This window comes from Watersipora subatra, chromosome 2 (genome assembly GCF_963576615.1).
Source record: "Watersipora subatra chromosome 2, tzWatSuba1.1, whole genome shotgun sequence".
In the NCBI taxonomy this organism is placed as follows: domain Eukaryota; kingdom Metazoa; phylum Bryozoa; class Gymnolaemata; order Cheilostomatida; family Watersiporidae; genus Watersipora; species Watersipora subatra.
The window spans coordinates 10,023,144-10,095,232 of NC_088709.1; the positions used below are offsets into that span (position 1 = coordinate 10,023,144).

A 72,089-nucleotide genomic window follows, 5' to 3' on the forward strand; every position below is an offset into this window, starting at 1 on the left:
TCTATTGGGATCTTAGGGAAGTCTCTTGGAAGAGCTGGATATTTGAGGAGAGGGAACCTCACCAGTTACCAATACGCTACAGCTAAAAAGCGGCGAAAATCAACACTGGCTGACCATCCTCCCATCTATAGCAGACATTCTGATAGAAAGCTAAAGATGGCTCAGAAATGTCCACAAAATGGGTCATCAGCCAAAACAACTATTATATTCACAAAAATAAGAAAGAAAGAGGAACTAGGGCAGACCCAGATTGAGATACAAAGATGTATCAAAGCGTAGCTGAAGTTGTGGAAACTAGACACAAACAGATGACAAAAGAAAGCGGAAAACGAAGCTGCATGGAAGTCAGTAATAAAGCTTAAACCATAGGAGAATCAATGTCGAAACTGTAAGAGAATTTCAATCAAAAATTCTTATTTATGGTCACGACATCACAAACTGAGGAGGTCAAGGACAAAGGATGGCTATTTTTCCAGTTTGATGAGGATTGCTTGAGAAAAGCTAGAGCGAACGCTATGATTAGACCTAGGACACACTAAGTCAACTCTTGCCGAAAACGAGTGACTTGCAGACTGATAATCAAGCAAGACCATATAGCCTGATATGGTGTCAGAAGTGGGATGTCTGTGAGAGAGTTGATTAATTTGTATTGAAAATATTAACAATATGCAGTGAAAGTAAAGTCTGTAGTGAAATAGACAGCACTCAAAGTGCTTGTTTTTGAAAGCAAGAGTGTAGTGCAAGTCGTTTTTTGAAGAGATATAATTTTTCTGTAGACCAGAACCGAATAGTAAGAGGACCGACATAGATGAGACAAGACTGATGAAGTTTGCTCTCTACTACCTGCATGTGAGCTACCTTAAGTGTTGCCTTTGTGAGGGAGTTGTCTCTCAACTCTCTGTGGCAGGTTGGTACATCTTAGTCTCACAGTTAACACTTCTTGTCGAAAAAACGAGGATTTTAACCAGAAATACAGTCATATCTTTTCTTTAATAATGGGCTTGTTTATAGATTTGTTTGGTATGTTAAAATAATTGTATGTCAAAGCATAGAAATACACTTTACATGGTTTAGTTATTTCTTCTGCTTGAAACTTAGCAATAACCACTTCAGGTAACTACACAGCATTAAAACAAATGCATTATCTAAAACTATGTAAAAAGGGATGGTGAAAACTAAATTATGTGTAAAAAAGTCAAATCAGTTGTCTAACAATAATCTCTAAACAAGTTTTTTTCTTACTTTATTTTAGAGACGCAAAAATAAAACTTTTTCTGTTCGTTTTACTATGTGATATAACCCATTAAGGCTTTGTTCTTAATGTGCTGCCAAAATTTGCTGGCATCTTCATATTTGCATAGCGGGCTGTGATGATGTTTACAGCACCTCCTCTACACTTTTCAGCATTTCTCTCCGTGTCATACACAGAAGTTTCTCATCAGTACTCTCCTGATCTGTTCCTTCATCTTGGCTGCTCCTCTGTTGTTGTTACTACTATTGTTGTTATCGTTATTAAATATTTTAGCATTTTATTATACTGCATCTATAAATCTTAATGTTTGTTTGTTTTTTGTTTGTCTGTCAATGTCTCCAATAATAGCAATAAATTTTTAGGAGCGAAAATCCATTTTGCAGAGGTTTTGATCTCGTAGCCTCCACTTCTGGAGGCGGTGAGCTTAACCATTAGACTACACTTCTGATTGAGCATAGTGATTAATAATAGTGAAGATATTCATTACATTAGTTCAAATACGAATGATGGCACATAACGATTACTAGCTAGCCTTTTGGCATTGTTTGTCCAGTGTTGCAATAAAAACGGCTTATACACAATTGCAGGTAATGTAGTGTAAAGGTAATGTAGTAGATGAGATAATGTAGGTTATGTTTGTAAGCTGTTTTTACTAACCGTGCAATGCAGGGCATTCATCTAGTTTACCATTAAAGTAAAACAAAAGGGTGACTGCTAAACTCGTTAAAACACTTAACTGTTAACTCCTGTTAAACTGCATATTGTACTCTACATATATAAACATTTACCTACCTTGAGGAATGTATCAACCTTTCAGATTGTAATGGTATATCACTCCTATAATGTAGTTTACCTAAAAACAGTTAAAATATAATAATATAATATGGTATCGAACCAATTCTGGCAAAAATTTGTTTATAATAATCTACAGGCACTTTCATCTGTAGCATTGTAGTCAGTAACTTTTGACAATTTAATTCTTTGGTTTGGTTTGGTGTATCTAGAGGTATCAGGTAAAAACACTGTATGCTCAACCTACTGGTATATTCCCATATTAGCATAGCCACCATTGTACTTCCACACACCAATGTCAATATTTGTTATTAAATATTCAACGTTATAAATTCCAGTGTCTGAAATCAGAGCTTCGGAGTTGTCACTGCCTGATTTTGATCAGCTTCAATTTTATTCCATCCCATTGCTCCACCAAGCTGCCCTCAAACAGGACAGGTGTGTAGCACACTCCCATGCGTATTCTATATTAAATCTGCATGTACTACTAAGGCTATGTCACAATAATTTGCTATACGTTCTTAAATCTATTTTACTTGATACCACTGTGCTAGCTTTTACTCTTAACTGTTAATATATTTGGGTAAATTCTACTTTTCTGAAAGCATCTAAGCAATTTTAGGCGTGGTTACAGCTATTTAGCATGCGATAATATAACTTTTCTTGTGCCTATTGGTTCAGTTTAAAATATTGTAATAAAAAATAGTAATAAATATAGTGATAAATAAATAATTATAGTAATAAAAATACATTTCTATTATTTAGATACCTCATAGTTGTTATTGAAAAATTTACTTTATGTGAGTATTTAGTAGTTTAATAATTATTATGGGAGAAGAAAATATTTTCATTTGAATATTTAGTAGCTACAATCATAAAGAAGTATTTTATTTCACAAACTACAAATTTTAGCCATGTTTTCAATCCTTTACATAAAAAGGACAACCTACGATTAGCTGCAGATATTCAGGTTTTATTACAATGCATGTTTTTACATTCCTTAATTTTTTGTTTGCAAGTTGTTCATTTAATTTTAATAGCTGTTTATATTATAAACTGTTATATTGTTGTTACTAATGTATGCTTGTCTTTTTAACTCTTTATTGTTCATTTACCAACATGAGTTAATATTCATCACTTATGTTTTAGAAACATAAGTCATGTCTTTTTTGCATTTACGTGTAACGTGTATTTTTTATTTTTTCTGCTTTGTAGAAGCAAGCGATTAGTTCTCAATGATATGCATAATTTACCATTGTAAGACACTAGTATCAAAGTGACAATCATTTTCAACTTGGTGTCAGCCACCGCGAGCACAAATGTACCTTATTCGAAGTCATTAGTTATTCGCTAGCATGTCACAGCATCAAGATTTGGTTGGTATTCACATGTCACAGCATCAAGATTTGGTTGGTATTCACATGTCACAACATCAAGATTTGGTTGGTATTCACATGTCACAACATCAAGATTTGGTTGGTATTCACATGTCACAACATCAAGATTTGGTTGGTATTCACATGTCACAACATCAAGATTTGGTATTCACAAGTCACAAGAGTAATCCAAGTTTGAAAATTTCAAAAATCCATAAGATTTCAATTTAATACACTCTACCTATGTTTGCTAAGGACGATGGTGACCATCTTGGATTGAAATACCTAAGCTTTTACCATAAAAATTCATCGAAAAGTTAATATTTTTGTTTAATTTCAATGTCTAGATGGCTGGTGTTTACCCTACTGATAGCTGCTAATTTCCGATCTTTGACCTTTCTGGCCTTAATTACACCTGTAATTTCTATGTCAGTTTCTCAATAATAAGTCAATAGCATTGACTTGGAAAATAATATAAACTAGCTATGAATGAGTTCATCTGACATATTTTTGCGTTAATTTTTGGTATTTTTTAATTGTTAAGGTATTTAACATCTAAAGTGCAACCCTCTGTTCAATTTTATTAAGCTTCAGCCTAATAAAATTGAACAAACGACCTAGTTATGATTTAAATAGTTCAACTATCATTGTATGTTACAAACTACGCCCAAAATTGTTGTAACTGTTTGTGAGGCCATTTTCTCAAAATCGATTATTACTGCAGTGGCAAGCAGCATCATAATAAAATTGGAATAACTTTTGATTTAATATTAAAAAACTACAAGTAAACTAAAAACATTTTTGAATATTTAAAATAACTAGGGTATATACAGGTATCAAGATAGTGAAACTCTAAAATGAATCTATCTCAAGTCAAATTAGTAGTTGGTTTTTATTACAGTAGTTGTTCACACTCGTTATTGCAAAGATGTAAATAAAGCAGTGAGTTGTCATCTCTCATTCATGTAGAAAAGAAGATGAGAGGGCGACTCTTATAACAGATTTGAAGCTGCTCGATGATGCTGCCTACTTCTCTTGTCTTTGGGAAGAGTTTTTCACTGCTGGTAGTTATCATTGCTGTGAATTTTAGCCATAGACATATATATCCTATAGAATGCTTAAATGGGAGCAAGCCTTTAGACCTGAGATTTGTTCTGCAATAACTGCGAAGATGTCTTGAAGAAATATTTTTTTCCAAAGTTATAATGTAAATGTTTCAAATCACTTCCTGCCGCTCTAGAAATACCCAAAAGTATAGCTAATTTGCAAATTGTTGCAGTTATAATAAAAGACAATTTAGTGATTTCATGACCCTAATTGCTTCAAACAAATTTTGTTTAATGGCTATTTGACACGGAGGTAGTAACCACCTCCTTCTCACACGCCGCAGTTTAACTACTATGAAGCTGGTGGGAATATCACTAAAATTCCTTCTATCATGTAACTGTGACAATCGTTTGTTCTTTGTCAATCTTACCATAAATAGCTCATCTGTCATACATGTGTACAGATACAACAACGACACTATATATCAATATACATAGAAGCTATTTTACCGGTATAGGTACATCCACACATTTAATTGTCTATCGTCAATGATGTCAAGGACTATCTTGTGTGCATGTGAGCCAATAAGAAGATCTTCAATCTACTTCCTTAGCACTAAGTGAACGGGTTGTGTTCTCAAATTTGATATCAGCTCAATGAAAGGATCTTGAACATCATCATTCATTACTATTTAATTTTTAACAACCTCGTATTTTTAAATTTTACTGAAGTCTAATGTACTTTCATGAAAGTCAAATAGTACACCAACAGTAAGGTTGCAAAATGTACTTCATCATTGTGAAAACTTTATAGAAGTTACTCTCATATTAAGGTCTTTAATAAAAATTATCTTTAATAAATACCTTAAGACACGTTTAAAATTTCTTCTAAATCATTCAAAAACAGTTTGCATTGCTATTGGAAGCCTTATGACTGTGTTTGAGTTTTAAATGCTTTTTCTAGTTTTAGTATAAGTTAGTTTTAAGGAGTACTTACTTGTTTTCATGTTTCTTCAAAAAATGACTGATCAAAATCAGCCCTGTTGTCAACTTATACTGAAAAAGAGTAGACAACCCTGTGTATTACTCAGTTTTATTTTGTGATTTATTGAATTTAGCGAATCTTTGTCTATTGCCTAAAATCATATGACTCGAATTTTTCAAAAAGACTGTTAGCGATCCTCTCTAATACACATGTCTATAAAAATTACCATGCCATTTCATTCAAAATACAATACTGCATTACACTCTAATCACACAGGTTTCCAGACTAACGGAGTGGTGACTGAGTCAGTAAAGAACGAACTCGTTTCCTATACACAGGAAGTTCTTGACTACAGAGTTGATAATTTACCTGATCAAGAGAGCAATGATATTGATGTCTATGAGAGTAATGTACTCGCAACCTTTGTGCTATAGTATGTATTCTAATGGTAGCCTTGCTTTAACTTCTGAGATGCTATAATAACTTCTGAGAAGCTAACTTCACTTCTGAGGTGCTATAATAACTTCTGAGATGCTATAATAACTTCTGAAATGCTATAATAACTTCTGAGATGCTATAATAACTTCTGAGATGCTATAATAACTTCTGAGATGCTATAATAACTTCTGAGATGCTATAATAACTTCTGAGATGCTCTAATAACTTCTGAGATGCTAACTTAACTTCTGAGATGCTATAATAACTTCTGAGATGCTATAATAACTTCTGAGATGCTATAATAATTTCTGAGATGCTATAATAACTCCTGAGATGCTATAATAACTTTTGAGATGCTGTAATAACTCCTGAGATGCTATAATAACTTCTGAGATGCTATAATAACTTCTGAGATGCTATAATAACTTCTGAGATGCTATAATGCTTGAGCAATCAAACTATCTACTTTAGTTGATAGTTAATAGGATGCTATTCATGTTAATAGGAGAAATATTTTTTACTAAAATCAGCTGTTGTTAAAAAAACCTTTGACTAGCCTAATTTTAAATCGGATTGTAGGATACAGTAGAAACAATTTAATATTGTTACATAGTTTTTATTGTTTATTTTTATTGGCCATATACCCTTCTTTATAGCGTTTTAAATTTTTAATAATAATGTCAGTCTCTCAGTAGAACAGATTTGGTGCCAAATAATACATCTAATCACTTATATCACTTGAATAGCTGCTACCTGTTTGTCGAGGTTAGTCAAGAATATCGCTGGAATTTTATACATTTCCTTCAGATTAAGCCTTTTTTTATTGGAAAAGGCACATGATTTTGCCAACACTGGCATTCCATTAGCTTGAACTTCTATGCAACTTAGTTAAACAGCTATGAATAGCTTGCTTTCCGGCTAGGAAAAAATCATATATCCCTCCCAAAGCAATTGGCGCCCGATTGCACAAACATGAACAGACAGCTCTTACGATTTATTGATGATGGTAACTTGTTACCTTTTAGCCTGATAGCCAGTAATATGTTTGCATCACCTATGGAGATGCAGAATTCTGTAAGGCTGCTTGAGTCAATTCAGCCAAAAGAGCTGAAGACTTATTGGAGGGTCTATGTGTATAGTAAAGCAACTTCCGCCTGTCTCCTCTGCCTTGAACACATGAAACAGAGTCAAACTCTCCCTGATCTCGCTACTGAGGTATTTGCCTACTTCATTCTTCTGCAGTCATCCCCAAGGTATACTGTATAATCAATGAGTAAAATGGACCTCTGTGATGGCTACACCCAATGACCCATTTTATTGTCAAATGGATTGGCCAATAAGCATTTGCCGGATAAAGTCCTTGACAATGAAGCTGGATTTGGTAAAGTTTATGTATTACAAAACATCATTAAGTCAACCATATATGTACTTGTCTATTATGAAACAGCTAGTGACACGACAAGAAAAGGCCAATTAAAGATTTTAAATCTGTCATTGCGCACATGAGATTCTCCGACAAAACTTGTTGAGCTCTAAACAAATAATATGGACTCTGAATTGTATTCAATAGAAGTTCACTTCTTTGTTTAATCACATATGCATAAACTAATACAATTTGGGTAAAAATCATAATATTATCGCATGTGTTATAGTTGACGGGTAGTAACTGTTTTTTTTTGCCCATCGGCTCATCATGAGCTACATCAATGATGCCTTCCATTGGTGCATGTAATTATTGCCTTTTTCTATTCATACATGAATACCATCATAAGTTCTGTAATAACCGATAGTGCAGGCTAATGTATTTTTAAACCTTAACAAGTTATTTAAATTTAATATTTTAAATAAGTCATTCAAATTTGAGTCTCAGACTTATTCAGGCTTTCATTAGTTTTAGAAAAAAAAGTTTCTCATTTGCAAGCATTTATAGCTGTATTCTGAATAAACATTTTTGTAGATGCTAGATGTCCTGCGGGCGTCTAGTAAAGTTGTCCCAACCTTTCTGCCGATGCACAAAAAGCTATCACAGTGCCTTTCCATTTGGATGAAGGAAGGAAAGCTACCTAATGATTTTCCAGGCATAAGAAGTATCAAGTCAAACAGCTAAAAATCATAAACAGAGAATATTTTTGTATCAGATTCAATAAATGTTCACACTCTCTCTCTTAACAGACCCCTATTATTATTTTATGGTAATATTGTGAATATAATCGGCATTCATAATTCTATAAAAAAATATTCCTAGGTTGGTTTTCCTAGTTCAAGCTAGGTGTATCTTTAAAGCAGTTTCATTTCCAATTAGTTAACGACAGTGTATTTTACGATATTTTACTTTGAAACTGCTTGAACATAATTTTTTTCTGCTGGTTAATAAGGACATTACTGTTTTTCATGTTTGATTAGCTTTCAAACGGAAACTAAAAAACTCTCAAAAATGAGAAAATGCATTGTTATTAAATTTGTATATATGCAAGTGGGAAGCCATTTATCACTTCTCTAAAACCTTAATGTTTTAGAGAGGTGACATGTTGCGCATATAATAATTGCTTTTTACAGCAACAGCTGTAAAAACAATATGCAAAGTGCAGTTATGTTTAATCTTTATCTTATGCATATACTAGCGGAATTCCCGGTGTTGCACCAGTATTAAAAATCAGCTTATAAACATTGACAGGCAATGTAGTTGCCTACCACTTGCCATTAGCCTAGTACATTACCAATGGCTAATTTGAGTAAGCTAGTAATTTGAGTAACTTACTAATAAGAGCCGTGAGAACAAGCATAAACTGACTTTGCGCTATAACGCAGCACGGTATGAAAATTTTCACCCACATAGCGACATATATTGCCCAATGAATCAATCCATCTCGCGTAGCTCAATGGTTTAGCATATCACCTGAGGAACGGGAGGTTATGAAATCAAATCTTCTGCAATACCGATTCTTCATTCCCAGATTTTAATAGCTATAGCTGGACAAACTGAATCCCATGCACCGCACACACAAACTTTGAGATTTATATATATATAGATAAAGGCCTGCTTTGCTCCTTTCAAATAGTCACTGGTGCTAAATATCTGTTAGCACGCATTGTCGGGTTTATAAAATAAACATAACCTACCCTCTCCATACCAGCCTTCTAGTAATATCACATTTATCACATACCCCATTATTGATCTCTGATAGTCTGCCATATAGTTTCTCGCTGATCCAGTATTCCGAACCCATGGATGAGTTTTAAAGGGAAGTAAATTTAAAACAATATAAAAAATGTGTATATGACTGCAGATAATATTTTATTAGTTAAGACATAGCAAAAATGTTTAATAGGTACTAAGCTTGCAATTAAAAGACTAGGCCAAACAATGAAAAATAAAATGTGAATCTAAGTTTGCATTAGAGCAACTCCCTAGGCTCAATCTAGGGAAACCTCTAACATCGAGCTGCCTAGCAGCCATATTAACACAAAACTATAATAGTAACCACTTTCACCACACTTAATAAGTGACAACGCAAGAAAACACCATAGCACTGCCACCGTAATGCTACTCTTCTACCAATACAGTGTGACAATAGAAGCCTATAAATAACAATCCCCTACCCAAACAACGCTACAAAACACAATAGCGTTATTAATTAATATTACCATTCCTCAATGATATAGTAGAACAACACAATATAATAACACCTCTCCATTGTTATAGTACACCATATGACAACTTTTGTTACCCCTTGGGGTTAAATTTTGTTTCAATAAGATGCCATTTGGAATTTCCTCAGCACCTGAGTATTTTCAAAAGACTGGAAAAAATACTACAGTGATTAAAAGGGGTGGTATATATAATGGATGATGTACTAGTAAATAATAAAAAAGAGTTATTGAACATTGGTAACGTTTAAAGAAAGCCTTACAGAAAATAAAAAAAGCTGGTATGACTTTGAAAAAGAAGAAATTTATCTACTAGGTTTATGCTCACCTATTTCCTCAGCTTTTCCTTTACTAGATCTATAAAACCTATTGCCTCCTTTAGGACACTCTAAGTAATGGTGACCAAAGTCTCACACCATCTACATTTTATCTCCTGGTCACAATTTCTAGCCCAATGACCCCTTGTTTGCACTTATTACAAAAGTTTCCAGGGCACTCTACAGCTATGTTGTCTCTTTTGGCATTACATACCATAGGCATACCACGCACCATTTATCGCCTTCATTGCCCCAAATCGATTTTTTATCTTTTTCAACATCCTTGCTGATTTCTTTACCGCCGGCCTCCTCTCACATCTTGCTCGTTTCTTTTTTCTCACCATATAAAGCAGTCATACCTCAGCCCTGTATATAAGGTAGGCCTACATAACAAAAACATTAGAATGCAAGATTTATTTGTACGGTTTTATAGAACATTCATAACTTAAAGAGCAAAGCACAATGTTGGCCAATGTTGATAAGTTGTTTTATACTGTTGATAAGTTGTTTTAACTGGCTTAACTGTATTGCAACAATATAGTTGCTCTATTGTTGTTTTGTTTAATCGGCAATCTGCGGAGTTGCCTTCTACTTAAAGTGTCGTCGAGTTATGGAAATTATATTTCTATGGTTACTCTACAAAAGCGAAACGTTCAGAGAACGAGTTGGCCGCGAGTAACTTTGTAGCGCTTAATAACAAACAGCACGCATTGATTTTATGCGTTAATCAACTGATCATCTATTCAACCTTTTTACCTATGTCGATATGTCTTATAGCAGCAAATAGTATGACATATTCAACTCGCTAAACTTAGACTAAGCGCTGCAGTTTATCAGTTATCGTTAGTTTATGCCAGAGCCCTCGAGTGTAACACTATCGAGTGTTACACTCGATGGCTCTTGTTCATGCTCTTGGGCTTTGTTGCGGAGATTTGGATCGTCCAGAACGCGTGCCGTTCTTTATGTTATTCCCATTAATAATTGTATTTAATTAAATAATAAAATAAAACGATGAAAAAACATCTTAAGATGGCTAACTTATCATACAGTGTTAAATTAGGAAGCGATTGCTTGAATAAGCTCCGTCAAATACTTGATTCACCAACATTTACTACTACTAATATTGACGGTCAGTTTCGTTCTGCTCTTGAGTATCTCACCTAAACTATATATTCCGTTGTGCAATAGCCGTAAAACAAGTGTTCGTTTATTTAACTATAGTTAATAGGTCTATGGAAGCAAGTGACTTTGTGGAAGAGTTTTAACAAGTGAATAAAGTAAAATGCACATTGAATCATTTTATATAATTGATATTGTTTTGTGCCAGCAATCTAGTATCTTCAGTAAATAAGATGAGTGGTAAATAGTGTTTATTATACAAGGCATTGCCACACGCGCTTGGCCACATGCCTTTTCAGGGCCCTTTTGTAGTATGATTTAAGAAATCATTAGAATATAACAAATAATTATAAATGGGAATCCTGTCTTAGCCGTTCATGTAAGGTGATTGAACTTAATATGTAATCATAAGCTAACGCTGTCACATTTGACAGCATTCTTTCCTCCTTGAAAAGTTTTATCTTTTCTCTACACATCACTACATTAAATCAATATTGTTACTTTTTATTGAATAATATTAAACATGCTCAATGTTTAGTTCATTGTATTATTGTATTTTATCATTGAAATAAATAGTGATTCTCATCATTTAAACATTCAGCAAACATTTTGTTCTACCAACTTACTCCAAATCGAGATTTGCAACTAGCCTACAAAGTTATTTTAAATAATTGGCACAATTATTGCTCTCATCTAAAAATTGATGAAACAGTCAGCTTCTTAAACAGTTTCATCACTGTGGCAACAAACAAACATTTTTTACATATTAAAATAGCCTTTTTAAATCTGATACTCTTAAAAATGTTTGCATTTTTCCCTCAAGTGTAAATAAGCCATAGATATATATATATACCGTTTATATATTTATGAAATAAGCACATTGTTTCAAAAGATTCACGTGATGACAACTGTCAAAGTTACAGGAGTAATCAATCATTTTTATCAGCCTCATAAGAATGATATTAGGTGTGGTATGAGCAGAGAATATTAACCTTGTGGAAACCTTTTTAGTTCTGTTGCTCTTCAGCATTGCGTCTGATGCTGAGTTTTCTGTTTTTGCTGTAATATTATTGAAATTTGCTCAACTCTTGTAGGAAAACATGTTTGTCAAATTGGTCAATCATTCCTTCAGTCTTCTTCGCTTCCAGACCAGATATCTCATCTCAAACAGGTGTGTGTGTGCGCGCGCGCATCAAGCTGCTTCCTTTAGTCCAGACATTGTTGTCTACCTTTTATTGCTTTTTTATTCTAGCTCATACTTTAAAGGTTGACTTGCAACAAAATTCACATTACAGTTATTTGGTATCATAAGATTCACCATGTCTTACTCTGTTGTATTGTAGGTGCAAAATATATGAGAATGTGATTACAAGCTCTTAAAAGCAAAAAACGAACATTTAATCGCAGCCACACGAGACCGCCGTAGTTTGGATTCGCTTTCCAAAACGGCTCAAATGGGACGTAGTTGTTACAGGATGGTTTCTGTTTACACTTTCATGCAACCTCATTCGTCGAAATATTTTCACAAATATACTTCACGCATTCAATAAAACTATGTCTATTGTTTTTGCGTCTGTTTTATCGTCATTGTAATGCTGTCACTTTTAGCACTGATATCTTATAACTTACCGTAAAAAAATTGTTAAACTTTTTAACCTTAGCTCGAAGGAGTACATATCATTGTCTGATAATCATGATGAGCCTGTTGGTCACCTGTGATAATCGAAAAGTGCTGCAAAAGTTATTTGCGAAGTATTGGGTCACATGATCAGATTACGATTTGACGATTGAATAATGCCGAAACAAAACTGTAAAGTAGCGAGCATCTATATTTGATACGGGGTCTTCGGTAAAACCCGAAGTGTTTGTCATAAACTAGTGCTACGATAAGTTTATATTGAGCTTTTTATTGGCCTTTCAATTCACGTGAGAACATCACGTGACAAGACAATAACTAAACTGTAATGAATACGTCAGAAAAATAAAGAGATTCCAATCTACGGCGGTTTTTCGTTTTTGAGCTTTTAAGAGCTTGTAATCACCTTTCCACATATTTGGCACCTACAACACAACAGAGTAAGACATGGTGAATCTTTTGATACCAAGTAACTGTAATGTGAATTTTGTTGCAAGTCAACCTTTAAGCTCATCATGTTAAATGTCTGCAGATTGTGATTTGATAATATTAGTTTATTCAAACAAAAGTTTTCAACAGCGAAAGTGAAACACAGCAGTGAAACAGCGCAGTGAAATGTTAACAATTGATCATTGCACATGAAACTTTTGCCATATGTGAATTAGAACTGCACAACACCTAATGTAAACAAGGTTACGTTTTGACAGTTTTCTATAGGAGTCTAGTTGGCCTTTTCGATATTTAAAATTTGTTTCTATGATTCAAAGCGAATTAACTATCTCTAGTAATGTCAACTTTAATTCTACATCTATATATATATATATATATATAATCGCAGTGTTTTCTGTGAATAAGTGTGTCCAGCTATAGCTATTGAAATCTTGGAATGAAAAATTTGCATCATGCTGGATTTGAACTCACGAAAAGATTGTAACCACACACTTGTAAACCAATCATCCGACCACAAGTCTATGAGGGCCCTTACGATTCTATCGCTTTTACTATATACTGTATACCCTTTTCCCAATTTCACACGCTAAACGACGCATTAATTGATACATTGTGGCTACGGGTTATGACTCCCCTGTTATAAAATATTTTTTGCTCAACTTTATACATGTAAAACACGATGCTTTTTTGTCCTCACCATACTAAGGTGAATTTGTTTTCTGCCATACGATATCAACAAAAATTTCTCTCAAAATAATAATTTGGCGATTGTTGTACTGACTATATATATATGTGTTATTAAGAGATATACATTGCTCGCCATCTCAGTTCAGCGGTATCCCTTATGGTGAAAATGGATTCGCAAACAGATAAGTAATAAAATTTTAGTTAAAAGTCTGAAGCTTACTAAAATACATACTAAAACTTCCTTTCAGTATGTGTTTAGTCAGCTCGTACGTCTGTCTCCAAGGTAAAACCTTTTCACGGTACGCTCTGCACGTAGTACATTGTAATGTTACATTTTCTCGCAGATCATAACCACAAAATGCACTAAAGTTATTGTTGGTAACTATAGTTATTAAGGTTAGCATATTGTTTTGCTACAATTTCTTAATGATGATGATTTTGATAATTTTTACCTGGTGTTTGCATAAGATAATCACTATGGGTTTCTATACCACTCTACAATATTTTCGCCTTATGATGCCAACACTGAAACAAACTAAAATCATATAATTGCATATCAAATAATTTTTCATTGTAACTCTAACAAAACAGACTATATTTAGCCATTACTTGCTAATGATTTCACATTTATACACCTTTACAATTTTATTTTTTCCTAATTCATTTCCCCAAAACACTTATTTCATTATATGAAATTGAAAAGTTACAGTTTTATTTTTTCTCTTTTCATTTGAGCTGCACAAAAAACACTTTTCTCATGATATGAAGTTTAAAAGTTAAAATGCTATTTTGTATTTTTTAAATAAAAATAAGTTTTCTGTTCCAAGACTTTTTATTACCCGGGCAACGCCAGGCATTGAACTAGTTATATTTATGATTGGAGTTGTGCTCTACTATTTGGTACATGAGGTTAGGGATGTTGGGATCTGATGTTGTTTACTGTTGCGTCATGGATGGTCCAGCGGTGCCTCAGATTGGACTACTCTACACAGCCACCCATTTGAAAAGAGAATATATTTTGAACGCTACGAGCAAGATAACATTAAAGATTTTCTTTCATTGATTACCCTAGCAACACATGTACCTAATATTCACTCAGCCTCCTCACGGGTTGTTTACAATCTTAATCAATTTGAGAGTGTTTGATGGCGCACGGTGTGTCATATAACATTGAAAATAGCATTGCTACCTGACCTTTATTTGTGTACAGAAATTAGTCTAAGGTCTAAAAAGTACCAAATTACAACATTTTACATTTATGATGCAAATACAGTCATACCTTGACATACGAGCTTGATGCGTTCCGGAATTGAGCTCGTATTTCAATTTACTCGAATATAAAATTAATTTTTCCTATATAAAATAACTAAATGCAAATCAATTCATTCCTACCCTCTGAAAAAAACACCTAGAAACAATATTACACCACATTTATTCACCACCTCTGCTCACTAAGGAACAAATACCTATCTAGTGGTTATAATCGGCAATAAAATGTAACATTATCATGCACAGTACTACATGGAGCTCTTACATTTGAGACAGACGTTAGTGGCTAACGATGTGTGAGAGAAACTTCACAGCAACACGTTCAGTACGCTTTTGTGATGTTGATTTCGTAAGCAGCCTCTCACATACTTGGCCACCTAGCGGCCGCATTGAGGGCCGTCTCGTATGCTTGTATATCAAATTTGTTTCATATCTCAAGGCAAAAATATGCTTGGAATTTTCCTTGTATCTCAAGTTTCTCATGTTTGGGCACTCGTACATCGAGGTATGACTGTAGTGTTATTACTAATCATATGTACACCTCCCGTCATTTATGTAAGATTTGAAAAATTTTGTGGATAGCTGGAGATCTTTTGTTTGAGGCGCTTGAGCAGTTTTTGTAACAACAGTAACTATTAGTAGAATGACTTGTCTGTTGTCTTTACGTAGCTTGTGACCCTGGCAGTACACAGAAACACATCTCAGGCTACTGTAGAGCTAGTTCTGCAGTTTCTCCTCTCTATGTACTTCGATGCTGAAATACAGAAATCATCGCTATACAAGCCCATTGCCAAGTAAGCTTTTGTGAGGCACTGATTGCCATATGGCTTAGTTTGTTCGTGGCCCAAGTTCTTTAACCTGAAGGGATTAGTTGAGGCTTTAGATCCTGAGTTCTGCTAATTGAAGTGTTTCCTTTACTATGCCAGGTTAGTAAGTTGCATGTACCTCTATCCAACATATCATTTTTATTAAAGTATCAGAGATATTAAGCATATGATACATTGTTACCTGGTATACACACGTATACATACGCGCCTGCATATTATACATGTATATATATATATAATTATATATGTATGCTAGCTGTAATAATCATCACAATATAGTAATTCCCATAAAATTACATAATAGTGTACAAATATAAATGTACAGTGCACCCTCAGGATACGATTACCCTGTTATACGATTTTTTCACCTTACGAAGAGGCGCATGACGATTTGTTCCGCCTTGCTAAACGAATCTTATTTCACTATACGAATTCAACAATATTTTTGTCGAATTAGATTGAAAAAGGTTTTAATGTGGTTTGCTAGAAGTTATAGTAAAAATGAAGCCGGAAACTGTTGGATGATGAAATTGTGATAAAAAGTTGAAATTCATTAAAATATTTAAAAATGCAGACTAAAACTTAGCTTTAAGTGTGCGTTTATTAAGCTAAACTTATTTAAAGTGAATTCAAAGTTAATGTTATACGTACGTCTGTCTTGAAGGTAGGAACTCTCTACGGTATGTACTGTGCATAGCACATTGTAACTTACATTTTAATGCAGATTATAACCAATAAATACACTTAATGTACTAAAGTTACTGTCAGTAACTATAGTTACTAAGGTTAACGTACTATTTTGTTACTAATTTTTAATATGTACATTACTTACATAAAATTTTGATGATTTTTACCAAGGGATGTTTTTATTATATATAATTACAAGGGTTTCTATACCACTCCATACGATTTTTTCACCACACGATGCCAACTCTAAAACGGGTTAAAATCGTATCCTGAGGGTACACTGTACATACATGCATACATAGGTACATACATACGCACACACATAGGCACATGTATACATGCACATGTATACACATGCCACATGCATATGTGTGTACATATACCTGTGTACATATACCTGTGTACATATACATCTATACACGTACATGTGTACACACATGTACATACATACGTACAAGCATATATGCTTTAATAGCATACATGGAGTTTACAAACAAGTTATGCAGCATGTTTATAGAGAGAATTATTTGGAGTTAGTTCGTTGGCAAGCTAATTATTTGTGTAAGAGATCCAAGTGGACTGTATCATCCCAGTCCTATTTGAACATGGAAAAGCGACTTTTAATGCTCAGAATTCTACGGATAATACGATTGAAAACTTTAGTGAGTTGGGGAGTAGCGTTTCATTCACTAGAAATGTCTATTATTGTCGCTCACCTCATATATTGGTACTCGTACCTCGGCTGCTTCACACCATATCGCAGCTCATATATTGGTACTCGTGAGGCTGCTTCACACCATATCGCAGCTTGTCATAACATTGTTATCGCTATCACAAACCCATCCGCATTTACTTCAACGAATAGACTGCGACATAGTGTTCTCATTATACTGTCGCTGAAACACCCAAATGCTAGTCTCGCAGCGACTATCATGAATAGAAATATATATTAAACAATCCCCGACAGCCAGTCATTATTACTGCAGAGTTACATATTGCACAGAATGCGGTGTATGCTCAGCGAAATATTGACAGTTTGACAGCTGCAACGTTGCCCGACAAATCTGCATTGCCTCAGCGATTTCATCGGTTTATTGTGCACATAGTCGATGAATAATCGCACAGAGAGGACAACCCTGACAATGCATTGGAAACCAGCTTTTACAAAGCTGTTAATGTACCTACAGTAGTAAGTAGGAGTTGTCTTACCCTTGTAATTATTTTACAAAAGGACATAACTTCTTTTTCAAATTCTTCTTTGGTAAAGGTTTGCCTTCAGTTGTTGTAATAGTAGTATAACCCTTTATCTAGATGTCTGGACTCGATCGACGAAGCAATTACTCAACGGATGTACGTCGGCAAGGTGGACATTAAACGACTGATACTGGACCAGGCCAAAAAAGCAACTACCGGAAAGGTATGTACATGTATGTACACATGAGTCAACAACTGTATCAGAAATGCTTTTCATATAGATATTGGTATTCCAAAACTACTCTGTATTAAAATACCTTTCTGAGGTGTTAGTAAAGTGATAGTAATATTTACTTTGTATGTTGTTATCTTCTGTTGGATATATTAGCAGGCTGGTAGGTTGCTAGTTGTGGAGTTCTCTTTAGTACTTTAATAATACGGACTGGCATAAGTTGCTAATAGCTCCACCTTGACTACCATCAATGAGTTTCCTACAATCACCTGTAAGATGCAGAGCATTTGAATCAGCGTCATACTTTAATATCGCTTTGATCCTCCTACTGATCTTCTGTTATACATTAGCACGCGATTTCATTGTGATTTTGCATTGACATTTTAAATAACTCTAAAAGCATTAATTCATGAATGTTTACAAAGAGTTATATTGTGCCAGTTACTCAACTACAGGTCTGGTCATACCTGTAGTTGGTATGGACCAACTACAGGTTAAAAAATGAACCACGTTACCAAGTTGAAACTGTTAGACTAGGCGTTGCGATGAGCAAACAACTCCATGCTCAGCGCGTTGTGTGGGTTGATAAGTAATTTGAAAGAAGCGCTGATTTTTATATCTTTCTCCATCAGAAACTGCTAGCTGTAATAATCACAACAAGATAGTAATTTCATATACATGTTTTAAATCAAATTGTAATACAGTATATAGTAATATATGTATAATAGTCTTTACTATAATAAGAGTCGGGTTCATGGGTCCAAAGGTGGAGGTTGGGAAAAAGATTGCTTCATACTGGATTCGAACTCATGATATTTGGCTTGCGAGGCCGACGCTCTATCACCTGCACCAATCGACCACTTTATGGTATTTCGAATAATTGTACATATAGTTATTACACCTGACAGTTTACTGCAGCACACTAAACTGCCGTCAATAACCACTTCGAGTAGAGTATGTCATCAAAATAAAGGGATTCCAACCTACGGCAGTTTTTTAACTGTTCGTTTTTGAGCTTTTAAGAGTTTGTAAACACATTTCTTCATATTTTGAACGTACGACACAGCAGAGTAAGACATGACGAACCTTTTGATACCAAATAATCGTAATGTAAATTTTGTTGCAAGCCAACCTTTAAGGTTCAATTTTATTCTCTAGATTTTAATTGAAAGTGAAACTATTTGATTTAATGCTAGTTTGGTCGTTCATTTGGCAAATAAATATAGTTTTTTGTGCTGCAGTATTAATTGATCAATAATAAATATATAGTTAGCCATTTATATCATAAACTGTGCTCATCTCTCTGCTGACAAGAATTTACCTTTTTGACCTTTTTTATCTTTTCTACTGCTATGACTACAGCCTGGCGAATGCCATAGTAGTTTTAAAGATGAACATGCACTAAGTTTTAGTGGATTTTATCTGAAAGAATAAAACTCGATCACGATTAAAACGGTCAGAAGAAAAATACGAGTGAAATGATGTCACTAGTGGCTATCATCGCTATAATTGATATCGGCCATTGCGTTTAAATTGCTGAACTACATGTCTTTGTTCTGTCAGTCTCTTTGCAACTGTAGACGTCATAATCGCGCTTTCACCTGATCCGAGCATTTTAACCGTGATCAGGTTTTGTTGATTTTAATCTTGGAACATCCTGGCTATCAGATCACCTCAAACATCAAAAACAATCGCAAACGATAAAGCAACACCGACAATTATCGATGAAATCTTCTAAAATTTTGTTCAAGTTCAACTTTAAGGACATTTTAAATGAATTAAACTCAATCCTTGTTCAACCATTGAGTTTCAAACAGACTCTTGGTGGAAAATATTTTGGACAACTTCTGTTGCCTCTCCTGAGTTGCGTCACAACTAAGGAAATTCTGATAATGTATTCGCTTATTTGTGCCATAGATACTAGATGTTTTAGAGAGAAGAAACTAGCTTCAGACCATACAGTCAAACTAAACATAACGTATTACTGTACTATAGTATTATTGTGGCCATTTTATCTGAGACTCAAAAGTAGAGTCAAGGAGAGACAATTCTCACAAATAATCCGTGACCGGCGAAATATTTGTAGGCTGACAAAAGCGCCTGTACACTAGTTTTTTACTGTGTACAGAAAAAGTTTATTTTGTCCAAGAATCCTTTCTTCATTTATCTGCCACCGAGTGTAGATTATTTGTTACTTTCTTTGTCCTCAAGTTGTTCACCTTATAATTTCATAGAACACCTGCATATGCACTATATGGGAAACTCATTGGGGAGACCCGTATTAGATAGCGGCACTGATATCACAACCGTAGATTGTTTCATGTTAAGTGCTTGCAATCACGTGTATATTAGTCATTGAATGTTAAACCGGAAAAATGGTATCAGGTATGTGCTGAGTTGGAAAGGTTGGTATGAATTATTGGGCAAGAGGTTTTTCTCGATGGGAATCCTGTTAGGATTAGATGATTGAGTCAACAATACTTCAGCTATGATTAATGCCGTATAATCTCAAGAATTCCCCGTTTTGCTGGAATACCATTGTGGCGGGGACGCGCCACCTCGTAATACACTTTTGTTAAAATCCAGTCATCTATTCAAAGTTACTCAATAACGATTTTTGTATTGCCAATATTTGCGCCGTTGATTGAGGAAACATCGCTTGACAAACTTTTTAAGCCAGTCCTTTTCTGGTATTTAATTTGCAACCTAACTTAGATTAGGTAAACCGTTGCTGTAACTACTATCCGTGCATAAAGCCTGGTTTCCATATGACAGCGCAAGGCGCGCAACAAGGCGCACGACGTCGTGCGTAGGCCAGCTGTGATATGGAAATGTCAACGCACGACGATCGCGCGACGTGCGTACGCTGATCGCAAGGATCCAACAGAATGGATCTTTGCGATGGGTGCGCACGATGATGTACCCCACAATGCATCGCTAGGCCTTTTCAACCTATTCCACAATTTAAACGAAGGGCTGTGTTCTGAAGAAATTGGTCTCCCGTACGAAAGAGTAAGCCTGGTTTTCATATGACAGCGCAATTTCGTGACGGAGGGCTGTTTTTACGAAGAAATATGTCTCTCCTACGAAAAAGTAAGGAAATTGTCCACCCTGTCCAATGCAAGCATGGCGCCTACGCGCGATATGGAAACGCTGCATCGCGGCCCAAGAAATGCATTGCGCACGTTCACTGGGCCGCGCACGATCATTGCGCTGTCATATGGAAACCAGGCTTAAGTTTCCTACTTTGAAACCTTTGCATAAATATCTTTGATTTGGAGTTTTACAAAAACCATCTTTATTAACTAGTAGGATTGGATTCCCAGCAGTTTATGATGTCAGCTCGGACACCTTCCTGAATCTATCTGGTTCTGTTAACACCAAATGACAATAGCATTATTACTAGGAAGGCTGTGACATAAAGCTATTCTTACTGTGAAGGTTTAGTGTTGCTTGTTGACATATTCGTGTTTTTGTTGCAACGAGGTCGCATCGTCATTTTTTTCAACTTTATTTGGTAGCTGAAAAACTGGATTGACAATATTGATCACCATGGTCTACTTGCGGTACTCTTATTCTGTGGCAAGCCAAATGACCGACGACTGCCACACACATTTTGACAAATTCTTAGCTCCTTGGTGGGTATGCCTCTCAGCACTTGTAAACAGAGGCACAACTAATATCAAACCGTGAACTCTTTGGCCTGCAAAAACAAGTTCACAGTCTCTTTAGTTGGCAATGTCTTCCTGTTTCTTACAGCTGCTAAGTCTTCATACAGTGATAGTGTATCGACGCCCGGGTGCACCTGTGCCGAAGCGCTACACTGGGCCGACAAGCAGATCATGTTTCCACAGGTGGTTATGGTACAACGATGGTTGTGCGGCTCCTTATGTCGAAGCATGTGTCTGCATATGAAGCAAGAGAAAAGCAAGACATACGCCCGCACAAATGCGGCGCCATAGGTTGATAAAGACGTTTCCTTGGCACAAAAATGGCGCATCACATGGGTGTTTGGCTTCCAAACAGTGACATACACTATGTTTCCATGACGCGCAGGATGCACAAGGTTGAGCTAACCCGCAAGTTATCCGCATCATGGAAATGGCGGAAATCCGCTAGCTAAACGAGTTTTGCTGCTTACAAACCTTTTTCGAATCCATCATGCTTGCGAATAATGGAAACGGCACTTATGAATGATGCGCATTAAAATATTGCACAGGCTATTCCATTCTAAACATTTTCATGCTTCATCCGTTTTCATTTCGATTGGAGCAGTTCCAATACGGGAATGTTCTGAAGGACTGCTGCTAAGTGTGACAAGACTGTGTAGCTATTTATTGGGTCATTAATTAGCTTAATAATTGACCTATGGGGTCAAGCGCTGGCTTTAAATTTGAACATGCTGCGAAATGCATCCGCAGGATGTTCATTGAAATACTTAATTGCACAGTAGTTCAACTTGTGGACAACTCCGGCAAACATAATGGTTGAGCCACGACAGAATGAGAGCGACACGGCTGTTTTCATGATGGTATTGCATCACCATATGGGGATGTTTCGCTGTTTGCTGTCATCATATGGAAGCTTAGTGATTGTCAAACACAGATATGAAACAAAGAAAAAGCTTGGCTCTATTTTACGGACAACTTTACAGTAGTGATCTTTATTCAGGATTTGTGGTATCAATGTCTCTAACATCCTGGTGTTTCTAATCTCGTCTCGCCTAAAGCTTGTTTTCTAAACCCTCGTGTAGCTCTTTGCTTCATTGAAGTATGTGTATCATGCAATTTTAATGATCAACTCACACAAAATTATAGTGGATTTTATCAAAATGTATCAGCATTCTTCTATCATTTGCGATTGTTTTTTATGTTTGAGATTATCTGATTATCAGGATGTTTCAAAATTAAAATCGACAAAATTGACAAAACTTAATCATGCTTAAACTTTCAGAAGAAAAATATATGACATCACTAGCTGCTATAGTTGATATCGGCTGCTATAGTTGATATCGGCTGCTATAGTTGATATCGGCTGCTATAGTTGATATCACTGCTATGGTTGATATCGGCTGCTATAGTTGCTATCGGCTGTTATAGTTGATATCGGCTGCTATTGTTGATATCGGCTGCTATAGTTGATATCGGCTGCTATAGTTGCTATCGGCTGCTATAGTTGATATCGGCTGCTATAGTTGATATCGGCTGCTATAGTTGATATTGGCTGCTATAGTTGATATCGGCTGCTATAGTTGATATCGACTGCTATAGTTGATATCGGCTGCTATAGTTGATATCGGCTGCTATAGTTGATATCGGCTGCTATAGTTGATATCGGCTGCTATAGTTGATATCGGCTGCTATAGTTGATATCGACTGCTATAGTTGTTATCGGCTGCTATATTTGATTGCGGCTGAAATCAAGTTGCAGCATTGTGCGTCTCTATTCTGTCAGTCTTTGAACTATAGATAGACATAATCACACAAGTCACCTGAATGTTTGAACATTTTAACCACGATCAAGTTTCGTAGATTTTAATCTTATTGAAACATCCTGGCAATCAGATCACCTCAAATATAAAAAATAATCACAAATGATAGAAGAATACCGAAACTTTTTGATAAAATCTTCTAAAATTTTGTGCAAGCTCATCTTTGAAGAAGGCTCGATAAGTGAACTGAACTAACATTATCTATCATCATATAGATGAGTTCTTTTCCAAAGAGACAACAAGTATAACAGTTTTATTTACTCTACTTGTTACTTGCTTCAGTTATTGTTACATAAGCTATGATAATTATTGGCATTGCCAAGGAAAGGTCAAGTCGGATGGGTGACCTCAGAACCGTATAGCTTCACAGAGCCCCGCAACCAAAACCGGAAACATAAACGCTTGTTTCCAAACAAACCTGATCGACATACTGATATCTAATGGAATATTCATACCTTGCTCTCAATACCTCACTTTTTTGCATTTTGTTTTTTTACAAAAAGTTATTGGTAGCTTCTTGTAGGGAATTTTGTTTTTCAAATGGTGTATAATACAACAATCAATTTCAGAGCAACTGCCAATGGGAGTAATTTTTGTTGGTTAATGTCGCGGCCTCTCCGTTATAACTTATATAAAAATAGTGGATGTGGTCTGTTTGTTTGGAAACGAGGGAGCTCCCATATACACTTCCGTTGGTCGCAGAACTCTGAAGCTATTCGGCTCTGGGTGACTTTAGCCAACATCTGATTTGACAACATTACGACAACATTAACCTATCATCAGACAGATGCTGTCATAATGACAACATTAACCTATCATCAGACAGATGCTGTCATTATGACAACATTAACCTATCATCAGACAGATGCTGTCATTATGACAACATCGGACTTCAGACAACAGTATGGCTGAAGATAGAAAGATTATCATTGGAGCGATTGGCATCCTGAGTCAGCCATCACCTAAATGTAGACCTCACTGAATTATTCATGTCAAATTACACATAGAAAGTGCTCACTTTCCTACGTCCTGGTTTCCTCATATAATATCGCATGTGGTATCTAATATATTATATGCGAAAATTATTTATGAAGCATTCTAGACGACACACCCTTTGGAACTCTGTATTAAGTTCCCCCTTTCTCCCAACTTGAATTGTAATCAGCTTCGATTACAGTGTAAACTTGGCAAAGAGGCAGCACTCATCTCTCTCAGTAGCCATAAATAGTCTGAGTCATAAACTAACTCCAAGATATATCGCTTGATCATCAAAGCTGTCCATACAACGGAAGCTATTCAAAAAGTCGTGCTAAAGCTACATCTGCACTAGGGTGCAAGTTGTGTTCTGTTTTTGTGGTTAGATGCTGAACACATGCCTAGCGTAGATGCGTTTAGCCTCAGCTCTTACACATGCCTAGCGCAGATGTGTTTAGCTTTAGCTCATTTGCTTGCTGGCCAATTAGCTAACAACCGAAGAGTTGATACTTGATAGTCAGTCTGGTTCTGCTTCCGTTGAATTTATAACAAGAGTGAAGGTCGTCAATAATCAGTGTGCGCAACATTCACAGTTTAGTTCTTCGATGGCTCATGCTTGGAGTCGTCAGGAGATGAAGAAAGATGCTCTACTGCGCATTGATAGTCACTTGGCAAGCTTCTTCAATTGTTCCTTCTTTTTTCGCAAGATGTTGTTTAAGTCAATGATTTCTAAAATACTCTTTTTTAAACAACTTGGTAAAAATTTTATCATCCGTTCCGTCATTCATGTTGTATCTAATGAATACTGGAACTAAAATATATATAAGTGAGCTAGCCCAATTGAGATGTTTGCACAAATATTTTGAACTGAATATAGTGGACCCGTTATCAATACTTTGGCAATGCTAGATCTGATTGGCCGCCAAGATGCGTTTAAACATTCAATGAATGAATGATACACGGTTTCATTTCTCTGGTCAGACTTCGTGACTTATTACGTGACTCTTTATTACTCTGGTCAGTCACTCTTGCAGTTACCACAATTAGCTTTGCTGCTTACACTGATGTTTTACTACGCTGCATTCCTATTAGCCGTGGCATCCCGAATATTTGGCGCTTTTCGTGCTAATGTGAACACAGTTCAATTCAACTAATGTCCTTTGATGTCCATACAATCATCTCTCTTGTTATTGCTGTTTCTAAATGGCATAAATAAAGCTACTACAAAACACATTTTCATTATTTTGTTGTTGGAGATAACGATATTTTATTCCTTGCGCATCTTTTCAGGGCCTCCGAATAAAGCCAAGGCCTATTGCGGGCAGCTTTTAGTGTTTTTATGCAATGGCCTTCTTCGGCAAAAGTTCTACTACACTTTAGGTTCTCTGAGTCACTATTGTCTATCTACCAGCGTGTTTACACATCTATCTTACATTACATTGGCTCAAAAGGAAACCAACCGTTAAAAGTCTTTCCCTTCTCAAATATTCCAACGCGTTGTTCCATAATATGTATAAATACATTCATGAACTATTCGTTAGTCATGTACAAAGGATTTAATCGCTATTGTATGACTCCCACCGTTTGCTCAGCACTCTCATTACTAAAGAGTCTAAGCCAATAGAATAAAATGAAAGCTGACCTAATCTGATTGGTTGATACAACCAATAGAAACACAGTTTTGTCGATGGCCATTGGCTCCTTAGTGAGTCTGTCCATGGATGGGATGAGACTGCTACAGTTAGGCATTCATGAGTTCAAGTAGCCGCAGGCTATCCTTTTGCTATTGCTTGGCTCTTGTTATTGGCTCAGGATCAATTGCTTGAGGAAGAAACTATAACTCTACAATAAACAATAAATGAGTGCCAATTGAGGGATCAGTCTGTAATTAGTTAAGGACTTCAATTTCTCAACTGCTTTGCGATTGGTTCATTTGTGTCCAAACTCAGTTGTGATTGGTGTCCTGTATTGACCATGATAGAAATTATCCTTTCCTATCTGGCATCTTTCTCAACTTTGGGTCACAAAACATTTGAACATTTGGCTTGGGGAAAAGTTGCCATGCTATATGTACCTATATAAGTGCTATATGTAATTGGCTTGAAATACCCTAAGCTTTGCTCACCACCACATTTATTTCACTGTATCATGGATTGAATGGTAGGATTAGTTTTGTGAAACCGGAGCAGTTGAAAAAGGCTGCTAACTCTTTCGCTACCTAATTAATTTCTTTACCGAGACATAATTACACATTTGGTAAAACCTAATATTTGACAAGGGCACGTATAAATTGTCATAACTTTTGAACCACCCGGTGTATAAAAAATTTTTCATACCAAATTATTCAGCCTAAAGTTCTTTGACCATTTTTACCACGACCGTAAGCGTGCTGAGTTAGATGATTTAGTAATATTATTAAAGCTTACGGCATTATTATTACTGCTAGAAATGAAAACAATCACTCTCAGTAGTACTGTTGTTTAATAAAAATCACCCAAGTTCATTAATCTACAATTAGTGCAACCTTCGTAGCTGTAATGCATCTTATCCGCTGGTCATTGCTAAGAAGAAATTACAATGAGAAATCGAGTTTTTGCAAATCGAAACTACACTCCAGATTGGTTGTAAACATATTTTATATTGGCTTAATGCACGCAGATGATTGTTTCCTTTCATTCAAGTACAAATACTACAGGCTAATTAATTGACTACTCACTTATCAGAAATGATTTGTACTAAAACTCCCTCATGCGGCTTTTGGCCATGCGCAAAAGTAAAATAATAATAATCACAAGTAAATTAGTAATAATAAATAAAAATAATAATAGATATTTGTTGTAGTAATAAGTACGCCAGTGTTCAGTCCAAAGTATCATGCGGGTGTTATTCTACAGCCACAACGAATAAATAAACACTGGAGATTCTGAGTTTCTTTAAAATAATATCATATAAAAGCTGCTGAATTTGTTGTTTATTGGTCATATTTATGAGGCTATGACAGCAATTATGATTGACTAGCTGTAAGACCAACAGTGCCCGGATATCTTTCATTTTCAGTCAGATAGCCTGTCAAATCGCTACACCGCTTTAGCGACATCAATCTGTGAATGTGTTCTTTGAGTTTCTAATCAGGCGGGTGTTTAAGAGGTGGGTTCTAAGGAACCAGACTGAGCTTTGTAACTGAATACTGTTGAGGACCTGGCAGATGGCATGAAGTCTACGCGTGGGAAGTTTGAACCAAATCGGTCGAGAAATTTAGAAACGTATAGCTTTTATGCAGATTAATACACACACAATGATAAAGTGGGATTTATGTATGTATCTATTTATCCGTACTCTGCGTTCTTTACATATAGTAGCATTTGGGAATGTATAAGAAAGAAGCGTGTTCTGTTGTGAAGTTCATAAAAGTCAATAGTAAGCTAATATGCATGTTTATTCTATTTCCTTGTAAGTTGACAATAGATATACTAAAAACATAGGAGCAACTGGTGTCAGTGTACAGTTCTCATTGGCTTCCACTTTTTAACTTTGTTCCAAAAACCTTGAAGCAGTTTTACCGATTTTCGGTATTTTTGTATCCAGGTTAACAATATATATATATAATTATTTGTTGCTGTCTGTCCTTCTGTTTGCTTTTTCAATCACAAAGCAATCTTTATTCACTGATTGAAACGATCATTCCAAGGCTTCAAAAGGTATAGAGTGGATGATTACCTCACTTTGTATGGGTGTCAGTCTAGTAAGCTGAATGTCATGGGATTAAGGCCCATAGTAGCCAAAATTTTAGCCATCCCATTTATTGCATGTGCAGAATTTTACGACTGTGTGTAAGTTCGTGCATTTAAAACAACGACCGTTGTAACAGAAAGAGAAAAGGCTTCGACATTCATACATCATTTAATCGTCTCTGACAGCCTAACATTGATTCAAAAGTCACCTTTTACTAGTGAGGAATCTGTGAGTCTTCTCTGAACGAATCTCAAATGAAGCTGACTTTAGATAGGAATTGAATAAAAACTGTAATTTGTCCAATTAGAACCACTCATTTCAACAGATCAAATATACATTGATTATTTTTCATTCGTCAATTATGAAGACTTACAGACTTATGGATGGAGAGAGTCGTAGATATCATTCAGTTTGTTCGCATGTTAACAAGCAATAAATGTACAATGTTAAATACCATAAAACTTGTATTTGAATCCCATATTTTTTTAACGTCGCCTCCATTTGATCGCCACTATAGAAGAAGGGTTGAAAAATATAGTGCTACCCTTTAATTGAACGTCACCATTATTCGACTGCCACTTTGACATTCTTTAATCTGTAGGAACCCATAATAGCAAGGGATCAGTAGAAAAGTGTCCACAAAAACATACTAATAATAACTCGGTTTTGTCAATAATAATTAATTTTTTTGGTTTTTTTGTTCATATCAAAGCTCCTTTTTAACTCCAAGACTTTACAGTTTTTTTTGTTGAAACTTTGAATGCAACACCATAGAAATAATTAATAATTGTATCAGGCTAATAGTAGTTCCTTGTTTAACGTGGTCTTGATACTTTAATATATGTGAAAAATGGTTTAGCAATTCGATGGAGTCTACTAAACTATTTTGAGGCTATAAACCCGTGCTTGGGGTGCATGCGGTCTAAAGGTTTTTCATTATTTGTGCCGAAAAGTTTTCTAAATAGCAACACGTAAAAGTTTTGCTTTGCTAAAAAATTGTTTGAACGCTGATATCGACTAGTTCAGCAGTGCAGAAGAGTTGAGATCAGCAAACACCGTGTTGAACAGTCAAAAGAAGATGAAATTGTTCCAAACGAAAGCAACAATCAAAATACAGCTGGCCAAGCAAATAATGCAAATACTTTGGTTTCCAAAATGTTGATTTTTGTTTCTGTGTGTATTATGATTATGGTTTATCATTGCGGCTATCTAAACTTGACATACAGTGTATCGGCCCTCATAATTCCTCTTCTATTGTACATAAAAAGCCAGTTTTTGCTGCAAAACGTAGCAAACATTGATGAGTGCGATGAGAAAAATATGCTTTCAAATTTAGGAAGAAATCAAAAATTTAAGCTCCAACAACTTGCAACGCAGACTATAATATCATCGTAGGTAATTGCAAGCAATAGTCATCAACTGGTGAGTTAGTTCTCATCCTTCCAATGCATATTTCTTTAAAGATCTTTGACAATTTGGAGGTATAGTTACAGCAGAATTGCATCCAAAAGGGTTGGTATCGCGAAGGAGAGTGCAAAACATAGGCAATGTTCGCTTCGCCTGTGAAAGAGTTAAATTTATCTTCCCGAAATTCTGACGAACTATTTGAAAAATACGACGCCACATTTTATTTGAACGTCACCTCTAATAAAAAGAGGAAAGAGAAGAGAAGGGTTGAAAGAGAAGGGTTGAAAAATAGGGCGTAATGGCGTTCGAATAAAGATTTTACAGTAAGTTCATGGGCAGAGGATGATTATTTCTTGTTTTTGTTATCTGTCTCAAAGGCAATGAACTTTTCTTGTGTTTTAAGAATTTTTTTTCAGCTAGACATGGTAGCAGTATGTAAAGTTGTTTGTGATTGAGTGAGATATAACTCATACCTTCACCTTGTAAATTTTGTTATCAAAGTTCTAACCTCTTTGTCTGATAAATTCTACTTGCCTTAGAATGGAATATTGTTAAGGGCTTGTTTCTAGAGTCAAATTATTTTTACCTAAGGATATAATATCCCTTTTACTGATATTAAGATTGGTAGCGCTGAAATTATCGTAATCATATGTTGATAACTTGTTTTCAACACTGTATTGTTTTCACATTACACTGCGACATTGTATCCATTATTGTCAACTGTGTGCTTGGGTCAAGCAAAGAGCCATACATGTATGTATATAATAAATACTAAATATTAACTTGACCTATCGCCAAGTTTGATGTGGCCCAAGATGTAGTAGCTTCAGGGGCATGATGTGATTGGTCTATACCCTATAATTTTTAAAATTGATTGCTCCAATGGTTTTTCCAGTTGCGAGTTACAAAACCTGGCCTTAGTCAGTGGGTAGAATGAACATACCCTATCAATCTAGTTAGGACCCCTTTGGAATTTCAAAGCGAATTGTTTGCCATTCATTGTCCTATCAGCTATTGATTGCTGCAGTCGCAGGATAGCCAACACTAGCAACCTATAGAATGTCATTGTCGTCGCGCTTGAGCGGGTGGTTTCTTGTAGTGGAAGTTTTGGCATCGATGACTAAATTTGTACTAATGTGTTGGAAAAACCCTGATCAAGGAAGTGTCGTAGATATAAATATCCGGTGAAGGATGGGAGAGACATCATTACGACCGAGTCAGCCAACCTGTGCACGACAGCTTTTAGCTAGAGGTTCTATTCTGAAAATTATAAGAGTCTGTGGAATAACTCGAAATGACGAAAATGATGGTGAGTTCTTTTAGCATTCTTTACTTTTGGTGTCTTAATTCATTAGTATACTGTAGAGTGTCACTTAGCGGATGAACCTGGTAAGGGCAGACAAGGATGGCATTAACTCTATTGTCATTAAACTCGTGCCTCTGATTCTGTTTTATTTAATATCATATGTAACTCTTTTTTCGTCTCTTCATTCTTATTGACCGATTTCAATTGGATAAAAGGAACATTCTCTTTCGTTCCTCTATGATAGTCTTGAGCACTTGTTAACACTTGTCACGTAATAAGACTGTGGCTGCTGTTTACTTTTTTAACTACCGCTACCCACATTAGACTTGGACCTAGAGTTAGGTCTTTACGTACAGGTATTACAGTTGTAAATGAGGAACTAAGTCTAAGTGTAAGTCTAAAATGAGTAGAGAAAATAGAAAAACTAAAATACTTACATATATTCTTGAAACTAGTGTTAGCTTTGAGCTATCCTCTAAATTTATACCTAATCTTAGGTGTGAACTTAGATCAAAAGAAGATATAGAGGAACCATTTTATTTGCCAAAATTAATAAAATCTTATTTTGTCTAGCTTTGCTTCAAGCTAAAATTTACGGCTTCAAGTCAGATATCGTAGTTTTCTTTTCTTTATTTGACTAGCATAAGACACGCTATTGATACCACTTAGAAATATTTTAACGTGAAATTGAATTTATATAATATATATTTAAAACAGTATTAGCTTAAAATCCAATTTAATTTTATAGAGTACTCATCTTTTTTAACCTCAGCCATTTCAAATTGTTAGGTACATGCGTTTCTCAGGCTATATTAGTAATCGGTAATAGTAGTTAGTAATATTAGTAATGTTTGAGTACATAAACCATTACGTGTCTACGCATGTTTATATAAAGGAGTATTATTTTTGTTTAGTCTTTAGTGAAATTTATCCGTGTGGCTTATAAATAGTCTTGAGCTATGGAAATCACTGCTTAATTAATTTTTTTTCTGTGCATAAAAAGTGTTTTTATTTTAGTTGGCTGTGATGGCATTGCTCTCCACAGTTGCCGTCTTCAACGTAGGAGCGGCTCCTTTTGATTTATCACTGGAGACTTACAATATTTCTTTGAGAGATATCAATGAAGAGGCTGCCAAACAAATGATAAGAAGAGTAAGTCGCTCACCTTGAATAGACTTGATTGGCTTTTGACATATCGGTGATTTTGTCTGTCGACTGCTTTTTCTTTGTGTAAACCTCATTTGATTTCACATTTGAGTTGATACTTTCTTATAGTGATCTCTCACTGGATCGTATTATCAATGTCTAACTACTAAATTCGTTTTTGTTGTGTAGCCGAGTTTTGGACAAGAGCTAACCATCTACAGTTCTCTTGCAAACGGATTCATCCACGTAAAGCCAGGGACGACAGGCGCACGCTCTCTGCGTATTAAAAATCGTCGGACTGTAGCTGACAGTAAGTGTTTCACATTTTACGCAAGCGAGTTTAATCTTACCGGGTCAACTTTGTACCTTTTGTAAATAGACAGCACAGATGTCATTTTTTATTATTTCTCAATTAAAGAAAGCCTTGCAAGCCACCTATTTTTATCAGTCAGTATCTCCCTTGTTGACCTAATCAACATTCTTGCATTAAGGCTACAGTCATAATATGTATAATATAGTTGATTTGGGGCAAACTTAAACTCTAATTTGAAGTCCATTTCATATAAAATATTGTGTTTTTTTAATTTAAATATAATCGAATAGCTAATTTGTGTAATATAATATTGTATAATATTGTATATTATATATAATAGTGTATATTAATAATATCAAATTTGCATGTATATTCAAATAGCTGTAAAGCAGGGGGGAGTTTATTGAAGCTTTCCGAAAGCAACTTGGAGGCAAAGGCTCACACGCTGCTGAGAGGGAGGTGGGGGGAGGGGAAACCTTTTTAACCTACCCATATACTTTTAAAACGCGACAATAAGTTTTCACTATTATGTTATAAAAAGTCCTAGTTGAAATCATTGTTATCTCTCAAAATGAATAGCATGTAATAATAATAATATGTAATACTATACCAATGGTACCAGTTATATTATATTCGTTTATTCTTTTAGACAAACTCATTCGATCATGGAGTGATTCTTACGATTCGATTGTCAGCTTCATCACTCGCCGAGCTCTTGTGCCCGAGTCTATTACCTGGGAATTCACGGGTGCGATTGAACGATTAGCTAGAGAAGGCGATGAACTTGTTGCCAGGGTGAGAGTTAGAGATGTTCTTCATGCAAATTCTAACTAACCTTCACCTATCAGGAAATAGCTATTTCAAACATATTTAGTTGTGTTAGCATAATTATTGTTATTAGTAATGATAGTATCTAAAAGTAAGATTTTTCTTTATGTAGCATCATGTAGTCTCGCAGCAGTTGTCACTTCTAGCTTCAAGAGATGTTTTTGGTAGAGTAATATTGGTTAGCTTAGAGCTTTGGATGAAAGATGATTTCATTACAACACCAAGCGTATTCAATTTAAAAACGTTTTATGTAAAGATTAGTGTAGAGCAATCTCATTTGTTTTCATGTTTTTGTTTGTTTTTTAGGTGGTAGAAGAAAAGGATGCGGCTCAATTTATGCTAATGAGATATCCACCATTGTGTGGAGACGCGGAGGTAGTAGAGAAACCACAGTTTGTACAGCTGATGCTTGTAGAGAGAGAGGGAGGAAGTTACCATAGGGCTCTTCTTCATGCTGTTTATAACAGAAAAGGTCAAGTAGAGATGAAATTTCTGCAGACATCGTTTGAAGTTGGTGATGAGTGTAAGAGGCCTGAAAGTCCTTCCGTTTTACCCGGAACACTGTTTATGTTGAGCTATGACTAAAGGAAGCATATAAGCACTGCACATAACACTATTATTATTATTATTTTGTTTAGCTTCTTATTCTTTTGTATTTGTCACGAGGTGTGACTAATCATTTGAAGTGATGATTTGTGTATCTATCAGCTATGATTATTTTTGCTAAACACTATCAGCTATGCGTATTTTTGCTAGACACTTATCTTTGTGTGTACACTATATTCAATCGTTCATTCAGTTGTGGAAGGCTTGTACCTGTTTATCTGTTTACCTGTACCTGGGCATGATAACAAAGTACTTTGCTCTACTCAATTTTATCTTTTATTGGTTATTTTTTGCCTAGTACAAATATATATGTATAACATAACCTGTTTCTATTTTCTTCCAAAAAAATTAGCAACAAGTTAACATCTTTTGAGCCTACGGCGAATTTTTTTCCAGTTCTATTCTGCAAAAGAGCTGAGTGATAGTATTATAACCGATGCATGTGGCAGCCAAAAATTATGAATTAAAATTTTTTTTAGCTAATCACGAACGATTGTTGATGCAAAGGTTTTTAGTTACGACTTTTTGCTAAAAACTCGACAGCATTAGCCAAGCCAACTTCTGTAAATAATTAGCAACTTTTGGAATCGCCTTTTTATTTCTTGCCTTCTGATAAGCTGGTGGAATCTATGTTTTACTCATGCCATGAAATGATTTGGCGTATTTGCAATATCGCCTATGAAATACACAAAAGGCATGAAACAAGCTATGGTGGCAGATGGCCAGGGCCGAGAGAGAAGACTGCAGACGCTGTTGCGACCAGGGCCAGGCGGAGCCCTGACTCGGTAGATGACACAGCCCTTGGTAACACTTCCAGTCGGCCAAGGGTCGGCTGCTGAGTTGGCCTTATAACTGAGGGGTGGAGCCTAACAACTGCTGTTGTAACAGAAAGATAGAAGGCTTCGACATCCGTACATCATTTAATCATTTCTGACAGCTTAACATTGATTTAAAAGTCACCTTTTACTAGGGAGGAATCTGTGTCTCCTCTGAACAAATCTCAAATGAAGCTGACTTTAGATAGGAATTGAATGGAAACTGTAATCTGTCCAATTAGAACCACTCATTTCAACAGATCAAATATACATTAATTATTTTTCATTCGTCAATTATGAAGACTTACGAATAGAGAGAGTCGGAGATATTATTCAGCTTGTTCACATGTTAACAAGCAATAAATGTACAATGTTAAATACTGTAAAACCTCTATTTGAACGTCACCTTTTTTGAACACCGCCTCTATTTAATCGCCACTATAGAAAAATGAAAAATGAAGTACCATCCTTAAATTGAATGTCACCTTTATTTGACCACCACCTTGACATTCTTTACTCTCTTATAACCCACAATAGCAACTTCCACTAGAAGTGTCCACAAAATCGTACTAATAATAACTCGGTTTCATCAATAACAACTAATTCTTTCGATAATTCTGTTCATATCGAAGTCTCTTTCTAACTCCGAAGCTTTACAGTTTTTTTTGTTAAAACTTTGAACACAACACCATAGAAAAAATTAATAACTGTAGCAGGCTAATATAGTAGTTGCTTGTTCAATTAGGTCTTGATACTCTAATATATGTGAAAAATGGTTTAGCAATTCGATGGAGTCTACTAAACTATTTTGAGGCTATAAACCCTTGCTTGGGGTGCATGTGGTCTAAAGGTTTTTCATTATTTGCGCCGAAAAGTTTTCTAAATAGCAACACGTAAAAGTTTTGCTTTGCTAAAAAATTGTTTGAACGCTAATATCGACTAGTTCAGCAGTGCAGAAGAAGAGTTGAGTTCAGCAAACATTGTGTTGAACAATCAAAAGAAAATGAAATTGTTCCAAACGAAAGCAACAATCAAAACGCAGCTGGCCAAGCAAATAATGCAAATATTTTGGTTTCCAAAATGTTGATTTTTGTTTCTGTGTGTATTATAAATATGGTTTATCCTTGCGGCTATCTAAACTTGACTTACAATATATCTACCCTCATAACTCCTCTTCTATTGCACATAAAAATCAGTTTTTGCTGCAAAATGTAGCAAACATCGATGAGTGCGATGAGAAAAATATGCTTTCAAATTTAGGAAGAAATCAAAAATTTAAGCTCCAACAACTTGCAACGCAGACTATAATATCATCGTAGGTAATTGCAAGCAATAGTCATCAACTGGTGAGTTAGTTCTCATCCTTCCAATGCATATTTCTTTAAAGATCTTTGACAATTTGGAAGTATAGTTACAGCAGAATTGCATCCAAACGGTTGGTATCGCGAAGGAGAGTGCAAAACATAGGCAATGTTCGCTTCGCCTGTGAAAGAGTTATATTTATCTTCCCAAAATTCTGACAAACTATTTGAAAAATACGACGCCACATTTTATTTGAACGTCACCTCTAATAAAAAGAGGAAAGAGAAGAGAAAGGTTGAAAGAGAAGGGTTGAAAAATAGGGCGTAATGGCGTTCGAATAAAGATTTTACAGTAAGTTCATGGGCAGAGGATGATTATTTCTTGTTTTTGTTATGTTGTTTTTGGTCTCAAAGGCAATGAACTTGTCATGTGTTTTAAGAATTCGTTTTCAGCTAGACATGTTAGAAGTATGTAAAGTTGTTTGTTATTGAGTGAGATATAACTCATACCTTCACCTTGTAAATTTTGTTATCAAAGTTCTAACCTCTTTGTCTGATAAATTCTATTTGCCTGAGAATGGAATATTGCTAGGGGCTTGTTTCTAGAGTCAAATTATTTTTACCTAAGGCTATAATATCCCTTTTACTGATATTAAGATTGGTAGCGCTGAAATTATCGTAATCATATGTTGATAACTTTTTTTCAACACTGTGTTGTTTTCACATTACACAGCGCAATTGCATCCATTATTGTCAACTGTGTGCTTGGGTCAAGCAAAGAGCCATACATGTATGTATATAATAAATACTAAATATTAACTTGACCTATCGCCAAGTTTGATGTGGCCCCAGATGTAGTAGCTTCAAGGGCATGATGTGATTGGTCTATACCCTATAGTTTTTAAAATTGATTGCTCCAATGGTTTTTCCAGTTGCGAGTTACAAAACCTGGCCTTAGTCAGTGGGTGGAATGAACATACCCTATCAGTCTAGTTAGGACCCCTTAGGAATTTCAAAGCGAATATTTTGCCATTCATTGTCCTATCAGCTATTGATTGGTGCAGTCCCAGGATAGCCAACACTAGCAACCTATAGAATGTCATTGTCGTCGCGCTTGAGCGGGTGGTTTCTTGTAGTGGAAGTTTTGGCATCGATGACTAAATTTGTACTATTTTGTTGGAAAAACCCTGATCAAGGAAGTGTCGTAGATGGTATAAATATCTGGTGAAGGATGGGAGAGACATCATTACGACCGAGTCAGCCAACCTGTGCACGACAGCTTTTAGCTAGAGGTTCTATTCTGAAAATTATAAGAGTCTGTGGAATAACTCGAAATGACGAAAATGATGGTGAGTTCTTTTAGCATTATTTACTTTTGGTGTCTTAATTCATTAGTATACTGTAGAGTGTCAATTAGCGGATGAACCTGGTAAGGGCAGACAATGATGGCATTAACTCTATTGTCATTAAACTCGTGCCTCTGATTCTGTTTTATTTAATATCATATGTAACTCTTGTTTCGTCTCTTCATTCTTATTGACCGATTTCAATTGGATAAAAGGAACATTCTCTTTCGTTCCTCTATGATAGTCTTGAGCACTTGTTAACACTTGTCACGTAATAAGACTGTGGCTGCTGTTTACTTTTTTAACTACCGCTACCCACATTAGACTTGGACCTAGAGTTAGGTCTTTACGTCCAGGTATTACAGTTGTAAATGAGGAACTAAGTCTAAGTGTAAGTCTAAAATGAGTAGAGAAAATAGAAAAACTAAAATACTTACATACATTCTTGAAACTAGTGTTAGCTTTGAGCTATCCTCTAAATTTATACCTAATCTTAGGTGTGAACTTAGATCAAAAGAAGATATAGAGGAACCATTTTATTTGTCAAAATTAATAAAATCTTATTTTGTCTAGCTTTGCTTCAAGCTAAAATTTACGGCTTCAAGTCAGATATCGTAGTTTTCTTTTCTTTATTTGACTAGCATAAGACACACTATTGATACCACTTAGAAATATTTTAACGTGAAATTGAATTTATATAATATATATTTAAAACAGTATTAGCTTAAAATCCAATTTAATTTTATAGAGTACTCATCTTTTTTAACCTCAGCCATTTCAAATTGTTAGGTACATGCGTTTCTCAGGCTATATTAGTAATCGGTAATAGTAATTAGTAATATTAGTAATGTTTGAGTACATAAACCATTACGTGTCTACGCATGTTTATATAAAGGAGTATTATTTTTGTTTAGTCTTTAGTGAAATTTATCCGTGTGTCTTATAAATAGTCTTGAGCTATGGAAATCACTGCTTAATTAATTTTTTTTCTGTGCATAAAAAGTGTTTTTATTTTAGTTGGCTGTGATGGCATTGCTCTCCACAGTTGCCGTCTTCAACGTAGGAGCGGCTCCTTTTGATTTATCACTAGAGACTTACAATATTTCTTTGAGAGATATCAATGAAGAGGCTGCCAAACAAATGATAAGAAGAGTAAGTCGCTCACCTTGAATAGACTTGATTGGCTTTTGACATATCGGTGATTTTGTCTGTCGACTGCTTTTTCTTTGTGTAAACCTCATTTGATTTCACATTTGAGTTGATACTTTCTTATAGTGATCTCTCACTGGATCATATTATCAATGTCTAACTACTGAATTCGTTTTTGTTGTGTAGCCGAGTTTTGGACAAGAGCTAACCATCTACAGTTCTCTTGCAAACGGATTCATCCACGTAAAGCCAGGGACGACAGGCGCACGCTCTCTGCGTATTAAAAATCGTCGGACTGTAGCTGACAGTAAGTGTTTCACATTTTACGCAAGCGAGTTGAATCTTACCGGGTCAACTTTGCACCTTTTGTAAATAGACAGCACAGATGTCATTTTTGATTATTTCTCAAATAAAGAAAGCCTTGCAAGCCACCTATTTTTATCAGTCAGCATCTCCCTTGTTGACCTAATCAACATTCTTGCATTAAGGCTACAGTCATAATATGTATAATATATAGTTGATTTGGGGCAAATTTAAACTCTAATTTGAAGTCCATTTCATATAAAATATTGTGTTTTTTTAATTTAAATATATTCGAATAGCTAATTTGTGTAATATAATATTGTATAATATTGTATATTAATATAATAATGTATATTAATAATATCAAATTTGCATGTATATTCAAATAGCTGTAAAGCAGGGGGGAGTTTATTGAAGCTTTCCGAAAGCAACTTGGAGGCAAAGGCTCACACGCTGCTGAGAGGGAGGTGGGGGGAGGGGAAACCTTTTTAACCTACCCATATACTTTTAAAACGCGACAATAAGTTTTCACTATTATGTTATAAAAAGTCCTAGTTGAAATCATTGTTATCTCTCAAAATGAATAGCATGTAATAATAATAATATGTAATACTATACCAATGGTACCAGTTATATTATATTCGTTTATTCTTTTAGACAAACTCATTCGATCATGGAGTGATTCTTACGATTCGATTGTCAGCTTCATCACTCGCCGAGCTCTTGTGCCCGAGTCTATTACCTGGGAATTCACGGGTGCGATTGAACGATTAGCTAGAGAAGGCGATGAACTTGTTGCCAGGGTGAGAGTTAGAGATGTTCTTCATGCAAATTCTAACTAACCTTCACCTATCAGGAAATAGCTATTTCAAACATATTTAGTTGTGTTAGCATAATTATTGTTATTAGTAATGATAGTATCTAAAAGTAAGATTTTTCTTTATGTAGCATCATGTAGTCTCGCAGCAGTTGTCACTTCTAGCTTCAAGAGATGTTTTTGGTAGAGTAATATTGGTTAGCTTAGAGCTTTGGATGAAAGATGATTTCATTACAACACCAAGCGTATTCAATTTAAAAACGTTTTATGTAAAGATTAGTGTAGAGCAATCTCATTTGTTTTCATGTTTTTGTTTGTTTTTTAGGTGGTGGAAGAAAAGGATGCGGCTCAATTTATGCTAATGAGATATCCACCATTGTGTGGAGACGCGGAGGTAGTAGAGAAACCACAGTTTGTACAGCTGATGCTTGTAGAGAGACACGGAGGAAGTTACCATAGGGCTCTTCTTCATGCTGTTTATAACAGAAAAGGTCAAGTAGAGATGAAATTTCTGCAGACATCGTCTGAAGTTGGTGATGATTGTAAGAGGCCCGAAAGTCCTTCCGTTTTACCCGGAACACTGTTTATGTTGAGCTATGACTAAAGGAAGCATATAAGCACTGCACATAACACTATTATTATTATTATTTTGTTTAGCTTCTTATTCTTTTGTATTTGTCACGAGGTGTGACTAATCATTTGAAGTGATGATTTGTGTATCTATCAGCTATGATTATTTTTGCTAAACACTATCAGCTATGCATATTTTTGCTAGACACTTATCTTTGTGTGTACACTATATTCAATCGTTCATTCAGTTGTGGAAGGCTTGTACCTGTTTATCTGTTTACCTGTACCTGGGCATGATAACAAAGTACTTTGCTCTACTCAATTTTATCTTGTATTGGTTATTTTTTGCCTAGTACAAATATATATGTATAACATAACCTGCTTCTATTTTCTTCCAAAAAAATTAGCAACAAGTTAACATCTTTTGAGCCTACGGCGAATTTTTTTCCAGTTCTATTCTGCAAAAGAGCTGAGTGATAGTATTATAACCGATGCATGTGGCAGCCAAAAATTATGAATTAAAATTTTTTTTAGCTAATCACGAACGATTGTTGATGCAAAGGTTTTTAGTTACGACTTTTTGCTAAAAACCCGACAGCATTAGCCAAGCCAACTTCTGTAAATAATTAGCAACTTTTGGAATCGCCTTTTTATTTCTTGCCTTCTGATAAGCTGGTGGAATCTATGTTTTACTCATGCCATGAAATGATTTGGTGTATTTGCAATATCGCCTATGAAATATACAAAAGGCATGAAACAAGCTATGGTGGCAGATTGCCAGGGCCGAGAGAGAAGACTGTTGAGGCTGTCGCGACTAGGGCCAGGCGGAGCCCCGACTCTGTAGATGACACAGCCCTCAGTAACGCTTCCAGTCGGCCAAGGGTCGGCTGCCCAGTTGCCCTTATAACCGAGGGGTGGAGCCTAACCAAGTCAGGAGACTATATAAGACACCGCAAACGCGACAGAAAGCATAGCACCTATAAGTCTCACACTGTCCAGTTAATTATATGTTTATTGCATACTTAACTGTACCTTTATATATATACTGGTGAAATATATGCTCTCATTGTCTTGTACTCAAGTGGTCTAACTTTTGAGGAACGAGTAGAGAAACTCATTTGGTTCCTTTACTAAGCCTAAAACATGATTTTCAGATCTTGCACTTATCACAAGTTGTTCACATACCTTTGGCTGTTCTTACACTACCACCTATCCGCACAAACATCTTCGACTGCAGTTTCGGCTGTTCGATTTATATAGGTGGAAAGTTGATTTTAATGGTAACTAATTTCAATTTACAGGATGCATTTTATTACCTCAGGCCGGTATTGATGCTACTGGTTCATGATTTTCAATCGAGTTTTCTCCAAGTATTTCTTTATATTGACTGCCATGCTAGCATGTTGATTACACTAGCCCCATGGCTTTTGCAAATTTCTAGCTGTGCTACCCGGCGTTGCTCGGGTATTAAAAATTAGCTTATAAACAATTGGAGTTGCCTGCCACTTGCTATAAGCCTAGCTTATTTGCCAATGGATAATTTGAGTAAGCTTACTAATAAGAGCTACCGCTTCTCATGACGTTACGTCCTAATAGAAATGTGTAGCGTATTTGTTCCCATATAGCTACGTATATCGCCTCATGCATACATCAAGCTTGTGTGGCTGAATCGGTAAGGCGGGGGACTGGCGAATGGAAGGGTCCGATATCAAATATTCTGCTAAATATGGATTCTCTATTCCAAGATTTTAATAGCTATAGCTGGAACTACACACATATCCACATACATACATACAAACTTTGAGAAATATAGATGTATTGATGGGTACCGGTATCTGACAGGAATCAGTTGTGAATTAGGTTTAGTCATATTTATACAAAAACTCATCTATTTACCGGACTAATCTCTAACTATTTATTTGATTAACTAACTGTTGCCCTTTTTTATGATGCCTGTATGATAAAATTTGAAAAACATTTTATTTTGAAATGAAATTATTGCCAAAAAAGTAATATATATATATATACTAGCCGAATGCCTGGCATTGCAAGGGTAATAGAATAATCACCTAATAGATTTGAGTAACTTATCTGGAAAACTTGATCTTTACTAAAACATTACCAGCGTTTTGGGCCAGCTTGTCAATTGTTACGCGTAATGGTCAACAGCGCTAGTTATTAACTTCAAGCAAGCGCTTCAAGCATGAGTATTTTAACCAATGTAATGACTATTTGCCCAATAACTCTATTGTATTCAGTGTAACTTGATGGTTAAATTCGCCATATCTAGATCTGGAGATCAAATCCAGTGCCATGTGGATTTTTCATTGCCAGATTTCAATTGCTATAACTGAATGCAGGGTTTAACAAACAGACATAGACAAACGCTGAGACTTATATTTATATAGATATATATTCTTTCTAAAACATATATATGCTTTCTCTGAAGGTATTACCTGATGAGAGCAGACTTGTGTTTGCCTGAACAGGTCTGTAGTGATTAACTAACAGCTAAGTACTCTTTATGTTGTACATTATAATATATATATATTCTTTTCTATCTTGGCAGGAGTTCATATCATCGGTAAAGTGTTTAGCTGAAAGTCCAATTCAAACAGTGAGATATCAAACCGTGACACACCACTTCTCAGCTATTGTTACAGCTTTCATTCCACACTTGATAGCATGCTTGCAGCAGCTTGCTCCCGACCGGTAAACTCTAACACTTCTATGTAATAAGTATACTTTTAATACTTCTAGTAATAATTTTTTGTTGTTTTATAAGTTATCTCCTAGCCAAATTGGTCTCACCAAAGCCATATCCGCCTGTAGTATTTGTTCTTGTTTATTTTTACTCCAAATTGTGACTGAAGCACAAAAATGTGTTTATTTTGATCACAGTTCTGCAGTATACTTGGTCACATTTTTCAAATCAAGTTTAAGCTGATTTAGTAATTTGAGATTTTGAAGTTCAACCTATCTGGTCTTTGATTGGGAGTTCCAAAACCTATCGGTAACTTTATTGCTAATATCTAAAATGTTCTGTTTTCTTATCATTCGCCTGAAGGAAGTTTCATCATTTTCTGTTCAACATTATGGAAGTGAACAACTCCAAATTAATGTATATCGTGCTTAAAAGCCTAAACTTCCCAGATATTTTTTGATGATTACCATTTGCACCAATATTTAGGGTTAGTTATAGCTCAAGTCTCCTCATTCGGTGTAAGTATGTGTCGGAGCTTCAAGGTAAATATTCTGTTAGCAGTTAAGGCTGCTTTGAAACTCTCATTGGTTGGAAGCTTGTTGAAAGTTTAAAATTTAAAATTGGTTCATGATTTATATATATTTATATAGGAATGGCAGGAATGCAAAAGCTCACATCGAGAATGTTTCACTGGCGCACACTGCCTGCCAGATTTTCTTCAGACTCCTATCCATGCCTGGCCATTCCAAAGAACAGGCCTTAGAATGCTGTCAAAAAGTAAAACCCCTTCTAGTCGAAGCCTTACTTAAAGGTAGAAATTGAGGGTAAACAGTGAGGCATACATCTGATGTTCTACTATCTAAGTAAAACTACTAATGCATTTCTACTGGTGTATTACTACTGATGTACTTATACTGGTGTATTACTACTGATGCACTTGCACTGATGTATTACTACTGATGTACTTGTACTGGTGTATTACTAGCCTACTGATGCACTTGTACTGGTGTATTACTACTGGTGTACTTGTACTGATGTATTACTACTGATGTACTTGCACTGATGTATTACTACTGATGTACTTGTACTGGTGTATTACTAGCCTACTGATGCACTTGTACTGGTGTATTACTACTGGTGTACTTGTACTGATGTATTACTACTGATGTACTTGTACTGATGTATTACTACTGATGTACTTATACTGGTGTATTACTAGCCTACTGATGCACTTGTACTGGTGTATTACTACTGGTGTACTTGTACTGATGTATTACTACTGATGTACTTGTACTGATGTATTACTACTGCTGTACTTATACTGGTGTATTACTACTGGTGTACTTGTACTGATGTATTACTACTGATGTACTTGTACTGATGTATTACTACTGATGTACTTGTACTGATGTATTACTACTGATGTACTTGTACTGATGTATTACTACTGGTGTACAATCACTGATGTTCTATGTTGATGCCAACTACTAATGTTCCACTACTGGGCTACTACTACTACAAGGCTATTAATGAAAAAACTCCTATAAACAGGGTACTTGGATGGAAAAACGTGTTTTTAATTGGTCGAATTCACCAGTTACACTCAAAAAGTAACAAATTACTATGTAGTGGTTATTATCTGCAATAAAATGTAACATTGTTATGTAGGCCTGCAGTACTGTATGGAGTTCTTACCTTTGAGACCGATGGTAGCAGCTAATGGTGGTGTAAAAGACTTGACATCTACACATTCGATACACTACACTTTTGTGACACACGACTCGCTTTCACCGGCACTTTTAGCTAGCCTTTTTAAAACTTTTTCAAACTGATCCGGCGAGAAAGACCAAGCGATATTGTTCTCATCGGTGACTTCTCCCATGCTCAGCCACTTAGCGGCCGTATTGAGAACCGTCTCGTATGCTCGTACAGTGCGCCCTCGCCATACGATTGGCATCGTATAGCGAAAATGTCGTACAGAGGGATATAGAAACCCATAGTACTTATCTAATGCATAAAAAACCTGGTGATAATCATCACAATTTAATATACACACTGTACATAATAAAAATTAGTAGAGAAATAGAATGTTAACCTTAGCAACTATAGTTAATGACAGTAACTTTAGTGTATTTAGTGGTTATGGTCTGCAATAAAATGTAACACTACAATGTACAACCTGTATGTACAGTAGCAACAGTGTGTATTGTAGGGAATTTTCACCTTCAAAACAGACATATAATATAAACCTTGAATTTAACTTAAATGAATTTAGCTTACTAAATACTCATTTAAAGCTAAGTTTTAGTATGTATTTTTAACTATCTTACTGAACTATCTTACCAAGTGGATCTTACTAACTATCTTACTGAATAACAAGAAAGCCCGAGCGATGCTGTTCTCGAAAACGACCTCTCGCATATTTGACAATTTAATGGCCATCGGAGAAAATAAGAACTTTTTTTACTGTATCTTTGGAGTGATGTGACTAGAGCTGGTACATGCAGTGGGCAGAGCATAAAGGAGGCAAAAACGTATCAATGCTAATTATGTTACTGTACGCTTGAAAATAAATTTGATACGTAATGAAGGAAATTTTTGTTAGCAGGCTATGGGAAGTTGTCCGATCCCTGACTCTCTGTTTGAAGGGATCACAATTGAAAGGGAAAATATTACTGCTTTTCACACGAGGAATGCTGAACTGAGAGAAATAAGTCATCGTATCTCTTTCAGATGATGTAAGAAGGTTTTCGGCGAACAGCATATTGGTATCTTTGTTATTTCGACGTAATAAGCACACCGTCTGCCAAATTTGAATTTCGATTAAAAATTTTTATTGAATTTGTATGGCGAAGTAGGATTCATATGGGGAGGATTAAAAACCATTGTGTTCCACTTTGTAAGGCAAAAAATCATATAACAGGGACATTTTAACCCGAGGGCGCGCTGTAGTTCTAATTTTTTTTGTATCATATCTAAAAATTTTTATATTTTTTGACACTCATATCTCAATACATTACTGCACAAATATACTACTGCTAGATGAATGCCTACATTGCAAGAGGGATAAAAACAGCTTATAAACATTACCTTACCTACTATATTACCATTATACTACATTACCTGCAACTGTTTATAAGCTGTTTTTATTACCCTTGCGCCGGGTATATGTGGCTTAGCCTTGTGGTTACGCACGCTTATTTGTAGATTTGCGATTTGAACGTCATGATTCAAATCTACTATGAAGGTGATTTTTGTTGCTATAACTTTATCGCCATAACTGGCGAACAACAGACAGACAAACATTTAGATTTATACATATAGATTGATCTGCTGCTGTTGTACTACTACTACTACATCTGGTTTAGCTCTAATGATGTGGTACTTTCCGTGTATAACTCCTGTTTTGTCAATGAAAAGTTCATTTTATGGTCTTATGAACTATTAAAACTGTGTGAGTCTTGTGCCGCTCTCAAAATGGCTCTTGCTGTTTCCAGATTCAAATGTCATTTATTACAACCGTGGTTTAGTTTTACTCACACATCGTATTCATCCGCTCCGTGGGCATGTATGCTTAGTTTTATAATGGTCTACAAGGATAGGTAACACAATTGTTGCTTTCAACTTTGCTTGACAAGACCAATATTTTGTTAAAGGTTATGGTAACATGGATCTACTGATATCTATTGGTCTCTGCATAGCTCAGTTAACTAACCGTGAGAGTGATGGTGAAGATGAAGGTGACGTGTTGAATAAGGTAATATATGATTTTCAACTCATCGTTTGCTGGTCAGATAGAACAACTCCCATTTGATCACTTTCTAGCTAGACAGAATAATTCTCATTCCATCACTTTTCAACCAGATAGGATAACTCCCATTGCTGCAACAAGACTACCACTCTTGAGCTACTAAGCTATCCAGTTCCTTTGCTACTCAATTGGTCATGAACAGCAGCTGAGATTTAGTGGGGTTTCTCTTCACCGATAGCCTTAGTTTCTCATGGTAAAATTCTAGAAACTGTAGTCGAGCCACCATACAACACAAACTGGTTTATGTCGTGCTGGAATATGAATTTTCAGGTTGAGTTGCTGCTGACTAGAGACTCAGCTGTCACTGATCAGCACTTTGTGCAGTGCTGTCTTCTGAATGGCATCATCAGCTGCTTCAAACATTGTCCTCTTGCCCTCCACCAGCTCATACTTCACACATGCTGTCACCTAACCACTGTGTGAGTTGCCGGAGATTCTCTAAAGCTTGAGTTGTTTGTGTGTGCTGTCACACGCGTGCACACATGTGCAACCTTAACAGTCATTACATTACTGTTACCTGATGAGTGAGATGTAGGCATACTGCTTGCTACTAGACTCTTACAAAATAGCATTGTAGTGATGACAAGTATTCTCATTCATGTTTAAAAACAATAGGCATATATATTTATTTATAATATGAGGAGTGCTTCACACCAAACAGATTTGTAGCGCTTTTACTTAAAATTTACTTCACTCCCTATATTTTTTCTATTATTTATGATATGTATATATATATCTTGTAGAAAGATGAATACAACAAACCTTCTTGTCTTCATGAAAATGTTGGTAACTTGGACAAGCTCACTCAGGTATAGTATACATATATGGCATCTCATCTGCCATGCATAATATCATTATATGCATTCTATTCTTTAAGTTTACACATTCTCTGCTACATGTGATGCTGTGCATATCGTATGTCTCCAAAGAATCTCTACATGTGAAGTTAATTTCTCTGAAACCAGTATTTCAGCACCACGGCGCTAAATTTTTCAACCCTACTATAGCGCTGTTTTATTATAGGCGGTGTTCAAGTATAAGATTAAGTAATAAGTTAAATAGAGGTTTTACGATATTTCTTTATCTGCTTTGCATATCTGATTTTTTTAATGTTGGAGCTGGTATTTCTATCAGCATGCCTTGTATTTCCTGTTTTTTCGTAGCATGAAAACCTTTGATAGCTTCTTAATTGCACATAGCATTGAAACAAATACATTAGATAAAACCAGACTATTGTTATGTCCGGACATTGTAAAAATCCGGATATTAAACAAATCTGGGCATTGAAAATGGAGTACTGTACAGTATTGTACAGTACAATACAAGCTGTTTAATGTACTGTACAATACATTAAACAGCCTACCCTAGGACACTTATATTTCGCTAGTATTTAGTTTCGTGAGTAGCATACAGAGTAAAATTTCGCTGCAACTTAATTTCACGGCTTTGATGAGTGTAAAAATATAGTGATGTGAAAATAAATGCAGTGGAACAAACATAATTAGATTCCTCAGGTCCAGTTCACTGGTAAGAAAATTTTTTTGGATCAATTTTGGACTAGTTTGTATTTGTGAACCGCAGGTAGAAATGTGTGGGCGAGATCGATAATGCAATTTGATCGCTTGCTGCCATTTGTTTCTTGGACTATCAATGACGTCTAGGTCCCTGCCGCCGTGACTGATGTAGTACCAATATTGATCTCAAGTATTTATATCACGCGTTGGCCATGGCTCAGGGTTGTTATTGTTTTTAGTTGGTATCAAATTTATCACTACAAAATTATTATTCAATTTTATGACTTTCCCTACCAGACTTTCATCCCCATCAGCTACAAATTCAGTGACTAAACTAATATCATCATCTTCCTCAGTTGTCTTGGTTTTTCTAAAAAAAACTTGTTATCTCAATTTGCTTTGCCATGCTGCTCAGTCAGTGTATTAGCTATAATGAGCTTATCAGAAATTGCCCAATGAGCCCAAACACACACGAACATTACCTGCATTTCTAATATGATGACTTTATTGTGGATATTAATGAACAAAGTTGATTAATTTCGCATTTTCGCTCGTTCATTATGATAGTTTAGTTTCACTCATGACATTTTCATGAGAGGATGACTCCACGAAAGTTAGATGACGCGAATACATAAGTGTCCTAGGGTATATTGTCTCGCACACATTCTCCTAGGCTACAGTATAGTACAATACGTGTACATATACGTGTACGTGTATATAGTACAATTACGTGAGAATAAAATATGGTTGTACCTCCAATACCTAAGATTATACGCATTCTCCTAAACTACGGTATGATACAATATGCATATACAGTATATATGAGAGAGTGAAATATGGTTATACCTGCAATAGGTTACAGTATAATATTATTAACAGTAATAATAAATATTAAATTTACAATACAACACTCTGACAATAAACTCGTAAGAGCCACCTATCGGTCAAATTTGCCATTCTTCAGACAGACATGGCTACGTCGAACAATCATTTGTCTCCAGGACGTTGTCCGGACAATTGAAAATCTAGGAAGTGAAGTCCAAAGAAGCGGGGGTCAACTGTACTTGTTCACATTTTGCTTTATGTGTTGGAAGAGCTGATCTTAGTCATCGCGGTTTGACTGTACAAGAGTACTGAGTACAATCTGTTTCAGCTTCTTGTTTATGTTCAGAAGTCTTACTTCTTTCCGTTGCCCTCACCTTTAGTTATATTTTCACTCGGTAGCAGGAAAACAAACCTGCTCCAGCATTTTTGTGAAATTTAATCAAGGTTTGTGCAGGCTTGTTATTTTATAGTAGAGAAAATTGGGAAGAGCTCAAAGAAACTTACCTAATTCAATTTGACATGCTGATTATGCATTCACTGTAGCCGTGAGCCGCAAGGAAGAGATTTCATTGAACAGGAGGCATATCAGCCGCTACTAAGTTATCTCTGGCTGGTCTGGGAACATTCTTCTGAGGTTTGTCCTCTCTTCACATCAGTTTCTCGCTTAGCTCTATTTAAGGCATTAGCCAAGTCATACTAACTTTGTATTTATTGTATAGCTAGAAACTTATCTGACACCATTTACAGATATGGAGATTGTGGTTGTCTAGCTAATTGGTCAAGGTTCGTCCATTTAGTGCAGTTTTTATAAACCCTTTGTCTCTGTGACAATTTACCTGTCCAGTATTCATTCCAAGTCGACATCACCGTCTATTGGCTAGTCATAAAGGTCATTATCTAAAAATAGCTGAAAGCACCTTCTGGCTGTGTCTTTGCTGTACACTGGGTAGCCCAAAGTTTGCATAAGACTAACATATTTTTCTAGTTTATCATAACTTCGGCTTGCAGCCAATGTGGATAAAAATATTTTCTTTTTTCACCCCGCACGATTTACATAATTTAATGGTATTAGCAATTCTATTTTGAAGTTTTTAATGGAAATCATCTTTGCTACCCTAGCTCAGTTAATGAAAGCAGCCATAGCCCTGATTTAATATTTGGCTTCTCTTTTTTAGATTATTGGTTATTTGTATATATTACATAATCTTAAATGCAAATCAGCAAGTTACAATGGGAGGAATGTTTTGGCTTTGATTGTGCCACTATGATTACACCATGATGGTGGTATGACCTGTCCATCAAGTACATGTACTTGCTTAATTAAAAACAAAATTGTTTCGGAATTCAAACAACTGGCTTTTAGAATAACTTTTGCTTAAAGACTTAACGTTTAAAGCTTTACGTTTAAAGTTTAACACTTTGTCGTAGGGACCGCAAGGAGCTCTTTATCACAGTGCAACTTGCTACATTCCATGGCCAATGACATTTTTTCACTATGCTCAGGTTCTGCTACATTTATGTTGTAGACTGTAAGACAGAGCAGTAGAGAGGTCTTTGCAAATCTCCTCAGATCTGTCAGCTCAAATGGTAAAGTAATATAGTGAATATTTATTTATCCTGATATAGTGGGTATTTAAGTTTGCATCTCTTGTCTCTTTGTGATGCTAGGTTACACTTGTGATCATATTTACAAGCATTAAAATTTGCCCAAGATTTAATTGCAATTAATCTAGGTCAGAGACAAGTTTTATTTTGCGCATTCTCATTGGTTGAGAAGGTAATTCATTAAGAATGCAGGAGTTAGTTTCTATACTGAGATTATCACAGCATATAATGCTGATTTCAGTCTGCCAGTTTTATTACAGTAAACCATGGTAACTGCTGCCTTGTTGTATAATGGCTGCCTTTTGTCTCATACTTTCTTGAGCTAAACCCCTATAGTCTATGATGGATTAGTAACGGCTCATACCTCCAAGGTCTGTGGTGGTTAAATAAATGCAGAGATGTTCATTCTAAATTCGTTTGTCACCTCATAAACCTCCCAGTTCTACTTCCTAAAACACCTAAAACTCTAAGCTCTCCTTCAACTGTATAGTGCATTTTGGAAAAGCTTTGCCGGCGACTCTTTGCGAAAGTTGAACAGCGCTGAACTCTGGCGTTGACCGACGGCAACTACCCTTGGTACTTGGCGTGTAGGTTCATATTTCACCGCTGATCGTCTTGCTGTGTTGTTGCCAGTATTTGCGGTGTATATGGAAACCAGACTAAGGGAGCAGCTGTAGTCTAGTGGTCTGGCATGCCTGATCTCCATACAACCACTATAGATTCAAGTCCCGAAAAAAGGTACTGGTGGTGAATGGAGTAACAGTTAAATTGCTCTCTACAACTGGGTTTGTCTCCAGTCGTCGAGCCTCCCTCGCCACAGGACTCAAACATGTCCAGCTTAGACCACAGAACCATTGCTTTGAGCAACAATGCTTTTAAAAAAGTGCGCACAGCCTCTGCTTGCAGTGAGTTCAGCAGACGATGGTGGTCGGCCTTGGAAGCATTACTCACATCAACTGCACTTGCTTTGTTTTTGCTGTTTACACTGCTTGAGATTTTAAAATACAGCATGTAGCGGCATTCACAAGGATGTTCAGGTGTTGAGCAGTTTAGCTGGCATAACTACTAGCATGCCAATATTGAAAGCTGTAATACCGTATTACTGAGGAGTTATGCTCTCTACTTATGTAGATATGAGATTAGAAACTCTCCAGTTTCTCAAAAAGTATTCATGGCTCCACAAGGGAAAATATGGCTTTCTTCATGAATATGTACTCATAGCCGGGGTGGAGGAGACACTCCTCCATCTCAGTGAACCTGGTGCAACATCTTTGCTGTTGGAAATCCTAGGCTACATCAAATATCAACATCTGGCTAACTACGTATGTAATAATTATTATTTACCAGGTCTGATCGTGCTTGTATTTTCATCGTAAAATGTTATAGCTCTGTAGCTTTATGGTGCATCTACATGTATAAAGTCTTCAATCGTTGTTAATGTTTGCTTGTTTGTGAAAACTGAGTAGTCTCTGTCGTTTTGGGATAGCTAGAGTTATGGCTGCTAGAAGTCATTTCTTCTATTGTAAATAAGAGGAGAGGAATGAGTGAGCATTTCTACTGCCCTAAAGTAAGTTATAGTTGAATCGATGAAATGACAAGAGAAGGAAATCGGAAGGACATTTAATATTTTGGTTATTTCTAGTCTGTTAACACTGTGTGTGTTGTGTGTGTGCGTGTGTAGTGTGTGTGTGTGTGTGTGTGTGTGTGTGTGTGTACGTGTGTGTGTGCGCCGCGTGTGTGTGTGTGTGTGTGTGTGTGTGCGTGTGTGTGTGCGCCGCGTGTGTGTGTGTGTGTGTGTGTGTTTGTGTACATGCGTGTGTGTATAAACGCAAACCCTGTGCGTTTTACATATTTTACCTGATTTTATCCAAACTTTACACACCCACTCAGTGCCTTCCGCTATGTCACCAAATACATTTGGTTTCAAAACCTGTCTGATTCCTAAGAACTGGCCTCATAAACACCCACCTGCTGGTTATTTGAATGAGGCTATGAATATTCAACGTACTCTTTGCAATCACTGTGTTTCCATGCTTCGAATGGGTTAGGAGTTGCTTCCATTCCAAATTATAGAAACGGTAAAATCTTAATGAATTCAATACCATTTCCCTTCGATAAATTAGTGTAAAGGTATTTGCTGTGACGGCACTAATCGACATCATAGAAGCACTCACCATTGATGAATCGGAAATTATAATACTTGGCTAAGCTCTCCCCGATGGAGGTAAAGAAAATTTCAGCACACTTCAGCCCACAATCAGGCTAGTCTCCGCTATGAAACCTTGCTACTGCTCCTCACTACCACCATTTCTGCTCAGGTTTTTTGCATTTATGGGAACATTTACATGACAAGGATGGGTTGTTCATATGAGAGATTAAGACGACGAAATAATTACTTTGTAATTAAGAATGATGAAATAATTACTTTTTAGTGCAAGGAGTTGACTGCACATGAATTGAAAAGTGACTGTGACCCAAAACCGAGTCTACTTCAATGTGTTTTGTTTTTAAAGATATTTCACGAATCTTGAAAATTTTGATTTTGTCGGCTGTAGACAACTCCTAATCCATTCGAAGCATGGAAATTAAAAATAAATGTTACGTTTGAGCAAATATATTACTCTACATCTCGAGTAACTTTCACCATAGGATCTTCGAAGTTTCTGAAAATACTGCAGCTTTAAAAAGCACAAAAACATTGATGAAAAATGAAAATTAAATGTGAATTAGTACGTAAATAATAAAAAACACCATTGTTTCAACTTCATTTATTTAGTCTAAGTTGATTAAGTTGTGCTGTGCCTCTCTATCCCCTTTTCCTCCAAACTACCCGTGTCCCACTGGTCGTAGCCTGTGCTCTCATTGTTGTGCAGTTTCAGTGAAGTGACCTTCAACCGAGTTTGCTGATCATTAGCACCTTATGACTGACTGTTGTATGTTACATTCAATTTAGTTTTTATATGCAGTGTATTTGTTTTGGTACTTTTTTTAACTACCTCAAGTCTGTATCATTATATCATTGATTCTTTACATCGAATTAAACAAAGTACGGTCTACTCTCACAGAAATAGCTTGTTTTTATCTATTAGTTTAAAGGTTGACTTGCAACAAAATTCACATTATGGTTATTTGGTATCAAAAGATTCACCATGTCTTACTCTGTTGTGTTGTAGGTGCAAAATATGTGGAAATGTGATTACAAGCTCCTAAAAGCTCAAAAAAGAACAGTTAATTGCCGCCGTCACAAAACCGCCGTAGATTAGAATCTCTTTCCAAAATGGCTCAAATGGGACGTAGTTGTACAAGATGGCTTTTGTTTACACTTTCACGCAACCTCATTCGTCGAAATATTTTCACAGATATACTTCACGCATTCAATAAAACCATGTCTATTGTTCTTACGCGTCTGTTTTATCGTCATTGTAATGCTGTCACTTTTAGCGCTGATATCTTATAACTTACCGTAAAAATTTGTTTAATTGTTTAACCTTAGCTCGAAGGAGTACATATCATTGTCTGATAATCATGACGAGCCTGTTAGTCACCTGTGATAATCGAAAATCGCTGTAGAAATTATTTGCGAAGTATTGGGTCACATGATCAGATTATGACTAGATGATTAGACCAAGTCGAAACAAAACTGTAAAGTAGCGAGCATCTATATTTGATACGGGGTCTTCGGTAAAATCCGAAGTGTTTGTCATAAACTAGTGCTACGAGAAGTTTTATATTGAGCCTTTTATTGGCCTTTCAATTCACGTGAGAACATCACATGACAAAACAATAACCAAATGTAATGACAACGTCAGAGAAATAAACAGATTCCAATCTACGGCAGCTTTTCGTTTTTGAGCTTTTAAGAGCTTGTAATCACATTTCTACATATTTTGCACCTACAACACAACAGAGTAAGACATGGTAAATCTTTTAATACCAAATAACTGTAATTAATGTAAATTTTGTTGCAAGTCAACCTTTAATGTAGTTTTATATAATACATTCTTAAAGTTATGTTCAATTAGCTTTAGCTTGTATTAAGATGTTATAGCAGGTTTTTGGGCTGTGGAACCAATTAAACGAATCAAAGTACATTCTTATGGGAACATCTGTTCCAATATCCAACAGTTTTAAGATACAAAGCAGATCTCTAAATGGATGAACTTCATATGTAGAGAAAGGTTTGACTGTTGTTTTCTTGTCATGATTGGATTGCAGTCATTTTTTCCAGTGACACAACTTGACACGCTCGTATTCTCCACAGGTTAGTGAGTTCGTCTGCTGCATCATGAAGTGTGATAAAAAAGCTCACAGCTACACGCCAGCTGAATGGACTGAGAGATGGTTAATTCCACTTGTTGAAGCGGTGGAAGGTAAACCAGACACCCGAACCAATGTCAGTCAGGTCTGAAGCACACTAGCTCTTCTTCTCCTGTTTCTTTTTATGATTCGAGCTAAGTGTCAGCCGAAATAAAAGATTTTTACATTGTCATCCTATATGAAAACCATGCAGTGCTAGTTTCTACTAGGTATATAGCTAGTTATTTTATAACAACATGTAATATTGTGAAATCGGCTATTGGAATTGAGCAAAAGTTTAAAGGTTGACTTGCAACAAAATTCACATTACAGTTATTTGGTATCATAAGATTCACCATGTCTTAGTCTGTTGTGTTGTAGGTGCCAAATATACCCTAGAACACTTATATTTCGCTAGTATTTAGTTTTGTGAGTAGCATACAGAGTAAAATTTTGCTGCAACTTAATTTCGCAACTCTGATGAGTGCGAAAATATAATGATGTGAAAATAAATGCAGTGGAACAAACATAATTATATTCCTCAGGTTCGGTTCGCGGGTAAGAAAAATTGTTCATACTGAGACTAGGTTGTAATTGTGAACCGCAGGTAGAATTGTATGTCCCAGATCGATAATGCAATGTGATCGCTTGCTATCATTTGTTTCTTGGACTACTGTAGAATGGAATTTAATTACGCTGAAAATTTTAACGTTTTTGTCACAATTTACCGTATATACTCAATTATAGGACGCACCCTAGTATAAGACGCAGCATAAATTTCAGCCAATTATTGAGAATAAAGGGTAATTCAAGTATAGGACGCACTTCAATTGATCTCTTCACAAGTGAAATTTTCGCATGATCAATTGATTGTTTTCTCACTTTTAGGGATCAGTTGACTGACTGACAGGTAAGTTTTAACGCTCGTAACGCTTTTAAAGATCGCTTACGTTTGTTGACTGAAGACATTTTTGATGGGTACTCCGGTCACAATTTATCAGGAATGATATCTCATGGTAAAATTAGTTTGCTTTATATAGGAATAAAGAGTAACAGATCGAGGAACAACTCCGTAAGATGCAAAATGTACTCGCTCAACAGATCTTTGATGGATGTAAAGATAAAAGATTTCTGATGCTCCAAAACAATTAGCAGCTTTTGAAATCAAGATTAGCAACTCACACAATTAGTCTTTGATAAAAAATAACTCAAAACAATTGTTGTCAAAATCGTTTATTGATCATCAATTTCAAAGAAATTTAATTGCACTTCCGCCCTCTCACAAGTATCGAATGGCGCGTCGCCCGTGATTGACGCTGCTGCCACCTCGCGAGTGCAATTGACACCTGTAAACAAAAAGAAAACAGAAACATGTCAGATTTTTGAGACGACACGTGAAGAAACAAATTTCAGCTCACTACTAGCTAGGCTTATTAAAAATAGTCTTAACGTAATGAATTAAATCATTCTTTAATGTCAAGACCGGCTTACTCATATTCTTTTTATATTGCGAGCAATAAGTGGAGTTAAAAACAGTTAAAATCGCCGCGATTGTCTTCCGTCTACCGAGTGTCCATTCCCCTCTCGTATACATGGTATATGGTATAGCAGTGGCCTGATAATCGGTGCTGCTTCATAGAAACACATGGCCCCTCGTGGTATGTTGCGATTATAAGACGCAGGTGAAATGTAGGCTGATTTTCAGGTCAAAAAAGTGCGTCCTATAATTGAGTATATACGGTAATTGCAAAATAATAACGTAATAAATTTTGACAATCAAGTTATTTTGTTGGTTTATATTTTAACGATGCTATAGTGGTCGTTAAAAACGTTAAAATAAATGTCGTTATAAAATTCCATTCTACAGTATCAATGAACAAAGCTATTTAATTCCGCGATTTCGCTCGTTCGTTATGATAGTTTAGTTTCGCTCATGAAATTTTCGCGAGAGGATGACTCCGCGAAAACGCGAAGTTAGATGAGGCGGATACATAAGTGTCCTAGGGTATGGGAATGTGATTACAAGCTCTTAAAAGCTAAAAAAACGAACAGTTAATCGCAGCCACACGAGACCGCCGTAGTTTGGTTTCGCTTTCCAAAACGGCTTAAATGGGACGTAGTTGTTACAGGATGGTTTCTGTTTACACTTTCATGCAATCTCATTCGTCGAAATATTGTCACAAATATACTTCACACATTCAATAAAACCATGTCTATTATTCTTACGCGTCTATTTTATCGTCATTGTAATGCTGTCACTTTTAGCACTGATATCTTATAACTTACCGTAAAAAATCGTTAAACTTTTTAACCTTAGCTCGAAGGAGTACATATCATTGTCTGATAATCATGACGAGCCTGTGGTTACCTGTGATAATCGAAAAGTGCTGCAGAAATTATTTTCGAAGTATTGGGTCACATGATCAGATTACGACTAGACGATTAGTCCCAAGCCGAAACAAAACTGTAAAGTAGCGAGCATCTATATTTGATACGGGGTCTTTGGTAAAACCCGAAGTGTTTGTCATAAACTAGTGCTACGATAAGTTTTATATTGAGCTTTTTATTGGCCTTTCAATTCACGTGAGAACATCACGGGACAAGACGATAACCAAACTGTAATGACTACGTCAGATAAATAAAGAGATTCCAATCTACGGCGGCTTTTCATTTTTGAGCTTTTAAGAGCTTGTAATCACATTTCCACGTATTTGACACCTACAACCCAACAGAGTAAGACATGGAACCAAGCAAAAGTTTAAGGTTTAAGGCTATACAAACTGTAAGCCTGGCATTCTGCGGTACTTCTTTCATTATCAATCAGATATCCAACATGTAGGTGTTTAAGTGGCGGGTTCACAGGAACCAGAGTTTTAAAACTAAATATTTTTGGCAGCCTGTTGGAAGGCAAATGTGTGTGAAGTTTGGATGAAATCAGTCAAAAAATGTGAAAATGCAGACTAACAGACAGACACACAATGACAAAGTGAGGTTTACTAATAAACTGTAGATTTGTTGAAGATCATTTTAATCTCATCTTGATATCTAAAGATGAATTTTAAAAGTAATTTTACTTGTAGTGAATAATCTGTGTTATTATTATCTGTTATTATTATTTCTTAAGCTTGAATGGGTTGGATATTAGTGAGTTGTTTGCCTAAGGAAAGGTACCATATATCCATATTGTAGATCATTTTTTGCTGCGCTGTAAGTCTAATAACATTTATACATGAGAGAGTTATGAGCCTTTTTGTTCTCCCCTTTATAGAACTTGTTACCAAGGATTATCAAGGTCTGGCCAGAGACCATAGTGGAACTACTAAGGAGGATGGCTGATGACAAGATAGGCAGTAGTGAGCAGGTGGCCCTATCATATAACCTGCCAGCATCGTCACATGACCAGTCAGCGGATATTTATCTTATGCTTGCCAGACGAGCAAGAACGTCCGGTCTCTTGTCAGAAGAAGCACAAGATGAGGAAACATGGTGTGGAGTGCTCAACAGGAAACGTATTGATTCAAGTCTGCATTCTTCGTGTCCTAAGGTAAAGGGAAAACTTACCATTTTTATTTAAATGTGTGTGCCGATGTTTCATTGCGTATAATTAATAGAAGAGCATAAAAAAATAACAAAAAAGCACAAACATGAAGCAAAAAGAACTGTTCGATAGTTTGAGACTGGCAGCAGGACAGCCCCGCTGGCAGTTTGCAGACGAACAAACACAGTTATGGCATCACACAGATGAGTAAGCACCGACAGTACTACTGTCACCTGTCACCCACAAGTCCTCCACCTGCTTCACTTTTATAACATTTGAAGCAAAATCATGAAAGTCAAATAAGTATTTATTGAATAATTTAGCTGCAGTGAACAACATTGATGTTTGACCTGTATTAGTTTTAAAGTATTGTATTTTTAATGTTAAATATACTTATATTCTAGTTCGATTTCCTCTCTAATCTCTCAATCTCTCCAGAGTTAGTGTACTTTTTGACCCTATATATAAATTTTTTCAGATATATCTCTTAAAGCGAATATAATATGTTTCGCTTTCGATCTTGTTCAACCTTTGACTTCGATCCATCTGTCTCAAATCATATTTTCCTGTCTTCATCGCTTTTGATGCTGTTTCTTTTATTTTTTGTTTCATTTTTTGCGCTTACTCTTTTATGTACTCTAGAGGAGGCTGTCCGCATTCGCTCTCGTCTGCGAAAGTCACAAAACAAGCTGCGCAATACAGAAAGATGAGTTTAAATGGGTCAGTGAGTTCGTCAGAGACAACAGCTATCACAGTGATGCAAGCTTCAGGCAGCAAATGCTTTCTCATCTCAAACACTTTCTCTATCATGTCCTCGAAAGTAATAGGAAATTGGACTCTGTTTCTCAGAGACCTTATCAGGTAACTCATCATGCTTTTCCTTGCTCATTAGAATTTATTTGTTTCTTCTGTCATGAATTCATATGAGTTGTCCTATTTTATATTATCTGCTACAGTTTATCTATGGATTTGTTTCTAGGAATTCTTGAGAGCTCTTGGGATGATGCAAGTAGAAAGACTCGCTACCAGTTCATTGGCGAACTATCGTATCATCGGATTAGAGATTCTTAATCTTTTATCAAATATATTTCCTTTCGGTACATTCTCTGAACATTGAGCTATATACACATTTTAGTTATATCACTTGCCTATGTCCAAATTGGCTCATTCCATGTTTTTAATAAAAATATTCCATATCATGTATCATCACAATATTTAATGCCAGTAAAAATGTATATAGTTTTTTTACCTATTGTACTGAGTAAACTGCGATGGCGATAACTGGTGCATTGCATATATGATGGAGTACGCTGGGTTGTCATCTGAACATGGTACATAGCTGGTGTATATCTGATGGCATATGCTGGATTGTCATCTGAGCATGTTAGATAACTGGTGTATATCTGATGGAGTATGTTGTATTGCCATCTGAACATGCTATATAGCTGGTGTATATCTGATGGCGTATGCTGAATTGTCACCCGAACATGTTATATAACTGGTGTATATCTGATGGAGTATGTTGTATTGTCATCTGAACATGCTATATAGCTGGTGTATATCTGATGGCGTATGCTGGATTGTCATCTGAGCATGTTAGATAACTGGTGTATATCTGATGGAGTATGTTGTATTGTCACCAGAACATGCTATATAGCTGGTGTATATCTGATGAAGTATGCTGAATTGTCACCCGAACATGTTATATAACTGGTGTATATCTGATGGAGTATGTTGTATTGTCATCTGAACATGCTATATAGCTGGTGTATATCTAATGGCGTATGCTGAATTGTCACCCGAACATGCTATATAACTGGTGTATATCTGATGGAGTATGCTGAGTTGTCACCAGAACAAGCTATATAAGTGGTTCATATAGGATGGCGTATGCTGAATTGTCACCAGCACATGCTATAGAGATGGTGTTATCGGATGGAGTAGCTGGATTGTCATAAAAAGTGAATGCCAGTTCATTTGCCGTTTGAACACCTGAACTTGCTGTTCATTTATCAACTACAAGTAACAACCTTGTATCCTAAGTGTCTTAGGATCATTTCAATAGCCATAGTTTTTCAGGAATATCATCTTAAGGTGGAAGTTGACAAATCCTTGATCGGTTTTATACGAAATGATTGAATAGTAGAGAAATTTTACATACAGGCAATGTATTTATTTATATTAATATTATTAATCTTGTAGCTCCCAGACAGGCCTGCCAACCCAAGAGTGGGGCAATGCGTGAGATTTGGTTTTGGGGCAATTGATGTATCAATGATAGTATATATAAAATTGCGGAAATTGGGGCAAAAATCTCACGCATTTTCATTTTTTCTTTGGGGTGATTGCGTGAGTCTCACGCCCAATGCGTGAGAGTTGGCAGGTATGCTCCCAGTCCCAGATTTGTAAGTACGATGAATGTAAAGCCATCGCTTTACGTTTGTTTCGGGATATCCGGAAAGCATTGGAGTTGTCTCTTCTAGCGGTCAATACGTTTTTGTCGAGTTGGTTCAGGATATATACGGCTCAACACCGCCAAAACGAATTGTCGACTTTCGCCCACCCCGATGAGAGGTGGCAGCATGGACAGTTTTGTCCCTATTTGGACGTCTGCAAATACAGTATTAGCATACTAAACAGAGAGTAGTTTTTGTCTTTAATTAAGCTCTGATGTCACTCTGTTTTAAAATTATTTAGTGGAAGTTGATGAAATGGCATGAAAAAGTCGAACTGTTTGTTTTGTGCCGCTCCACAGCGTGTTTTACCCTAGAGCCCACCGGTTATAACGTTTCGATGAAGGTCTGCGTTTTTCATAGGTCTAGGTCTAGGTCTAGGTCTAGGTCTAGGTAAAACTCGAGCCTTTAGACCCCGCTCGCGGGTAAAAGAAGGCCTTCAAAATGTCTGTCAAAAATTCGATAAAATTTCATGGCTTTCCTCGCAGGTTGCGGGAAGTCCTGGGCATAAAACTATATTGATAAAAACTCGAATTTGACTCAATGGCAGGGGGTTCCCCGTTAGTTGTTGACCTTGTATTATGATCATGAATTGTATCTTGTAAATGCTTAAAACTATCAATAAAAGAACTGTGCTTGCTATTTGTTAAAATTTCTAGCATCAATGTCATGCGAGCATTCTTACGCCTCGCCTCCAACAGCTCCAGATCTAAAAACTGCCTTGCTTCCGTAACACTCTGTTTTCCCCTCAAATCTGAAATAAAACGCACAGCCCTTCGCTGCACATTCTCCAACGATGTTATCTGCCTAACTAAATGAGGGTCCCATACCTCACCTGCATATTCCATTATAGGTCTACACAAGGTGAGGTATGCAACCCTCTTCACCTTTCTGGGGGCCTTAAAAAGCACATGCCTCATCATACCCAACCTCTGAGAAGCCTTTGCCGTCACCGAATCAATCTGCAAGTCCCAACTAAAATCACTAGTAATTTCAACTCCAAGATATTTAAAAGCTGATACATTCTCTAACGCTATTCCTCCTAAAAAATAATCCACAGAACTATCAAGACCGTTCTTACCAAACCTGACTATTTGACACTTATCAGTGTTAAACACCATACCCCAATGCTCAGCCCACCTTTCCAACAAAAACAAATCTTCCTGGAATTTTTGGGAACTATCTAAGCTGTTAACCGGGCAATAAAGAAGGGCATCGTCCGCAAAAAGTCTTATTGTCGATGTCTTTATAATGCTACAAATGTCATTAATGTAAACTAGAAAAAGAGAGGGCCCCAGCACGGAACCCTGAGGAACACCAGAAGTTACTGCAAGAGAACCAGACGCTGCTCCCTCTACAACCACTCTCTGCATTCGGTCTGCTAAAAAATGTGCTATCCATCTAACTACTGCTGAGTCAATACCAATAAATAACAGCTTTTCAATTAAGAGACCGTGAGGTACTCGATCGAAAGCTTTCGAAAAATCCAACACTGCAGCGTGTACCGAGTCATTTCCATCCACCATTTTCATAATGTCATCTACTGTTGTGACAAGTTGGGTAGTGCATGAGAGACCCTGTCTAAATCCATGTTGGTTTGGGTTGAGCGTTACATTAAGATGCTGATTAATATTGCTTAGTACTATATGTTCTAAAAGTTTGCATGCAATACATGTAAGTGAAACTGGTCTAAAATTACTGGGGCTGTCTCTCGAGCCTTTTTTAAAAATTGGTACTACGTTTGCCGCCTTCCAGATATCAGGTAGCTGGCCAGTATTAAGAGAATGTTGAAAGATAAGAGCTAAAATCTGACTAGTGACCACCACATCAAGACTGAGGTCCTCTTTCCTCAGCTGGTCAGGGCCTGGGGCCTTTCCGGTCTTCAGACCAACTAACAATTTCCTCACCCCCTCACTATAGGCTATCTTTATTTATGATATAGAAGATAAATTGCCTTTGGTTGCAAGCGCGTTTGTTACAACATAGAGTAAAAATAAAATGCTCATCTGTATAAAGAATTATACATTTATATGTATGAACTGAGTATTTAAATGATTGTCCAAGATATATTAAAACTTCTTTTTCTTGGACGGATGCAACGAATGATTCAAACCCTTCCTTGTGGTGGGGGTTTATATCATTAGTTGTCACAGTATTCTTGGGTGGTTGCCACAGTATTTATGGGTGGTTGCCACAGTATTTGTGGGTGGCCATCATAGCGACACTCTGAACATTTTGTCAGTGTTCTATTGAAATTGTTATGTTGAGCATCCTTGGCAAAATAGCTCAATTTTGTTCTTGTTCAAGTTGTTGTTATCTACTAAAAAATCAATTCGCTTCGTAAGTAACTCGTATATCTTACAATTAAATACACGATGATGTCTAAAGGAAACTGCTGGTTCTCTTTACGCTATACAAGGCTGTCAAACATCAACACCGAGTGTTAAGTGCCAATGAAATATATATTCACTGAGTAAATATATCAGTATACATGCATGACAGGCAATCAACCATGAACATACACACAGAGCGCGTCGCAGTGCAGCTCTGCTTCAATGCACGATTCCTCTTTCGTATTTTTATTTACAATCTAGGCTCCATCCCTTTTCTTTGTTCTACGTACGGTTTCTTCTCTGTTCCTCAGCTTTCCTTTTGGTCTCTCAGCTTTTCTCTCAGCAGTCCAAGTTCTTACCGGTGGCCGGTTCTTCCTCTGTATCTTGAAGGCCCGGTCCTACTATCGTGGGAGCTATTAGGTCTACCACGATTCGGTCCTAATTACAGTGCTCTGCTCAGTTTACTGGCCTCTTAAACTTTATGGTGCACTGGTGTGCCATTAAGAAGGGCATCCCAAGGATAGTGTCGTTATTGATTGGGCTGACCACAAAGACTTCATTGGTCTTTATCTCCCCAAGTTGTATAGGCAGGCGTACGGTCCCATAAAATTGCAGGCCGTTTCTCAGCTGCCACCTTTACAGTCTTTACATCCGCTGAAAGATGACCCTCTGGCCTGACCTGGAGGAACTCGGTTACTGCTCAAACAGCCTGTGTCAGTGTGGCCATTTGACACCACCAATAGATGCCGCTATAAGTCAGAGAGGTTTACAGAGCTGCAAAACAACTCTATGGGCATGTTGGTTATGCACGAAGCAGGCAGGTCCCCTTAGGCCACCAGACCAATCGTTTCATTTGACAGGCGTGCTCCTGGAGGGTAGTGGCTGCTGCGCACCTTCGGGTGCTCAGCTTACACTGAGCCTGCCTAGGGAGAAGACCGAACCAGGCTTGAAGCGCGTCAGAGACTGCAGTCTTCAGCCTTCTTCAAGGCCTCCCGGAGGTATAGCAGGCCGGCCTCCAACCAGGTATTAGCTCCAGCTATCTCCTGGAACCTATTGATAAAGTAGTCCACGTTTTCTATTCCTGGGTACTGAGGTACCGTGAACTGATGGCATGAGCCTTGGGTGCCATTGACAGTTGTTCAAGAGCTTTTGCCAGCCGGTCCATTTTTTGGTCTGAGCTCCTTGAGTGTCAACCATTCATTATTTAATCAGAAAAACTTGCCAATCTCCGGGTAGTGCTGCTCATGCAGCCTGGCTTACCGAGCTCAGGGAAATCTATTCCTTCCCGAAAAAGCTCACCAAACACAAGGGCGGAGTGGCTCACACAACACGACCTTCCGGATTCACAGAAATATTTTCCCACCGCTAAAAAGGCTCACTAAACTCTGGGATGGCGTTGCTCAGCAAAATGGCCTACAGAGTTCAGGAAAATATTTTTTCACTACTCAAACAAGTGCTCGCCAATCGCCAGGGGGCAGTGATGCTGTCTTTAGCATACGGCCTGCCGGGATTAGGGATTCTCCTGCTTCATGACTCGGTCTTGTGAAGCTGGGAACCTCAAATGGACTGCTGGCACCAGTGTAAAGGAAGCTGTCGGTTCCTTTTATTTTCCACAAGGCAGTCCAACAACAACACCGAGTATAAAGTGCCAATAAAAAATATATTACTGAATAAATATATAAGTATAAGTATCTGATAGGCAATAAACCAAAAACATACACGCAGAGAGCGTGTGCGCAGTACGGCTTTGCTTCAACAAATGATTCCGCTTTTATATTTTTACTAGCTGTACTACCCGGCATTGCACGAGTAATAAAAAAGTTTTTGCATAGAAAATTGATTTGTATTTTACATACATGTATATAAGAACATTTGTCATTCTAACTTTCAAACTACATATTATGAGAAAAGTGTTTTGTGTAGTTGAAATAATTTAAGTGGAAATAAAAACAACTGTAAAGGTTTTCAAATTTTGTCAAACAACTGTAACTTTCAAACTTCATATCATGAGGAAATGTTTTGTGAAGGTCAAATAAATTTAAAAATATAAAACAACTATAAAAGGGTTTAGATGTAAGTGTGAAATAATTAGAAAGTAATAGCTAAATTAAGTCGGTTTTACTACGATTACAATAAAAGATGATTTGGCAATGATACAGTCGATACAAACAGAAAATAAAAATCCTGAATATGTTGAATTACTAATAACAATTCTTGCATAGAAGTTTGTGTGTATAAAAAAGTTACTGTTCCACCAGAAGCTATCCATCAAAACTTTGAATCGGATGATACTGGTACCTCTTGATGTGGGTACAAATGTAAAAATGAGATATCGTACTGTCCTTGTCTGAGCGAACGAAGAGAGAATGCCAACGCTCTTGCTATGGAGATGATATAATTGTCCGCGTGAGAAGAATTGGCCTTGACCCCAGATATATTAATTGAACTTTACGAAAAATATTTCTTAACAAGGCATTAAAACGCATGAGCGCAATGCTAAAATAATTAGCATATGCATAAAGTATACAATATATGATGACGTCTTTGATCAATATGCCATTGTAGCTCAGTGGTAGAGCGTCTGGATAAAAACTTGCGGATGCATTTGTCATGGGTCCATCAGAACGCGGATTTTTAATTCCATGATTTTAATAGCTTTAGTCGGAATGACATACATACGACTAACTTTTAGAAATATATATATATATATACATGTATATAGATTTACAGTCTAGGCTCCACCCCTTTTCTTTGTTCTACACAGTTTCTTCTCAGTCCCTTGGCTTTTTCCTCGGTAGTCCTAGTTCTTACCGGTGGCCGGTTTCTCTCTGTATCTCAAAGGCTCGGTCCTATGACCATGGTGACCAGGAAGTCTATTGCTACCACCCTGAACACAGTGCTCTACCATTACAGATGTACAGACTCATCTTCTGACAGACTTGCGTTTGTCATGATTGATCGTGCATCATCAAAGTAGTTCCTAACCTAATATTTAATTAAGTTTAAGATATTTCCTCTTATGTTGAATGATTTTACAAAGAATTTAAATGGAGTATAGTCATTTAAGACAATCAAAGACAATCGTTTGCTAGGATATCTGCATTCCGATCGGTGTTTTCAATGGCATGAACATCTTCTGGTTGTCCAATACCTTCCACAATGTCATCTTACCTCAATTCTTTTTCTGCACCGCTGAACTAGTCGATATTAGCGTCTAAAGGTGAGCGTATAGAGGTGGCGTTCAAATAGAGGGTGGCATTCAAATAGAGGTGGCATTCAAATAGAGGTAGCCTTCAATTAGAGGTTTTATGGTAAGTCTTATGTACTTTGCTGCACTTAAGACCTAAGAACAGCAAAATGATGCACATGGTCAAACTGAGCAAGTACATTGTTTTGCTGACTGTTAACTTTGCAAGTTTTTCGCAGTCACAACAATAAAAAATTATTGAGTGATCACTTGCCATTATGGTGCAATTTACTAGATACCAACTAAATGTAAAATTACATATAATTAGTAAGGAAAAGTACACTAAAAAACTGTATGAAAGTCGAAAAACTAAAAATAATGCATATTAAACCTTATCTCGAGCATATGTATAAAAAAAAACAGAAATATAGTACTGATATAGTACAAAAACAGAAATAAAAAGCTTTAGCAACTAGTAACTAATTTGAACATATACCAATAACATTACAATAGCCAATCACAAACAAATTGATTTTACGAACATGCAAACAGTATTTATAAAGGAATAAATGTATTAAAGGTTGTCGATTGCATCAAAATTTCTATAAATATCTGCAAAAGGCATGTTGTTTTTTTAGGTCAACCTCAGTCCCAGAAGTCCTTAGTTTATATATAACGGCCCAGTTCCCTCATCTTTACATCGGAAATGAATGCCCCCTCCAGTCTGGCGTACTCGGTGGAGTTGCTCCCCATGGCCATTTCATTTTTCGCAATTTTAGGTTCATTACACTACTTAAAGAAAGTTTATTTGCGACCATTTATCTTTTTGTTTTCTAAAGAGGCTACAATTTTGCCTAATCATATTAATGTGACCAAGACCATTACCTGTAGCAGCGATACAGCTAATACGTGGTAGCCACTATTCTGCGAAAAAGATTACGGAGAGATACAAATATGAAAATAGTTTTGCGCTTGCCCAAAGATTATAGCGGTTGTTTAGAAGTCCAGATATAGCAAGTTGTTGACATCACTGTTTATTGCTCTCTTTTAAGAGATGTTCAACACCTGTTTTTACAGGTATTTGTTGTTTTCATAGGGATGCAGTTTTGGGTTGTTTAGAGCAAGAATGTTTTTACAGATAAACTCATTACTTTTGAAGTTTCTCTCTCCCAAGCTTTTTCTCATGTGCAACTTGCACAGTTAAGGCAAACATGTGTTTCACAACCACTGCTAAACATTGGCTGGCATGGATGATAAACCAACTGCTGGACAATAGTGGATTAATTATGCCACTGGCTTCTCATCTTCCTGCCAACAGTTAGAACACTGCTATTTTGAAAGAGTGATATTCAAAATAAAACTCACACATATTCAAGAATGATTTAGATTTTATTGATTAAAGGTTTACTTGCAGCAAAATTCACATTACAGTTATTTGGTATCAAGAGATTCACCATGTCTTACTCTGCTGTGTTGTAGGTGCAAATATGTGGAAATGTGATTACAAGCTCTTAAAAGCTCAAAATTAACAGTTAATCGCAGCAATCACGAAAATGTCGTAGTTGAGAATCTCTTTATTTCGATGGCGTATTCAAAAATTGTAGTTATTGTTTGGCGCGTGATGTTATTACGTGAAGTTGAAGGCCAATAAAAAGCTCAATATAAAATGTCTCGTATCACTAGTTTAGGACAAACACTTCGGGTTCTACTGGAAAGCCCGTATCAAATATAGATAGTCGCTACTTTACAGTTTCGTTTCAGCCTGGTCTAATCATCTAGTCGTAATCTGATCATGTGACCCATACTTCCTGCCAAATGCCGCGAACAATTTCTGCAGCATTTTGTGACTATCACACGTGACCAACAAGCTCGTCATGTTAATCAGAGGATGCTATGCACTCCTTTGAGCTAAGATTAAAAAATTGAACAAATTTTTACAGGTTTTGAGATATCAGTGCTCAAAGTGACGGCAATACAATTATGGTGAAATAGACGCGTAAAAACAATAGACATGGCTTGAACATGAACATGCTAAACATTGGCTGACATGGATGATAAACCAACTGCTGGACAATAGTCGATTAATTATGCCACTGGCTTCTCATCTTCCTGCCAACAGTTAGGACACTGCTATTTTGAAAGAGTGATATTCAAAATAAAACTCACACATATTCAAGAATGATTTAGATTTTATTGATTAAAGGTTGACTTGCAACAAAATTCACATTACAGTTATTTGGTATCAAAAGATTTACTATGTCTTACTCTGCTGTGTTGTAGGTGCAAAATATGTGGAAATGTGATTACAAGCTCCTAAAAGCTCAAAAATGAACAGTTAATTGCCGCCATCACAAAACCGCCGTAGATTAGAATCTCTTTCCAAAACGGCTCAAATGGGCGTAGTTGTGCAAGATGGCTTCTGTTTTCACTTTCACGCAACCTCATTCATCGAAATATTTTCACAAATATACTTCAGGCACTCAATAAAACCATGTCTATTGTTCTGACGCGTCGGTTTTATCATCATCGTAATGCTGTCACTTTCAGCACTGATATCTTATAACTTAACCGTAAAAATTTGTTTAATTTTTTAACTTTAGCTCGAAGGAGTACATATCATCGTCTGATAATCATGATGAGCCTGTTAGTCACTTGTGATAATCAAAAAGTGCTGCAGAAATTCTTTGCCAAGTATTGGGTCACATGATCAGATTACAACTAGACAATTGACCAAGTCGAAACAAAACTGTAGTCTGCTGTAAACTGTAAAGTAACTTGTAAACAAAACTGTATTTGATACGGGGTCTTCGGTAAAACCTGAAGCTTTTGTCATAAACTAGTGCTACGATAAGTTTTATATTGAGCCTTTTATTGGCCTTTCAATTCACGTGAGAACATCACATGACAAAACAATAACCAAATGGAATGACAACGTCAGAGAAATAAACTGATTTCAATGTACTGCGGCTTTTCGTTTATTAGCTTTTAAGAGTATATTTTTAAAAGTATATTAATATACTGCTATGACGATATAGATAGACTAAGTAAAGGAACTTATTGAAAAAGGACAGTGTCCTTTAATATTTTTTCTTTTACGACTTTTCCAATCAAAAGACAAATCAGTATGAATATTGATAATACATATGCTTAGCTGCAGCAGAACTGTTATTTTGTTTTGATGAAGAATGCATCTAGAAGAATACTTTCATACTCGCAATCAGTTTATCTCGGTATTGTACAATACGCATGTCATCACCTCATTCATGTGTGGTGGTATTTTGTAGATGGCCTACTGATTTTTCTGCTCGAGTGTTATGTATTAGCTTTTAATATTAAGTTTCACCACAATTACAAATCTACAAATCCCATAAAATTTTTAAAAAATTAGTAAAAGTCTGAAGGCTATATTGCTTTCTAGATTTGACTGCAAACTATAGTATCTCTCTTTATCAGTTACGTGAGACGAAATCGATGTTAGGCTGATATTTTAGGTAATCACATTAAAATACCAACTGGGTCAAAATCGATTCAAGTTAAAATACCTGCCTAATTATGCTAACAGTTATGAACAGTTCACATGAATAACAAGATAGTTCTCTTAGCGCAGGGCCTTGGCAATAAAAGTCAGCATACCATATACACTATGTTGAAAATGAAACACTTAACGTAGGTGATGATATCATCAAGAATGGCCAATATCACTATAGGCTATAGAGTATAGAGTCATGGACCATCAATCAAAATTATTTGTCCTTTTTAAATTTTTCAACATTTGATATAAGTTCAATCCATGTTCTCTCAATGTATTACGCAGTTTTAACAAACTAAGCTATTCCATTTTATGATGTATGAAACAACACAAGTTTTTTCACAACTGACTTTGAAGAATTTAGGCCTTTAGGTAAGGGTTGAAAGTTCTTAACCTTATTTAGGGCGGTTGTCAATGTTTAAAAGGAATGCATTACTAGCTAAAAGGAATGCATTACTAGCTAAAAGGAATGCATTACTAGCTAAAAGGAATGCATTACTAACTAAAAGGAATGCATTACTAACTAAAATAAATGCATTACTAACTAAAAGGAATGCATTACTAACTAAAATAAATGCATTACTAGCTAAAAGGAATGCATTGCTAACTGAAAGGAATGCATTACTAACTAAAATAAATGCATTACTAGCTAAAAGGAATGCATTGCTAACTGAAAGGAATGCATTACTAACTAAAATAAATGCATTACTAATGAGAAGGAATGCATTACTAACTAAAAGGAATGCATTACTAACTAAAATAAATGCATTATTAACTAGAAGGAATGCATTGCTAACTGAAAGGAATGCATTACTAACTCGAGAAAGAAAGCAATAAATCAATTAGAAAATGCTCAATCCTTTCTCTCCAATTTCTCTTTAAGCATTTGGACTACATTTTCATTTGATCGGCTAAAAAGTTTTCAAGCTTTAATAATTGTACTAAATTTTTCTGAAGATCAAACTAATAATTATCATTGTTATTTCTTGCAGTTTACTAGATCTGACTGACTCCTTCAACTATCTACATACTATAATGGCTTCCATAGGTAAATGCCTGCGATTAATCCAGCATACATGTTGTTGCAAGCCTGCCAGTCTCTGGTCCAAAGTTCGTAAGTTCCAATTTTTTTCCGTGTTATAAAGCTTCTTTAGAAATATATTATACTGTTACGCTAGATTCTACAAAAAGTGTCTATGACAGTTTTTTACAAGTTACACCTTAGTTTTAATTATTCTCGCATGATCTCTTCAATCAATAAAGAGGTCTATATGTCAAAAGGTCATAACTAAATGCTAAGGATGATCTTTTGTTTGTCCAATCATCTGATTTGGTTCAGAGGAATATATCAGTTTCTTACATTCTATTACTGTTGTGTTTCTTACTTCTTGTCGAATCTTACATGCAAGAATTACATTCTCAAACATCATAAATTCTTACATGCAAGTACATTCAGACATTACATACGAAGTTAATTCATTCAGAGCTGCTTTCTAAGAGGTTAAAACTGTCATATGTTAGAACTAATGTTCATCTAAAAGAAATGATCTAATTCGTTCCAAAGCCCATAAACCTTTGATGACTCATTAGTACTGCATGTAATTACATACCACATTAAAATTAATGTATTACCGTAAACTAAATGTAGGTTTATGGTAGCGATAAAAACTAGTTTTTATCGCTACCATAATTCAAAGACCCGCTAACCGAAGTGACTGCTTAGCAACAGGTAAGTGTACAGGCAGACGTAGTGAGAAAGAGAGATGCAGTAGAATTACCTCAACTTCTACGAGTTACAGCTTAAACTACGCTTAGGATTTTTTTTCATTTTATTTTGTGTTAGTTTTTTAATGTTCAGTTTTACAACTGCAATGTTTCAGACAGTTTCACTGCCGCATATTAAAAAATATTTTAGTGTAAAAGTCAGATATTTACCCAGGATTCACATCGAAATTTGTACAAACACTCACATATTGTGGTCATTGTAATTGTAGGTTTGGTTATTATTAAATTTGTATCATTTAACTTGTATTTATTATTAAACTATGTACCATAATTAGAAAGTATATTTCGTTTGAAACTATTGCAAACTATTTTTCATGGAACTTTGATTCCCGAAGACCACTGACATATTTATGCCTATTTATTAACAGTCTCAGCAGTAGCCAGTACAAGTTTACAGTTTCTTTTATTGCTGCGACTACCAACTATTGTCTTTGTTACAGACTGCAGAT

General features: G+C 36.1%; 4 protein-coding genes across 4 annotated transcripts in view; all 4 read left to right on the plus strand.

Annotated features, from left to right (window-relative positions):
* The first annotated feature begins 10,790 nt into the window (after window positions 1–10,790).
* Window positions 10,791–59,550, plus strand: LOC137387759 (tRNA (32-2'-O)-methyltransferase regulator THADA-like). Its single transcript, XM_068074264.1, has 16 exons — window positions 10,791–10,983; window positions 12,068–12,144; window positions 15,685–15,809; window positions 17,841–17,946; window positions 42,630–42,772; window positions 43,415–43,575; window positions 46,421–46,521; window positions 46,846–46,994; window positions 47,319–47,384; window positions 49,458–49,548; window positions 50,441–50,501; window positions 51,651–51,841; window positions 54,781–54,921; window positions 58,084–58,359; window positions 58,996–59,214; window positions 59,333–59,550. The coding sequence occupies exons 1-16, from the start codon at window positions 10,866–10,868 to the stop codon at window positions 59,468–59,470; spliced, it is 2,163 nt and encodes a 720-aa protein (XP_067930365.1). The 5' UTR covers window positions 10,791–10,865; the 3' UTR covers window positions 59,471–59,550.
* Window positions 30,855–33,878, plus strand: LOC137387012 (uncharacterized). The gene is made up of 5 exons (XM_068073292.1): window positions 30,855–30,869; window positions 31,884–32,018; window positions 32,202–32,322; window positions 32,975–33,120; window positions 33,460–33,878. Exons 1-5 carry the CDS (start codon window positions 30,855–30,857, stop codon window positions 33,736–33,738), a joined length of 696 nt encoding a protein of 231 aa, XP_067929393.1. The 3' UTR covers window positions 33,739–33,878.
* On the plus strand, window positions 38,247–40,242 carry LOC137388817 (uncharacterized). Its single transcript, XM_068075271.1, has 4 exons — window positions 38,247–38,373; window positions 38,557–38,677; window positions 39,331–39,476; window positions 39,816–40,242. The coding sequence occupies exons 1-4, from the start codon at window positions 38,248–38,250 to the stop codon at window positions 40,092–40,094; spliced, it is 672 nt and encodes a 223-aa protein (XP_067931372.1). The 5' UTR covers window position 38,247; the 3' UTR covers window positions 40,095–40,242.
* An 11,302-nt stretch (window positions 59,551–70,852) lies between the features above and the next one.
* LOC137387849 (uncharacterized) overlaps window positions 70,853–72,089 on the plus strand; it is a 10,650-nt gene continuing 9,413 nt past the window's right edge. The window contains exons 1-2 of the mRNA XM_068074363.1: window positions 70,853–70,969; window positions 72,081–72,089. The exon at window positions 72,081–72,089 is cut by the window's right edge and continues 67 nt beyond it. Coding sequence (XP_067930464.1) covers window positions 70,891–70,969; window positions 72,081–72,089 — 88 coding nt within the window. The 5' untranslated portion in view covers window positions 70,853–70,890. The remainder of the gene's footprint in view (window positions 70,970–72,080) is intronic.

Coding starts and splice junctions, on each gene's coding strand:
- LOC137387759 (XM_068074264.1), top strand. CDS start 10,866: ATGAAAAAACATCTTAAGATGGCTAACTTATCATACAGTGTTAAATTA. Junction 46,522..46,845: donor AAGGTGACGTGTTGAATAAG/GTAATATATGAT, acceptor ATGAATTTTCAG/GTTGAGTTGCTGCTGACTAG. Junction 58,360..58,995: donor TGCATTCTTCGTGTCCTAAG/GTAAAGGGAAAA, acceptor TATGTACTCTAG/AGGAGGCTGTCCGCATTCGC.
- LOC137387012 (XM_068073292.1), top strand. Junction 32,323..32,974: donor TCGTCGGACTGTAGCTGACA/GTAAGTGTTTCA, acceptor TTATTCTTTTAG/ACAAACTCATTCGATCATGG. Junction 33,121..33,459: donor GCGATGAACTTGTTGCCAGG/GTGAGAGTTAGA, acceptor TTTGTTTTTTAG/GTGGTAGAAGAAAAGGATGC.
- LOC137388817 (XM_068075271.1), top strand. CDS start 38,248: ATGGCATTGCTCTCCACAGTTGCCGTCTTCAACGTAGGAGCGGCTCCT. Junction 38,374..38,556: donor CCAAACAAATGATAAGAAGA/GTAAGTCGCTCA, acceptor TTTGTTGTGTAG/CCGAGTTTTGGACAAGAGCT. Junction 38,678..39,330: donor TCGTCGGACTGTAGCTGACA/GTAAGTGTTTCA, acceptor TTATTCTTTTAG/ACAAACTCATTCGATCATGG.